At 30.9% G+C, this 72089-nt stretch overlaps 3 protein-coding genes across 4 annotated transcripts; 1 reads left to right on the top strand and 2 right to left on the bottom strand.

The window, feature by feature from the left end:
• Positions 1-33215: 33215 nt before the first annotated feature.
• LOC120092476 (V-type proton ATPase subunit C) lies at positions 33216-38622 on the top strand. Its single transcript, XM_039050571.1, has 11 exons — positions 33216-33443; positions 33530-33598; positions 33764-33891; positions 33998-34097; positions 34831-34898; positions 34971-35112; positions 35335-35451; positions 35551-35676; positions 35760-35843; positions 35924-36003; positions 38106-38622. Exons 1-11 carry the CDS (start codon positions 33330-33332, stop codon positions 38206-38208), a joined length of 1131 nt encoding a protein of 376 aa, XP_038906499.1. The 5' UTR covers positions 33216-33329; the 3' UTR covers positions 38209-38622.
• A 3913-nt stretch (positions 38623-42535) lies between these two features.
• LOC120068445 (calcium-transporting ATPase 4, plasma membrane-type-like) lies at positions 42536-49817 on the bottom strand. 2 transcript variants are annotated; one of them, XM_039020215.1, is made up of 8 exons: positions 49690-49817; positions 49334-49542; positions 47233-47287; positions 45186-47125; positions 44910-45068; positions 43957-44128; positions 43131-43429; positions 42536-43047 (listed from the first exon to the last, which is right to left on the bottom strand). In XM_039020215.1, the coding sequence occupies exons 2-8, from the start codon at positions 49517-49519 to the stop codon at positions 42739-42741; spliced, it is 3120 nt and encodes a 1039-aa protein (XP_038876143.1). In that variant the 5' UTR covers positions 49520-49542; positions 49690-49817; the 3' UTR covers positions 42536-42738. The 2 variants fall into 2 exon arrangements, with proteins under 2 accessions (XP_038876143.1, XP_038876144.1); XM_039020216.1 differs by lacking the exons at positions 49334-49542; positions 49690-49817 and adding an exon at positions 47931-48186.
• Positions 49818-64354: 14537 nt separating this feature from the next.
• On the bottom strand, positions 64355-71645 carry LOC120067261 (zinc finger CCCH domain-containing protein 53-like). The gene is made up of 10 exons (XM_039018791.1): positions 71345-71645; positions 70160-70956; positions 68699-68869; positions 67744-67929; positions 67046-67137; positions 66060-66311; positions 65855-65972; positions 65104-65250; positions 64944-65036; positions 64355-64867 (listed from the first exon to the last, which is right to left on the bottom strand). Exons 2-9 carry the CDS (start codon positions 70951-70953, stop codon positions 64964-64966), a joined length of 1833 nt encoding a protein of 610 aa, XP_038874719.1. The 5' UTR covers positions 70954-70956; positions 71345-71645; the 3' UTR covers positions 64355-64867; positions 64944-64963.
• Between the last annotated feature and the right edge of the window lie 444 nt (positions 71646-72089).

Below are 72089 nucleotides of genomic sequence, written 5' to 3'. Positions count from 1 at the left end.
TCAGGCCAAGAAAAGCTAGGAGAGGCATATAATCCGTTAAGAGGCCAACAAATTGTGAGTGACTATGTGATGACTTACTATTTTAATGATTTAGAAACTATGATTTCTTGAAGATATTTCCCATGCTAAGTGTTTAAATGGATTTACCAAAGCAACATATTTGTGAAACTATTTCTCATGTTAAGTTAAAGGCATGTTTTCCATGGAATTGACATGATTTAGATCTGTTATCTTGTCCAAATACTATCAGTATGTTTTATGTAACTCCATTTATGATGAACCAGTATGATGGATGAACTAGTATGATGATTTGAGGACTAAGCCTTAGTGTTTCAACTAAATGTTTATGACAGATATTGAAGAACAATGAGAAGGTATCCTTTCAACTAAATGTTTTATGACAGATACTAAAGGACAATGAGAAGGTATCCTTTCAACTAAAATGTTTATGACTAGTTATATGACGGATACTGAAGGACAATGAGAAGGTATCCTTTCAACTAAATGTTTATGACTAGTTATATGACGAATACTGAAGGACAATGAGAAGGTATCCTTTCAACTAAATGTTTATGACTAGTTATATGACGGATACGGAAGGACAATAAGAAGATATCCTTTCAACTAAATGTTTATGACTAATTATATGACGGATACTGAAGGACAATGAGAAGGTATCCTAGTCAAGTATCTAAGGTATGACAGTACTTAGTTATAACCACGTGCACGTAGGTAATACGACGTCGAGAGATTGAGCAAAAAGGTTCTCCTTGACCAAGGTTGACATTGAGGGTTAGATCTAATAGTTCACTCTCAACTAAGGATAAGGGTAGTCATATCTTCTTTTAGGCTAGAAGGATAGTTTGAAATTGCTAATGCTTATGAATTTTTATCAACGCATGATGTTACTAATGTATGAGTTTTCCAAGTATGTTTTCCATATTTAACACATGCTAATAGTCTTTACAAGCTAGTTCAACATGATTTAAGTCGACTTATTTTACAAAGTATGAATCATGCGTTAGGGTTAAAGCTAAGGTTGAATGAAACTTGATGTACTGTGTTTTAAATACCTAAGATTGTCAAAGTACATGCATTGGTATTCCTAAACATAATGAAAAGGGATACTGAAGGTAGGGAAGGTATCCTAAAGAGTTTTCTATGCTATATTTGAGAACTTGATAGCTTAAGTGAGCCGGATACTGAAGGTAAGGAAGGTATTTGAATAAATGTACCTAAGGTGTTGACAATACATAGAACACTCCATGTACTGTAGGTAGTTTCGAATGAGAGGCCGAAGTATGGGTCTCCTAGGCTATATACCAGCAAAAGGAGGTCGAAGTATGGGTTTCTTGGCCAGTAACAGACATTGGGAGCTAGAGCGATGTATGCTCGTTCTCAACTAAGGAATAATGATGTTTAATGGTGGTTTAAAGGTTTTAGGTACACGTTTGCTTGGTATACTTTAGTTTCAGTATTATGGTTTCAAGCTTCCGGTTTTGAGCATGAGATTTATATTTTTATTAAGTCACTCACTAGGTTTCTAGCTCACGTTTTCAAATGTTTTCTTTCAGGTAGCGGTCAGTTCCCAAAAGACTATTCTGCTGCTGCTCTGCCACTCAAAGAAACAGGTTGAAGGAAGCGTAATTAAAGACCTATGTTAGTTAGTACACATATGTCTGTCTAGTGACTAGTATACTAGATGGGGCTCACTAAGTTGTAATATCCATGTATAAACAATGTTGCGAAACCCTGTAATGTAAATGTGTTAAGTTCAGAGTTAATATGTTGGTATATTGATGATATGTATGTATTTAGGGTTTGAGTAAAGGTTAACAGGATAGCTAGGCAGTAAGTGCCAGCAAAAGGATTGGTAACTACTGCAGTCACCATTCTATCTAGGTTTAGAGGATAATCTGAGGTGAGATGTGACAATCAGCCTGTTCAACAACACTTGTTGAAGTCTCAGCAGTCTCATTAGAAATATCATTTAAAACAAGTTTACTTCATGGCTTATGATCCCTCATGTGGTCTTCTTCCAAGAAGGTAGCATTTGTCGATATAAACATTTTATTCTCACTTGGATCATAGAAGTATCCGCATCTCGTTTCCTTGGGGTAACCTACAAATAGGCACACTTTTGAACGAGGTTCCGACTTTTTGGGGTTTGTCATAAGCACGTGGGTTGGACATCCCCATATCCTGAAATGGCATAAACTACCTTTACAACCTTTCCATAACTGAAAAGGTGTTTTAGAAGCATTCTTTGAGGGAACATTGTTCAAAATATAAACTACAATCTCTACTACATATCCCCAAAACGAGTTTGGAAGATGAGCATAACTCATCATAGACCGAACCATGTTCAACAGGGTTCTATTCTCCTTTTTGATACACCATTCTACTGAGGTGTACCTGGGGCTGAGAGTTGGGACATGATTCCATGTTCTATCATATAGTTCTGGAATCCTAAGTCCATATACTCTCCACCACGATCAGATCATAATGTTTTTATCTTTTTATCTTACAAGTTTTCAACTTCAGTCTTGTACTCCTTGAACTTTTCAAAAGTTTCAGACTTATGTTGCATTAGGTATAGATACCCAAATCTAGAATAATCATCTATGAAAGAGATAAAATATTCATACACATCTCGTGCTCTTACATTCATCGGACCACAAAGGTTTGAATGTATAAGCTCCAAGGTTTCCTTGGTTCTATAACTTTTTCCAGTAAAAGGTCGTTTGGTCATTTTGCCTTCGAGGCATGATTCACATACTGGCAAAGAGTTTTCTTCTAAACCATTTAGAAGTCCACTTTTCATCAACTTCTCAATCCTATTGAGATTGATGTGACCTAACCTTAGATGCCAAAGATGGGCATTTTCTTTAGGAGAAACTCTTGGTCTTTTTACAGTTGTTGTTGTTTTGAACATTTCATTAATGAGCACAGCTTTTATGACTAACGGCCTTAGTACATACAAGTTATTTTCCATTGAACCAAAACTTATGTCCATTCCATTCTTAAAAATAAACACTTTATTCTAAGAGAAGGAAATGGAATAATTTTGTTCAATCAAAAAAGAAACAGAAATTAGGTTCCTCTTGATATGAGGAACTACATATATGTTATCCAATAATAGATATCATTTCTTGTCCAAAAATAACTTAAGTCTGCCTACAACAACAACTGAAACTAGCTCACTAGTACCGACTCTAAGAGTCATCTCTCCAGTTTCCAACTGTTTCCAGGAACTAAATCCTTGATGGGAAGAACACACGTGGTTAGTAGCCCCCTGAATCAATTTTCCAGGCAAAATCATCATTCTCTACTAAGCACGTTTCCAAGATAAATAAATCACATTTATCATCTTTGTAGTTCTTCCTTTTTTGGAGAGTAGTGGGATCAGTATCAGAACCCATATTATAAACTCCAAGTTTTATTTCAAAGAACAGTCCTTGTCGATGAACTTCATCAAAGGAAAATCTATTCTAGTTTCAAAAGATACGCCACTTCTGATTAATAAGTGGAAATATTACCTTGTCAATTTATGGCAAAAAGATATTAAGAGAAGTTTAGCCTATTCTACAATGTCTAGCAACAATTGCTTTCTCTATTAGTCTCTTGACATTTATTGTGGACTAGAGAATATCTTGGGAACTGACACTACTGGTTTCATTATCATCAATCTCATTTTGCTTGAATAGTGAGAACTTACGTTCAAACAATTCCTGCAACGATTCCATGATCTCATGTGCAATGACCATGTTCTCAAACCTTTTGGCCAACACATCAGGTATGCTTGCCAAAATGTGAAGTCAGGCCCTTGAATTAGCCTTCATCCACACCTCATACGCATTATAAACATTTTGTGCTGCATCAGGGGTTGGGACTTGAGGACAATCCTCAAAAACGACAATTTCGAGGTTGTTTGCCATGAAAAATGTTTTAATAGATTCTTTCCACGTCATGTAATTAAAACCGGTCAAAGTAGAAAAATCAATAACAGAAAATCAATATTTGACATTTTACTGAAAAAAGAAACATATTGATCTACATTAGAGTTTAGCATAACTCTTTAAAACAAATCCAATCAGTTTTAACAAAATCTAAATGAACTCCATTTAACATCTAGTTTTGCAATGACGCTTCAGTGATTTAGGACAAAAGCCACCAAAGGGTAGTCAATTTCTCCCTTCACTGAATTCAGACATTCTCAACTAATCATTACACCAGAATAACTCTTATTCTTATAACGATCAGTCATCATTGATTTGGTCAATAAATTGTTGACTTACTTAACAATTTCTCGCAAGTGTGACCCTTTATTTTAGATCCTAGATTTCCGACCCAATTAGCCAACCGAAGAGAAAACGATTAGGGCAAAAACTAAAGCAACCCTATCTATTTATGGAGTTTGCCTTGATATTGACCAACTACATAAACCATCCGAAGGGGGACACTTCTAGGGCGCCTCAAGGTCATGCAAGAAGGTCTCATGATGCAAACCAATAAAAGAGACCGCAGGACATGTTGACACACATCCTTCTCCCACTTACTATACATACTCTCTCCATTCACCTTGATATTGACCCATGCAAACACCATCCGAAGGGGGACGTTCCCAGGGCGCCACGAGGCCAAGCATTTATCTCACGGTGTGAATAATTAAGGGAGAAACGTGAGTGGAAAAATGACATATCATATATATCTTTACCTCCCATTGAGTATTTTAACAACCTAGGGTTTAATTTACTTAGAAAAAATATGGCTAATTGTTTTTACTAAGTGATTGTTTAAGTTTGCCCAAAAGTAACACTTACTTTGGAAAGTTAAACAATTTTTATTAACATTCACTACACACTTTAACAAATATTAATCAGCAATTGCATGCTTGTAGCAAATCTATCTAATTACCTTTCCAGGTAGGTTCTTAGGTAGGGGTGTTTTGTTTCCGTCAGCATAAATACCCCGGCCTAGCCAGAACCCGCCTTAGAGAAAATGTCCCTTATAGATAGATTTGTTACAAGTTTAATCTTTTATTGAAATCAATTTAATCCTATTAAACCGATTTAAAAGATTAGTCTAATTTCTAATCTCATTAAAAATTTGTGAGCCTAGGTCTACCTCAATCATATTTTAAAACTATTTTTAAAATGATTTTACCTAAATTTGTATGCAACTCTTGGTTATTGATTTTAATTCTAATTTCATTAATTATAATTCTTATAAAGAATGACACAACTAAAACCATTCACATTGCTAGCTAGACATATATAAGGTATTTATAACTTTTAGAAATAAACCTAAGTGTCATGCTTCATGCAATGTTCATTCATTACTAATATATATACCTTTTATATAACAAGTAATGAACTAAGCATACATTCCATGCTAACATACAACTTTATATTATAACATAGATGATAGATGATGCATGGATATGCTATAATGCATGCATACATATACTATAACTCTTAGATTATATAATGCATAAGCATGCCTCATGTAATTAAAATCATGCATACTAGTATATTATAATATTTATAATATAAAATGATGCATGAAAATAAATGCATAACCTATGGTGGGTTTTAAAACTATATGACATACATTTTTGCATATATTATAAACATACATCACATGTATATTTAATTAAAGTTGATAGACTGGGATAGTGTCTCAAAATCGAAAAAAAAAATGCTAAACTATTACAAAAGTTGGAGTCAACCGGTTCGAACAGGTGAACCGAGTCTTGAACCGCCCGCCTTTGAAGCCTCATCACTTGATCATGTAGCAAATCTTTTGATCGTTGAGTAACGCATGTTGAGTGTAAACAATCATATAGCAATGATCGCGTAGCTTTTGACTATGTGATGAGCATGAAAGTCCACATGATCGTGCAACGTGCTTCGAGTAGCGCATACCATGTGATCGTGTAGCTAATGACTATGCAATGAGCATGATTGTCTACACGATCGACTAGCGTGCGTCGAGTATCGTATACTATGCGATCGTGTAGCTAATGACTATACGATGAGCATGATAGTCTACACGATCGTTTAGCACGCATGCTTTGCATCGAGTATCAAATACTGTGTGATCGTTTACCTCTCGAGCACCTATGCGATCATGTAACCAACACAACACGGTTGAGTAAACTCTTTACAAGATCACGTAGCATTAGTTATGTGATCATTTAGCAAATGCTACACAATCGAGTAGAACAGTTCTACACGAACACATAGCCAAATCTAAACGATCGTCTAGCTTGAGCTATACGATGCGACCATCGTTTCGTCTTCTCCATCGAAGTGAACTGCAATTCTTTGCGTTTAAAGCTTCTTCACGAACGACTCAAAAATACAAATGAATACAGACTCATTTGCAAGAATAATGCCCAAAAACGTAGAGACCCTTACAAATTAACTTTTGTAATGTAAACAAAAAGCCAAAAACAGAGATAACTATCCCGTAAACATCCATCAACAAGCATCCACATACATTTAACAATTAAACGCAATGTAGAACTTAAAACCCACCAGAAACTATAAACGATTTCAATACATAAATGGAATTTGGAATCAAAACACGACCTGTCTCTGATACCAATTAAAGGGAAACTCAACATGAGAAGTTCCTTGTGCGGAAGCGGATCGTCCAAATTCCATTTCGATTGAAAACATAAATTTACGGTACAATAAATAGATTATGCAATCAAAGTAAATTACAGCATGCTTTTAAAATAAAATACATAGTTTAAGGGAAATTACCTTTGAAGAACACTTCTTCTCGTATCCCTCGAACGGTCATGAACTCTTCGATCAAACAGCAACAAGGACTTGAAGACCTTCTCCAAGTGAATTACAAACCAAATGGAAGAGAACACTACCACTCAGATTCCTCAATATGCTCAGGATGAGAACCCAGGAGTGATGGGCTCTGACTATTTTGGTTAAGAGAATATTTGTGAGTTTGGAGGAGGAAGACAATCGAAGAAGTACTATCGCATAGGAACTGCTCAGTCGTTTAGGCTATTGCATAGCAAAAGTCTTCCAATCGTGTAGACTATCGCATAGCCTCTCTTTTATTGCATAGACAAAGAGCTTATCGTATATGCTCTCTTTTGTCATGTAGACTGCCTCTCCTATGCGATCTTGTTGTTCTCTTTTGTGTGTTGGGCTTAGAAGTAAAATGAAAAACATTTTTTCATTTTATTTCAATTGCCATAAAATTTCCATAACCTCCCATTAAGGTAGTTTTTTGAGAAAAAAGAGATTATTATTCGAAATAATAAATAATATAAATAAATATGATAACCAACTTATCATATTATATTTAAAACCTATAGTTTTAATATTGCATCACATACAATAGAAACCATAGTTCTTTTTCTCTATTTTATGGCATTTAATATAAATCATATCTATATTAAATTAACAACTATTTGAATCTCATTCAAATATTTATTCCTCCAATTAATGTATCAAATACATTATATCAATTATATCATATGTAATTGAATTAATTTAATTATATCATATATAATTAAATTCCCTCTTATTAATTTGAACAATTCAAATTAACCCAAAATTGATTCTCAACATAATCCTTTTGAGCTACTAAGGGGACCTTATGGACCTGTAGCTTGAAGCTCCAATGGTACGTGAATAATTAATTAAACTCTTAAATTACATTATCCACCATCCGTTAACTGTCGAGCACTCCACTAAAGACCGACAGTTGTACTTTTCGCACTACAGATATATTTCTGTGTCCATTGGATATAACCAATCAACAGTGTGATGCCCCTTCACAAATTGCTCGTAAGTACAACTGGGCCAAATTACCGGTTTGCCCCTATAGTTAATCTAACTCCTTAGGTACCATCGATTCCTCTAATGAACAATAAGTCATAATCCCACTATGACTGAGTCCTCTCTGGCCAAGTGAGGGTTTGGTCACTATATTCAAGACCCGGAATCAGCCCTTAAAAGAGAAATTTATCTACTTACCCCTGCATGGCGGTAGGAATGAACTCCGTCTTGTGAAGCTGAGTTCCCATCTACCCAATCAGACAAATCCCCAAAATGGTAGGCTTGTTGAGTTGACAATTTGACCGTTCTCACCCATACAAATCAAATGACCACCTTTATGAGCAGGAGTTCACAATGTATTTAGGATTCATATCATGTCACTTATGGTCATCTTAGTGAAATGTAATTCTCTATTATCAATGGTGTTATATAAAGAGACTAATCATTTCGTGGTCCGATCTTATACAAAATCTTTGTATAGGATACCCCAGCTCGCATGTCTCCACATGAATGATCAGGATCAGATCATTTATAGCACTTTACAATATTTGTAACACCTACAAAGTGGATCGTATCTGTAGTGTCACCAGGATAAGGTACTCAACCTTATCCATCTACTACAGACCATTTAGGTTATTATTTAAACAAGATCCACCTGTATGTCTCTACATACTTGTTTAAATTTACATAAAATAACCTCGGATCTTAGTTTATTGGATTAAGTATATGCTTATAAAATAACACTTATTTTATTAATAACAATATGTTTATATAGAGTTTACAAACTATGAGATTACAAGAAGATTTAGGACACCAATCCCAACATGCTCTTCATTTCAGGGAATTAGTTCCTGGTGGCAACTAGATGCTGGTGAGATGACAATGCAAGTTGGAACTGTTGGGTTTTATGTCCTAAAACTCGTGGTGTGTAAACAATAGAGCTTATTCTGATCATTCAATAAAGGTGTTATTGAATAGATCTATTGCTTGATTAACTCTAGAGTAGTGTAATAAGTTAATTTGAAATGTTCAAATTAGAATCAAATGGAATTGGAGAAAATATATTTAAATATGATTTAAATATATGAAGATGAGTTTGTGTAAAATTAATTTAATATTAGATATTAAATTAATTAGAATTATTTAAATTGTTTAAATAATTATTTATTAATTTTATTAGAAAGTTCATTTATGAAATTAATTTGTAAAATTAATAATTTTTTTATTTTAGAAATAAAATATGATTTTAAAATCAATTTTGGATTTTTGGAAATTGAAAAATTACACAAAACTTGAAAAATGGGTTTTTCAAGTTCATTTTCAACTTGCTCACAAGGAACCCACCACCTCTTCTTTGGTTTACTCCAAGCATGAGCTGCATCCCATGCAGCACATCTCTTTGCATGTTAATCTGCAATATATTGAAGAGATTAGAGTGAAGAAAGGGATGATGAACCGACTGTATTTTTGCTGAAAAATTCGAATGAAGAAGGTATTCTTCAATGGGTTTTGTTCAGTGAGCTTTCTCCATATTCCCTTTGATTCCAGCTTATTTTGAGTCCCACAACTCAATCTAGAGCACCAAAAGGATAGTAGGAAAGATCTTGTGGTGGTCTACACAAGGATTCAGAGGATTTTGCAGCTGGAAATGGAGATTTCGTTGGTTCGACCAAGATATGTTCATGAAACCCATTATACTCTGTTTTAGCATGTTTCTTTTCAACCAACATTAATGAATTAGAATGCTTATGGATCCTATTCCCTTCCGCTACGTGCTGGTGTAGATCCAACAAGAACTGGGCACGTCGTCTCGGCTATGGCAGTAGGAGGAATCTGGTTGACTTTACAAAATAAATTTCTTATTTTAAAGAATTTATATGTAGTTCCTGGTTTAAAAAGGAACTTTCTTTTTGTAAAGTGTTTGATTGAACAATCTTATGCTTCTAACTTTCTTTTAAATAAAGTATTTATTTCTAAGAATGGTGTTGATATTTGTTTTGCAAAACTGGAAAACAATCTTTATGTGCTAAGACCATTAGCAACTAAAGCCCTCCATAACACAGAAATGTTTAAGACTATAGTAACTTAACATAAAAGGCTTAAAATTTCTCCTAAAGAAAATACTTAACTTTGGCATCTAAGACTAGGACACAAAATAGGATTGAGAAACTGGTGAAGAATGGACTTCTAAATGAGTTAGAAGAAAATTCTTTACCTGTATGTGAGTCTTGCGTTGAAGGAAAAATGACTAAAAGATCTTTTACTGGAAAAGGTCATAGAGCCGAAGAACCTCTAGAGCTAATACATTCAGACCTTTGTGGTCCGATGAATGTCAAAGCAAGGGGAGGTTATGAATATTTCAACACCTTTACTGATGATTATTCAAGATATGGGTACATTTATTCAATGCATTATAAGTCTGAATCTTTTGAAAAGTTCAAAAAATTTAAGGCTGAAGTTGAAAATGCATTAAACAAAACGATTAGAACATTTTGATTTAATATAAAGATGATGCATGAATATGCTTACTGCATGCATAAATATAATTCTTATATTTTCATGATACATGTGCATGCTTTCTTGTAATTTCATCATGCAATATTATAACACTTATAATACATGATGCATGAATAATTGCACAACCTAAGGTGGGTTTCAAATCTATATGTCATACATTATGCCATATAAACCACATGCATCTCATGTATATTAAGCAAATGATGATGAACCGGGAAAAATTACCTAAAAATCCTCAAAACTAAAGCTAACTATTACAAAAACAAAGAGACTCTGGTACAAATAGACGAACCAGGACTTGAACCATCCGGGTGAAGTCCGCATCTCCATTGATCGTGTACCAAAAACCTGTGTGATCGTCTACACGAAAGAGTAAACGCTTTACTCAATCGTTTGCCTACGTTTCCAGAGCTAAACAATCGTTTATCAATGATCGTGTACTTTTTACTATGCAATGAAGCATGAGGTATGTGATCGTGCAACGCACTTTGCACAACACAATCTCTAAACGATCATCTAAACAGCAACGATATGGTGAAGCACAATCGTCTAAATGATCGCTGAGCGAGCGCCTAAGTATCGTATACTACATAATCATGTAGTCAGTGGCTATGCGATGAGCATGCTAACTACATCGTTTAGTGTGCACGTCCTTTTCTAAACGATGAGCATCATATGCTCCCACTTGATCATGTACCTCCAGCATCTACGCGATCGGGCAACCAACGCTACGTGATAGGGTAAATGATTTACCCCATCGTTTAACATGTTTAGTAAATGCTACACGATCGCATAGAAAAAACTACACGTCAAATCCCAACGATCGTTTTCCTGAGGCTACACGACATGACCAACTCTTGGTCTTTTTCTTCATTGAGAACTGCATCTCTATTCTTCGAAACTTCATCACAAATGACTTGACTAACTCAAACACTTTGAATTGCATACTCGATTGCATGTTAATTATGCCCACAAACACAGAGGCCCTTACAAACTAACACTTTGTAATTGAAAGAAAACTTTAAACAGAGGCAATTAAACCCGTAAACATCCATTAATGCCATCCACAAATGTATTTAACAATTAAACGCAATGCAGAAAACCCACCATGACTGTAAAAGAAGTTCAAAACAAAAGTGAAATATTGAATATTAGAATAACCTGGCTCTGATATCAATTGAAGGAAATCGGATAATGAGGATTTCCAAGAGCAGCAGAATGATCATTCCAAATTCCATTCATATTTGAACATATACAATTACAGCACACGAACGGAAACATACAGGCTATGAAACGAAATTACAACATGCTTTACATAAGATCAAGGGATAGAATTAACATAACTTTGAAGACTCATCTTCAAACACCTTCGATCACGAATATCGTTCAAACAGCAAGACAACAAGCACGAATGCTCAAACACTTCAACTGCAACACAACACGATCACAGCGACTACCACACGAACACCATAAACTCAAAGTACGGCCTCCAAAAACCTCGAACTATGTTGAGTTGAGTACGACACCACCACAATGGCTACCTTGGTATTCTCGGTGTGAGAATCCAAAAGTGTGGGCTCTATGTAGACTTGGTTAGAGGAAGAGACCAGAGGAACAATCATATAAACGATTGAGCAAGTAGGAGATGACAAGTCTATCATATAGATGATGCCCAATTGTTTAGAAGAAGCTTCGCGATCGTTTAGCAAAAGCTCCACGATCGTTTAGCTATCAGCCAGCTGAGTGACTATCGAGTAATGTCACTCCACGATCATATATTCTCTTCTTTAGCTATCGTTTAGTGAATATAATCTAATCCATTTGACAGCCAACCGTGAGTAATTTCCGAGAATAGAAATCTCAATTCAAGTACTACTAAATTTGGGAAATCATTTTTTCTTTTATCTCATGGTTACCATGAAAACCACCAATAACCTCCCACTCAATTGGTTATTAGGGAAAAAGAGATAATTATCCAATAATTAATATTATTATAAATATATATTATAACCAACTTACCATAGTATATTTATAACCTATAGTTTTAATATTTCATCTCATGAAACATATAACCATAGTTCTTTTTCTATTTCATGGTACTTAATGTAAATCTCATTTACATTAATCCTCCACTTGATGTATCTTATACATCACACCGATCATATCATATATAATAAAATTACCTCTTGTCAATTTGAACATTTCAAATCAACACCAAGAACTGATTCTCAACTTGAATCTATTGAGTTACCAAGGGGACCTTATGACCTATAGCTCGAATCTCCAATGGTAAGTGAATAACTTATTAAACTCTTTAGTCATAAGATCCACCATCCGTTAATTGTCAGACACTGCACTAAAGACCGACAGCTGAACTCTTTTTACCACAAATATATTATATGTCTATATCAACAATCAACAGTGCGATAACCCTTTACAGATCGCTCGTAAGTACAGCTGGGTTGGGCGAATAACCGGTATGGCTCTGTAGTTACATCTAACTTCTTAAGTACCAACGATCCCTCTAATGAACATAAGTCTAGTCCTACTATGACTGAGTCCTCTCTCCAAAGAGAAGTTCTGGCCACTATGTTCAAGACCCTGATTCAGCCTTTAAGGGAGCAATCTATCTACTTACCCCTGGTTTAGGGAAGGAGTGAATTCCATCTTGTGTAACTGAGTTCCTAGCTCCCAAATCAGACAAGTCCTCAAAAAGGTAGGTATGTTGAGTTGGCAATCTGGCCACTCACCCAGACTAATCAAAGGACCACCCTCAAATTCAGGAGTTCCCAAAACAATAAGGATTGAGGTCATGTCAACTATGGTCGTTTAGGTGAGATGTAAGTCTCCAGTATCAACTTCATTATATAAAGAAACTAGTCATCTCGTGGTCTGGTCTTATACAAACTCTTTGTATAGGACACCTCGACTCGCATATTTCCACATGAATGGTCAGAATCTACCATCTATAGTAGTTCGCAACACTTATAAACCTCTACAAAGTGGGTTGTATCCATAGTGTCACCAGGATTAGGTATCCCACCTTAATCCTTATACTACAGACCTATTTAGGTTATCACTTAAGGCATGATCCACTTGTATATCTCATATACATGCTTAAGCTTACAAACAATAACCATAAAGCTTTGTTTATTGGATATGAGTAAATGCCAAAATAAAATAACTCTTATTTTACTCATAACAATGTGTATAAATTACAAACTACGAGACTCCGAGAGAATTAGGACACTAATCCTAACAAAATCCACCTCAAATGTTATATGGGTTTAACAGAAATCGTGGCTATGGAGTTGATGGCGAAGTTAATGATCCATTGTCTTACAAGAAGGCAATGGAGGATGTTGACAAAGATGAATGGATTAAAGCAATGGATCTCGAAATGGAGTCTATGTAGTTCAATTCCGTATGGGATCTTGTAGATCAACCTGATGGGGTTAAACCTATAGGTTGTAAATGGATCTACAAAAGAAAATGGGATGTTGATGGGAAGGTGCAAACCTTCAAAGCTAGATTAGTGGCAAAGGGTTATACCCAGGTTGAGGGAGTCGACTATAAGGAGACTTTCTCACCTATTACCATGCTTAAATCTATCAGAATACTCTTGTCCATTGCCTTATATTATGACTATGAGATTTGACAAATAGACGTCAAGACTGCTTTTCTGAATAGCAATCTTGAGGAGACCATTTACATGGTGCAACCCAAGGGATTCATAACCCAAGGTAAAGAGCAAAAGGTTTGCAAGCTAAATTGGTCCATTTATAGACAAATGGGAGATTTGTATTAAGCCCGTGTTATGCCCTAGTTTATTATTTATGTACTCTGTATCTTGACTATATTGTACACCCCACTAGCTTTAAGTCAAGTGGGAGATTGTTGGGTTGATGCCCTAAATCTCATAGGGTTCTATAGTTTGTAAATGTTTTGTACAAACTCATTGTTTTTTTAATAAAATATATGATATTTTATTCTATATCTGTTGCATTAATAACAAACCAAGAAATAACATCCAGGGTTATCTTGTAGCTTAAACATGTATGTAGAGACATACGGGTGGATCATGTTTAAGTGATAACCTAAATGATCTGTAGTAGATGAATAAAACTGAATACCTTATTCTGGTGACGCTACGAGTATTACCCATTTTGTAGGTGTTACAATTATTGTAAAGTGTTACAAATGGTCTGATCCTGATCATTTATATGTAGACATGTAAGTGGGGATATTCTATATAAAAGAGTTTGTATAAGACCAGACTACGAAATGTTTAATCTCATTATATAAAACTGTTCATAATGGAGACTTACATTTCACAAGAATGACCATAGGTAACATGACCTAAATTCTGATTGAGTTGTGAACTCTTCCCTATGAGGGCGATTCTTTGATTTATACATGTGAGAGTGGCCATTTTGAGGATTCATCTAATTGGGAAGCTGGGAACACAGCTACACAAGAAGAAATTCACACATTCACAAGATTGGGGTGAGTAGATAAATTACTCTCTAAAGGGTTGATTCCGGGACTTGAACAATGTGATTTATACTAAATGCCATTAGTGAGAGAAAAGAAACTATAGGTTATATATTGTATATGATACAATATTAAACTATATGTTATATGTTGTATATGATATAACATNGTATATGATATAACATATGATTACATGAATATATAATAAATTGGTTATTATATATTTATAATTTTAATTATGAATTAAAATTATTCATTAATTATTAATTATTTTATTATTAAATAAATTTATTATTATTTAATTTTCAAATTAATTAAGGGGAGGGAGTTACAACTCCTTCCCCCTTATTTCTCTCCACCATATACGGGGTTTAGTGGGATATTGGTCTTCATCTTCTTCTTGTAAAACAGAGAAGAGAGTGAAAGAATGCAACATTCAATATAAAATTCTTTTTCCTCTCAAAGAAAAATTTCTTCTTCCTTCTTCCCAAAATCATTTAGAGCCCACCATTCATTGGTCTTTCATCTAAAGGATACCGAGGTTTCCAAGTGGAAGTGTCTTTTGGGATTTCAAAGGTTTCACAAGTGAAGAAAAGTCTTCAAAAGTAGGTTTTTTGAAAATATAAAAAAAATTAAATAAATAAATACCTTTTTTTTCCTTTTAATTTCAACATGCTGTATAATTTTTACAAATGCATGTTTTTCCTATCTTTTCTGTAAAAAAAAATTTTCAAAAGAATTGTGATTTAGGACGATCTCGCTTTTGCTCAAGGTCTCCTCACAAGGATTCTTTCATTGTGGGCTTCTTTGTTGATTTGGAGAGAAGAAGGAAGAATTTCTTAGAGAGGAAATTTTACAGGGAAGACCTAACTGTGTTCAAAACACACAATCACGAGAAAACCGAAAAAAAAAAAAAAGATCTTTTTAACTTCCCCGATAGAATGAGAGATATGTGGAAGGAGTAACATAACCCAAATTTTTATTTCAAAATTAAACTAAAACATTTTTAATTTAATAATAACATAATGTAATTATATGATAACCAACTTATTATATAATATACATTATATTAAATGTCATATCTAATATAACATTTGTAATCTATTATTTATATTATATCATAATATAATATAACCTGTAGTTTAAAAATCTCTCAATAATTTATGATATTTAATATGAATCAAATTTATATTAAATTTAATTATATGAATCTAATCACATAATTAATATTTGAATCATATTCAAATATTTATTTTCTCTCAAAATAAACTTTATATTATAATGTATCACATACATTATATTAATTATATCACATATAATTAATTTAAATCAATTATATCATATATAATTAAATCCCTCAATTAATTTAAACAGTTCAAACTAATCCAAAATTAATTCTCAATAATCCAGGTTGAGCTACAGATGAGACCTTATGAACCTATAGATTGAAACTCCAATGGTACTTGGATAATTGATTAAATTACTCAACATCCATTAACTACCGGTCACTCCACTAAAGACTAACAATTGCACTCTTCACACTACAGATATATTTCAATGTCTATTGTATTGAGGTATATGCCCTAAAGCCTCATAGCTTTATGTTAGTTGAATCAATGTTTGATTAATTTTATATTACTTGTGCAACAATCCATTAACCTAAGATCTAAGGTTATCTGTTGTAACTTAAACATGTATGTGGAGACATACAGGTGGATCATGCTTAAGTGATAACCTAAATAGTCTATAGTATATGGATAAGGTTGAGTGTTTTATCCTGGTAACATTACTACTACGACTCGCTTTGTAGTTATTACAATTGTTGTAAAGTACTACAAATGATCTGATCCCGATCATTCTTGTGGAGACATGTGAGCAGTGGTCTTATACAAATGAGTTTGTATAAAGACCGAACCACGAAATATTAAGTCTCTCTTTAAAATGTCATTGCTAGAAGAAACTTACATTTCACCAGGATGACCATAGGTGACTTGACCTTAATCCTGAGTGAGTTGTGAACTCTTGCCTATGAGGGTAATCCTTCGATTTGTATGGGTGAGAGTGACCAGATTCGCGACTCAATAAACTTACCATTTTGGGATTCGTCTGATTGGGGAGCTGAGAACACAGCTACACGAGAAGAAATTCACTTCTTCCCTATAGTTAGGGTAAAAAGATAAATTGCTCTCTTAAGGATTGATTTTGGGGCTTGAACAATAAGGTGCCTTACCCTCTCTTGGCCCGAGAGGGGTTTGGTCATAGTTGGACTATGACTAATTGTTCTGATGGATCAATGGTACTTAAGAAATTAGATGTAACTACAGGGGTAAAACGGTAATTTGATCCAATTGTACTTACAAACAATTTGTGAAAGGTCAACGTACTATCAATTGGTTATATCAAATGGACACAGAAATATATCTATAGTGTGAAGAGTTCAATTGTTGGTCTTTATTGGATTGATCGGTAGTTAATGATTGTTGATTAATTTAATTAAAAGAGTATAACCAATTAATCGTATCATTGGAACTTTTATCTATAGGTCCATAAGGTCCCCTCGTAGTTCAATGAGGACTGATGGGAATCAAATTAATTTTGGTGTGATCGGAATTGTTCAAATAAATTAAAGAAAATTAATTGTATAAAATACAGTTAAAATAATTTATATTGATACATTATATAATATAATGTATATTGATACGTTTTTATGAGAGAAATAAATATTTGAATATAATTCAAATTATATGAATATGATTCATATAAAAACTATATATTAAAATTTAATGTGAATATAATTCATATTAAATTTAAGTATAATTTTATGAGAGAAATAAATATTTGAATATGATTCAAATATTAATTATATGAATATGATTCATATAAAAACTATATATTATAATTTAATGTAAATATGATTCATATTAAATTTATATAGTTTTATGGTAGAAATAAATATTTAAATATGATTCAAATATTAATTATATGAATATGATTTATATAGGAACTCTATGTTAAAATTTTAATATGATTCAAATATTAATTATATGAATATAATTATATTAATATGAATATGATTCATATTAATTTATATATTTTATTAAGAGTTGTTATAATTTGAATATTATTCAATTATTATTTATATGAATGTGATTTATATAAAAGTTATAGGTCAATATTAAAATGAATTTGATTCATATTAATACCTTGGGTTATTTGAGAGAATAATAAACCATAATTTATGTTATATGTGATATAATATTAACTATAGGTTATATATTATATGTGATAAAACATATAGTTTAAATATATATTAAAGTGGTTAATATATATATTAAATTCAAATTTAGAATTTGAATTTAATTATTTCAAATTTAATAAAGGAAAGGGAGTTGTAACTCCCTCAACCCCTTAATCTCTCATTCTCTCACATAACAAATGAGGAGAAAGAAAGTTTTCTCTCTCACACACTCTGTTCTTCTCCTTCTCTCTGTGTTGTTTAGAGAAGAATTTTTCTCCCAATTATCTTCCCCTTCCCTCCTTTTAAACTTATATGCAATCCCCTGCATGATTCTTATCCTTAAGAATAACGAGGAAGACCCTGTGGTGGTGTCTGGTTGCGGTGTTCATTGGATTGGAAGAAGACGATGCAGATTGGAGAGGAATGCAAAAAAAAATGGCCTTCAACGGGTAAGTGATTTCTTAATTCCTTTCTCTCTAATTTGCACTATAGAAAGCATGCTTAGGTTTATGTCTTTCCATTGTTTCCGTCACTCTGAATTTTCTATGTTCTGTAAAATGAAATTTAGATATTATTGCGTCCAATTGCTTCTGCTGCGGGAAATTTCAATCCCTTCAATTTGTATCAGAGCCAGATTGAATCTCTAAATTTCGTTTTTGGAACTTTAGTTCATAGTTTTGGTCGGTGCATGATGCATTGTATGGGTTGTTGCATATTAGATGGTTTTGAAATTGACCTTGCTTTTACTACTTTAAAAGTGTTTAAAGTTGTAATTACTCGATATTTTGGGCCTTTAATTTCATGTAATTGAGTCTATAATTATCCATGTCATTGGTGATGGAGTTTCGGCTTCGACGGTGAAATTTTGGAGTAAGAACGAAACAAATCGGATGAACGGGCGAAGCAGAGTAGGCTTTCTACCATACTGCATCGTAACGCTCCAATAGCAGCATTGCAACACTTCGAATGTTCAGCGTGCGTGTCAAGAAACCTCTAGATTGTGGGTTTCAGCCTCCCCATCAGTTTCTTTGCCTTTTTTTCGTTTTTTTTTCAAATTATTAATTTGTAATAATTAATTATCAATCGTATTTTCATTAATTAAATTAATATAAGTATTTTATTAATTTAATTAATGTTTATGATGCCAATTTTAGTCCAATATTGTTGTTTTATTTAATTATACATATGATGTATGATTTTAATTATTTATATGTCATATTGTATGTCATATAGTATAAATCTCACCATAATATGAACATAAAATCATGCATCATTTTAATATAAAAGTTATATTATATAGTTGCATTATTACTGTTAAGCATGCTCATGCATTTTAATATGAGAGTTATATTTAAATGCATGTTTATATAGTTTCATTAATTGATATAAGAGTTATATTTTATTAATGAAAAACATGTCCATGCATCATGTTTATAATAGTTATAATATATGATGGCATCATGTTTATAATAGTTATAATATATGATGGCATGTCTATATAGTATGCATGTATTAATTTTAATATAAGAGTTACATTTGTAGGGATTAAAGCCCTATGCAACGGAAAAAATCATATCTAACTCTAATTTAATATCAAACAAAATAGAATTGGAAAACAAACTTAGGCTAAACATACATTTTCAACAAAATAAAGAAAGAGGAAGTCATACCTTGTTGAAAAATCTCTGTTGGATATCAACGACGCTCCTAAAAAGGCCTTCACTGGAATCCTCTAATGGATTTTATGAGGCGGGATGGTGGGATCCCCTCTTCTCAATCTTGGAGTAAGGGAAAAAGAAATTGGGAGGACAAAACCTTTTTAGAGAGAGTTTTTTTTTTTTTTTTTTTGTTAACTCTGTAACAAAATTAACCTCTATGAGAGCATACGAAGGAGAGGGAGTCCTCCCTCTCCCCTTGAAAAATGTGGGGAGTTATAATTTTTTAATTTTTTTATATTATTATTATTAATTAAAATAAATAAATCTAATTTTAATTTATTAATTAGTAATAATAAATATATTAATTTAACTAAATAAATTAAATCAAATTTAATTTATTAAAATGAATTAAATTAAATAATTATTAATTAATCAAATTAATTAATAATAATTAAATATCTCCCATATTTAATTAAATGTGTATTAGAATCATATTCTTATACATCAATCTCACATAGCCTATAGTTTCAATTCAATTAATTTAATCAAATCATATTTGACTAAATATAATTAAATTAAAATAATTAATTCTCCAATTAATTAATGAAAAATTCTTATCAATAGAAATATCCCAAAAATATTTACACGCAAAAGTTCCAAAAAGTGCTTTGTACTTTTGAAACTTTTGGTTATAAAGTGTAAATATTTTTAAATATTTTTTATTTTTGAAAAGACCCCTTAATTAATCATTAAATTAAATATCACATATTTAATTTAACCTTATAATTAAATCACATTCAATTATTTTTCTCTCATATAATCTATAGTTTTAATGTGCATCTTATGTGCATCATTTTTAACCTATAGTCTTAATATGAAATTAATTCATATTACATTTAATATTTGAAATCCTTCAAATATTTAATTCTCCCATAAATTATTTTTAATCAAATTCAAAAACAAATTTATATCATAAAGTTTAATTAAATTATAAATTTTATATTATAATGTATCAACATATATTATGTTATTTTCCCTTAGTAAATTTGAACTATTCAAATTACTTTAATTTTCTCAACACCCTTGAATGAGCTACCAATGGGACCTAATGGACTTACAGATCAGAAGCTCGAACGATATGAGATTAATTTGCTAAACTTATTAATCAAATTAATCAATATTCTTTAAATGTGGGAACACTCAACTATATACTCACAGTTGCACTCTTCTCACTATAGATATATTTATATGTCCATAAATATAAACCAATAATAGTAAGTTAGTCCTTCACGAGTGTTTGTAACACCAATTGGGCCAAATTACCGTTTTACTCCTGGGATACTTCTACATCAAGTACCAATGTTTCTTTAATGAACAACCTTTTTTATGGTCCAACCAACAAACAGAGATTCTTATGCAAACTCATTGCATAGGATACCCTAATTCACATGTCTCCTATACGAACACGTTGAATTATTGTGTTTGTATCAAATACAAAGTAGGTCGTATCCATAGTGTTACAGGATAAGGTACCCAACCTTATTCCTATACTATAGACCTTTTAGGTTGTATCTTAAACAGTGATCCCCGTATGTCTCCACGTACAACACAAGACTCATACAACAACCCAGAATGTTAGTTTATTGGATTAGAGTTATTTAGGTATGATTAACATATTATAAACCTTTATTGAAAAACATTAATAATAATTTATTAATGAACAATCAAAAGTTACATTCACTATCTACGAGTTTTAGGGCATAAAACCCAACAATATTAAAGTAATGTATGTTTACCATATGATTTTCATTAATGTCTTAATATAAGAGTTATATTATGTTTGTTTAATGAAAATGAAACTGCATGAAGCATGACATTACCTTAGAAATATAACTATTATATTTTTGTGTGTGTCATTAGATGCATGGTTTAGGTTTTAATTGTTTCATTAAACATTATAATAGTTATGAGTTAAATGAAATTAGAATTAAAATCTATAATCAAGAGTCGCATGCGAGCATAGGTTGAAATTAATTTTAAATCACCTAGACTTATGTTAATATATTTCTAATATGATTAGAAATAGGATTAATCTTTTAATTCCCTTTTAATAGGATTAAATTGGAATAAATAAAAGATTAACTTTATAACATAATTGTCTATAAGGGACCTTTGTCTAAGGAAGTTTCTATCTAAGGCTGGGGTATTTAAGCTGACGAAAACGGAATACCCCTACTTGGAAACCGGCCTGGAAGGTGAATTAGACAATAATGTTATAAGCATGCGATGAATGATCTAGATTCATTAAAGTGTTTAATAAACAAGAATTAATATTGTTAAACTATCCAATATAATTATTATATTGGGTCAAGTTAACAAATCACTTAGATAAATTTATTGGCTTAATTTACCTAAGTTATGGATTCTCATTTGTAAAACACTCAGTGGAACGAAAATGATGTATATGATACTTCAATTTTCTTTTCATGTTTCTCCCTAAATAGTTCACACCATGAGATCTATGTTCGGCCTCGAGATACCTTTGCTTATGTTTCCCTATTGATGGTATTTGCATAGGCCAATATCAAGATGAATAGAGAGAGTATTTATAGTAAGTGGGAGAGGGTAGTGTGTCAATACATCCCACGATCTCCTTCACTGATTTGCAATAAACTTTCATGCTCGGTCTCAAGACACATTTGCTTGTGTCCCCCTATGGATGGTGTTTACATGAAATTTTACCCAAACTTCAGAAATGGATAGGATTGTTTTAGTCTTTGCCCCAATCGGTTTTTCTTTATGGTTGGCTCATTAGGGCAGAACTCTAGAATATAAAATGAAAGGTTACACTTGCAAGAAATTGTTAAGTAAGTTAACGGTTTCTTGACCAAAATATGATAACTAGATATTATAGGAATAAAGAGTTATTCTAGTGTAACATTTGGTTGAGAATGTCTCAGTCTAATGAAGGAATGACTGACTGCCCTACAGTGGCTTTTATTCTGACTCATTGGAGAATCATAGCAATAGAAATTTTGCATTCATATGAATGGGATTCATATTCAAATTCATGTGTTCATCTTTAAATTTCTTTACTGATCTAGAATGGATAATAGATTGCATATAATCGATTAACATATTTTATATAATTCGAAGTTATATCTATTTCTCTAAAAGTTTTAATTATATCGAATATAAGTCAAAGATTTTGATGAATATATTACATTGAAATTTTTATCAACACATAAGAGCTTTGTAATTTTGTCTTTTAATTTGGGAAATGTTCTCAAAAGAATTGTTGTCACTTCATGAAGTGTACATGAATAAATTTTGTAGTGATAGCTTATTGTAATTATCTATATAACATATGATGTGTCTAAATAAAAACATGACAGAACATATTGTATGTTGGAGCCATGGGAAGCTAAATGATCTACAAAGTTAAGTATCATCGAGGTTCCAAAAAAATTATAATGACTAGAGCTAATAAGGAAAAAGTTTCCTAATTAGTTTGGGATGTTAGATGTTGAGGGATTTTAGAAATGTCTCAAAAAGAAGAAAAATAAGAACAAGTAAATCTAATTTACTAAGTTAATGGTGGAGAATACAAATTCACACCTTGGTAGCTGAACAATGATTCATTATCAGATTTTTTCTTCATTACAACTAGATTGTAAATCTTGGTGAATACTTATATAAGTGGAATAGTTCTACTAATTGGCAACATGATATTCATCTAAGTTAAAGTAGTGGGAAGCATTAAATATTATTTAATTTTGCTGAATGTGATGTTTTTATCACCATAAGAGAAATTCCCACTTCTCCAAGCTTTATTACTAAATATCTATAGTGTGAATAGTTAGTGATAAGGCAATTTTTTCCTCAAAAGTTGTTTTTTGAAAACATGTTCAGCTTTAGTTAAATGTGGTTTTGTGCATTAAAATGTAATGATGTTTATTTATATTGAATATGGTACTTTTATCAACATGAGAGACATTCAATTTCTCTACGAAAAACTACTAAAGTATTCCATAATGTATGAGTAGTTTTGGTAATTAGACATGTTTTCAAAAGTTATTTTTGAAATATGTTCAACATTAAATATACACATTTTTATGTGTTAAAGGTTAACACATTTACTAATCAACTGTGAGAATGTAAAGATTAATGAATCTGAAAATAAAGATAAATTATATTCTCCTAAAGGATACATACTTTGGTTTTAATGACAGTTACGGATAATTCTCTAAGAGTTAGAGTTAAATTATTATCTGTCAAAAGCATTGCTTCTCATACAAGTGTATCATTAAACCTTATTAGATAAGGTTATCTAGCTAATGTTCGACTTTCTTTCTTTGACCCAAGTGGTCCTATGTTAGAAAGCATAAGTATGATTTTATAGCTAATCCATTAATATGGTTGATGAGTATTTATAAATAAATGTAACATATTCCAATTCAACTCATGTCTTATTTTATTTGTAATGTTCAAAAGAAATTATACTAAAGTTTAAATCACTTAGGCAAACGTATGTGACATTATGATCTGACCAATAATTGGTACCAAATATTTGATGTACTAATCCTAATTGACAAAGATGAGATAGAATCTCACTTGAAGCATTCAATATAATTTGTGTGAAATTTTGCTGCAGGAGAAATATGACCTTATTCAACTTAGTACATTTTAAGTTCTCTATTGAACTGAGTCCTAATATTTTTAAATTACAACTGATGTCTGACTTCATTAAGGTAATGTGATATAAATTGCATTGTTTTGAATGATATTTCTGTAAACATGTTTGTGAAACATTGTTGTATCATGGAAATGTTATAAAACTTGTTTATGACATTTTTGATTTTGGGTAAATTGAGACACTTGTGTAATAGTTACCCTAACTGAAAGTAATGTTCAAAAGATGCCTAAGTATTCTTTTAGACTTTCCAAAATAAAATGATGTGTTTGTGTGATAAATACTGATTTATTTGGAAAGTTGAAGGGTACAAACTGTATTGATGAATTTATTTCAAGTAACATAATGTAATAGTTAACAATTGTTGTTGACCATTTGTTTCATTTGAACATCAATTTCTGACTGTCAAGCAGATAAGTTTTCATGGTAATGGGAGAGTTATGAGATAACTCAACCTTTACGATAAGGCTTACCTGAAGTCTTTATTATCATATAAGATGACAAAATGACAACTTATGCTTTTTCAATAGTTGGAGAGCATTTATGAATCTTTCAGTAGTGAGAGAGCCATGCAGTGACTCAACCTATGCTATGACTTATTGGAAGTCAAAGTTGTCATACTAGATGACAAGTATTGAAAGAAGTTGATAAACGTTATTAAAGTCATAATTATGAGATGAAGTAATGTACTTAATCTCAATCAACTTTTTGTAGACTTTCATTGATGGGGCTACCTCATAAGATATGCAGGGGTCTACGAAAAGAAAGCTTGAAAGTGTAGTATTTGGAGATATAGATCTTCAAAATAAGACTCTTGGCATTAGGTGAAAACCCACGCTAGAGTAGTTGGGTGAAAATAGACTATGAGTCAATTTTCTACCTAGTTTTACAGCAGAGTCTTAGTGCATTCGTTATTTCATATGAGATGTATCAAAATGAATACCCTCTTTTGTGAAAAGAAGTTCAAAGCATCTATACAATTTCAAGAATTTTTTTTATATAGTATCATAACCAATAACTTTAAGTGATGACGACATTCTTGTACATAAAAGATGAAATGTGGATTTTATCTATTCTATATTGATATTTGCTCATTATGAATGAAGTAAAAATCAATATACAAGTTATGATTGTTCAACTAATTTCAAATAGTTGATTTAAAGTGATTTTGTATATTAAAAGTCCACATACAGATATTGAGGACATGTTGTTTAGTTTGTCTCGTGCATCTTACATTTACAAAGTAGTTGTTTAATGTTCGATGTGATTGCTAAAGATGGAATAGTAATGTACCAATCTACAAAGACATTGATATGTCTAAGGAAAATTTTTCCTAAGACACCTCAAATGTTGAAGGATATCAATTTTACATGAGATTTCATTAGTATTTAATATGTAATTTTGGTTTAATCGAGGAATTCGATGGTATGACCATTGAGCGTTGAAAATTAAAACTTATGAATAATGAAACTAGTGTATATAGTTTAAGATTTGATTTTACGAGTTACAATGTTTCATATTGGATTTAGAGAAATCCATGTTTTATCTTGGATGGTGTCTATTGGACTGAGAAGCAGTATTTTGCTTGTAAAGCAATAATTTTTCTATGTTTAAGGTGTCTTGAGATATTTGAAAATTGTTTTAGATATAACTTAATCTATTCATTTTATGCAATAACGTGATTTAAGGATTAAGTTGGAGACCATATGTAAGCACCTAGTGGAAGTAATAACATGGAATGTGAGTACATCTCGTTGGTGAATAGATGGTTCTTATTGACATAACTATTTGTATTATACAAAAAAGATTCTATAGGCTAAAGTGTGAGAGGATCTTCTAGACTGTCTAGGACTACGAGACATGTCTCTAATGTGATAAGGCAAGTGGGAGAGTATGTAGGGTATAGTGTATGCCCTAGGATATATGTCTCACCGACTCATATTTTCCCAGCTTTAGTGCAAGTAGGAGATTGTTGATGTGTATACCCAATAGCCTCATAGTCTTATGTTAGTTGAATCAATGGTTGATTAATTTTATATTACTTGTGCAATAATCCATTAACCTAAAATCCAAGGTTATCTGATGTAACATAAACATGTATGTGGAAACATATAGGTGGATCATGTTTAAGTGATAACCTAAATGATCTGTAGTATATAAGGTTGAGTGTCTTATCCTGGTAACACTACTGACACGACCCACTTTGTAGTTGTTACAATTGTTGTAAAGTACTACAAATGATCTAATCCCGATCATTCTTATGGAGACATGTGACCGGGGGTATCTTATACAAAAGAGTTTGTATAAAGACCGGACCATGAAATGTTAAGTCTCTTTTTATAACGTCGTTGCTAGAAGAGATTTACATTTCACCAGGATGACCATAAGTGACTTGACCTTAATTCTGAGTGAGTTGTGAACGCCTATGAGGGCGATTATTTGATTTATATGGTCGAGAGTGGCTAGATTCGCCAACTCAATAAGCTTATCATTTTGGAGATTCTTTTGATTGGGGAGCTGGGAACACAACTACATAAAAAGGAATTCACTCTTTCCCTATAGTTAGGGTAAGAAGATAAATTACTCCCTTAAGGGTCGATTTCGAGGCTTGAAAATGAGGCATCTCACCCTCTTCTGGCCCGAGAGAGGTTTGGTCATAGTTAGACTATAACTAATTGTTCATTAAAGGGATCAGTGGTACTTAAGAAGTTAGATGTAACTATAGGGATAAAATGGTAATTTGACCCAGTTATACTTACAAGCGATTTGTGAAGGGCCAACGCGTTGTTGATTGGTTATATCCAATGAACACATAAATATATCTATAGTGCGAAGAGTTCACTGTCAATCTTTAGTTGAGCGATCGGTAGTTAATGAATGTTGATTAATTTGATTAAAAGAGTTTAATCAATTAATCGCATATCATTAGAACTTTAATCTATAGGTCCATAAGGCCCCCTCCTTAGCTCAATGAGAACTGATGACTGATGAGAATCAAATTAATTTTTGTGTGATTTGAATTGTTCAAATTAATTAAAGTGAATTAATTGTATAAGATAAAGTTAAAATAATGTATATTGATACATTATATAATATAATATGCTATACATTTGTATGAGAGAAATAAATATTTGAATATGATTTAAATATTAATTATATGAATATGATCCATATAAAAACTATATCTTAAAATTTAATGTGAATATGATTCATATTAAATTTATATAGTTTTATGAGAGAAATAAATGTTTAAATATAATTCAAATATTAATTATATGAATATGATTCATATAGGAACTATATGTTATAATTTAATGTGAATATGATTCATATTAAATTTATATAGTTTTATGAGAGAAATAAATGTTTAAATATGATTCAAATATTAATTATATGAATATGATTCATATAGGAACTATATGTTAAAATTAATATGAATATGATTCATATTAAATTTATATATTTTATTGAGAGGTATTATAATTTGAATATGATTCAATTATTATTTATATGAATGTGATATAAAAACTATAGATCAAAATTAAAATGAATTTGATTCATATTAATACATTAGGTTATTTGAGAGAATAGTAAACTATAGTTTATGTTGATAAAATATTAACTATAGATTATATGTTATATGTGATATAACATATAATTTAAATATATATTAAAGTAGTTAATATATATATTAAATTCAAGTTTAGAATTTGAATTCAATTTTTTTAAATTTAATAATGGGAGGGAATTATAACTCCCTCAACCCCTTAATCTCTCATTTTCTCATGTAACAAATGCGAAGAGAAAAAGTTCTCTCCTTCTCACTCTCTCTCTAGTTCTTCTCCTTCTCTCTGTGTTGTTTATAGAGAAAATTTTTTCTCTCAATTCTCTTCTCCTTCCCTACTGCCAAACTTATGTGCAAGCCCACAACTCTACACGGTTCCCATCTTTAAGAATAACGAGGAAGACCTCGTGGTGGTGTCCGGTTGCGGTGTTCGTGGGATTGGGAGAAGACGACACAAATTGAAGAAGAACACGAAGAATTGGTCTTCAACAGATAAGTGATTTCTCAATCCCTTCTTCTCTAATTTACACTGTAGAAAGCATGCTTTTGTTTATGTCTTTCCATGGTTTCCGTCACTTTGAAATTTCTGCATTTGTAAAATGAAATTTAGAGATTAATACGTCCAATTACTTCTGCTGCAGGAAATTGTAATCAATAATGCGACGACCCTTCACAAATTGCTCGTAAATACAACTGAACCAAAATTATCATTTTGCCTCTGTAGTTACATCTAACTCCTTAGGTACCACTAATCCCTCTAATGAACAATAAGTCATGGTCCAACTATGACCAAACCCCTCTCGGGCCAAGAGATGGTGTGGTGTCATATTGTTTAAGCCTTGGAATCAATCTTGAAGGGAGCAATTTATCTACTTACTCCGACATCAGGGAATGGGTGAATTTCATCTTGTGTAGTTGTGTTCCCAACTCACCAATCAAACGAATCCCTAAAATGGTAAGCATATTGAGTCAGCGAACTGGCCACTTTCACTCATGCAATTCAAAGGACTGCTTTCATAGGCAGAGTCCATAACTCACTCAGGATTCAAGTCATGTCACCTATGGTCATCTTGGTAAAATGTAAATCTCTACTATTAATGGCGTTATATAATGAGACTATTCATTTCGTAGTCCAGTCTTATACAAGTTCTTTGTATAAGATACCCCCGCTCACATTTCTCTACATAAATGATTTGGATCAAATCATTTTTAGTATTTTACAATACTTTGTAACAACTACAAAGTGGGTCGTATCCGTAGTGTCACTAGAATAAGGTACTCAGCCTTATCTATCTATTACAGACCATTTAAGTTATCATTTAAATATGATCTACATGCATGTCTCTACATAGATATTTAAATTACATAAAATAACCTAGGATCTTTGTTTATGGATTGAGTGTATGCTCATAAAATAACAATTATTTTAATAATAACAATTTGTTTATACAGAATTTATAAACTACAAGAATATAAGAGAGATTTAGGACACCAATCCCAATATAGTGAAGAGGGACAATGAGAGTGAAAGTTATCTCTTTGAGAGATATATTTGTCCTACCTTAATATCAATCTTCTTGCTCTCAAACATCTAACCTGACACAATCATTACCACTTCAGGACATGCACTAGGAAGTTCCGTATAAGTATTTCCCACGTACAAGTTGGTATTTTCGAATTGACGGTTACTACATTTACCCTCCATTCAAACGTCCTTTTCGTCCTCTTCAATTAGATCATCAGACTCATCAGACTCATTAGCCTCATCATCTAATTCCTCTAGTAATTCTCGTTCGTAGTCTGAATTGTCTTCAACTATGTTCTCCTTTGCATTCACGTTCCCCTCTCCTACACCATGCTCAAAAACCCCTTTAACACATACATTTTCATCTTCTATGTCATTCTCCTCACTTACATTATGCCTAAACCCCCCGTCTGTACAACCAATGTCCTCCTCACCATACATTGAAAAAGATGGACCATTATCCTCGGGATTGTATGGATAAACAAAGAAACTGTCATAAGATAGGTTATATGAGGCAACATTATTATCTAAAAGGGTTAGTGATGTAGCATAGTCTGATGGATAATCTTGTTCGAAGGAAGATTGTGTAGGATAATAAGGGGATGAATATTCTTGCGCTAAATTGCATGGAAAGCTTGGTCGCCATACATAGGTTTGTATTTCGTTGATAAATAGATAGGGGCTTACATGCGTCCTCACCATTTAAAAAGAACCTAAGTTCTTTATCATTTCGTATCAAATACGTAGGAACCCTGAATCGAAAATTTTATAGACATCTTAGGGTGAGATTATGGTTTTTTGGGTTAATCCCACTTAGATTATACAACTCCAACAAGAAATCCTCAAAGCAAATGTCACCTCTTACATCCAAACCCCCTAGATTACCACTTTCATATTCTCGTTCATCCTCATTTCAAATACCATCGTAGCAAACAAACACATGAGACATTCTGCAAGTGAAAATAAAACTTACTAGCTAGAAGAAAATGTATACATAATTATTTTTTTTTAAAAAAAAGCCTTAGGAGAAAGTTAACTTTACGAGAGAGTTTACCTGGTCAACTTCACGAGAAAGCTGACCTGGTCAACTTCACGAGAAAGTTGACCGGGTCAACTTCACGAGACAGCTCGATTGGTTCAATTGCACGAGATAAAAGTTGAACAAAAGAGTTATCTCGTGAAATTGGACAAAGTCATCTTCACGAGAAAAAACAACTTCCCAAGACTTTTCATGTTTCAGTATTTTCATTTTTCAACTTTCTCTCTATTTTTTCTCCTAAAACGTAACAATACTCCTTTATAATGTATACAAGTAAAAAAAAAGAAAAAAAAAAAAAGTAAGAATTCAGTTGCTTATTGAAAACTTTATTTAAAAAGTACTTTTTTTTTTTGCTCCATTTTCATGAGTTTCTGAAAAAATTAAAAAAAAAAAAACTACTTTTCAACATATATATGTCTCTTTTGGAACTTTAAAAAAAGGAAAAAAATTGTCACTCTAAACTTTGAAAATGATTAAAATTATTCTATTAGGCTAGATAAAATTAAAAAATGAAAATGATTTGAATTAAGATAAAATTGGACGTTGTAATAGACTAGATAAAAGCCTTATCGCATTCTCTTGAAAAACTATTTAACGTTAAAAATAGCAATCTAGACTCCCATCCCTTTAATTTCAATCTCACTCTCAGTCGTCTCACCATCTCGCCGTCTCTCTCTCCCTGCTTGATGCTGTTGCCGCGCCGCCGTCTCGCTCAGTTCAGTGCCGCCGTGCCGCGCCCTCCTACCGGTATTCTCTCGATCTCCATCGATGTCGTTCTTCACTACAATAGAATCTGTGTAAGGAAAGAAACAGGATGTTGAGAAGATCATCAAATACTGCTCTGAATTTATTGGTTGAAAATCGATTCTGTTCTAATACTGTACATTGATTTGGGTTTGGTATTTTCCCCCTCTTCTTCTTTTGCACGATCCCCAATTGACTCGAGAAAACCCTATTCTGCAATTGTTGTTTCTTTAACCTATCATTCTCAGATTCTTGATTTATTCTCTCTTTTCCTTAGTCTTCTTCAGCTGTTGAACTTTTCTTACGCCATTCAACTTTCATTCATTGAGCTCAATAGTTTCATTCTTTCAGTACGATAATAATAATAGAACTTGCATCAAGTTATTTTTTATCCGAAACAAGTATAACTCATCTGACCAAATTTGATACTCACCGATTGCAAGGCTTCATTATCGTGTCAATAAATTTTAAGATAGTTTTTTTTTTCTTTTTTTTAAAAAAAGAACCTCAAACTTTATACTTTAAATAAAGATACTGGAACTTTCAAAAGTTTCATAAAGTTATATGTAGGTACACAGATATTTTAAAGTTGTGTGTAGGTACTCAAATATGTTTGTGTACTTTAATCCACGTTAAGGTACACTTGGGAGAAAGATTATTTTAAGATTATAATAATCACATCTTCATATAGTAAAAATTATTTACTACCATTTTTATTATTTACTTCCCAAACTAAAATAGTTTACTTCCCAAACTAAAATAGTTTACTTCCCAAATTAAAGTAATGTACCCAAAACACAAACTATTATAATCCAACTATAATAATCAATTTCTTGCCTTAAACTCCCCCTTAGTGTTAATATTATCCTAAACTATGAAGCACAAATACGTCATGTGAGGCAAAAAGAATCAGTATCCGACACGTATTGACTTCTTAGATACGTATTTGACATGCGATTTGATGTATCTATTTCTACGCGTACTTTTTTTAAAAGAAAAAAAAAAGACAAACAACTCATCTAATCTTTTTAGTCTAAAACTAGGCAACCTATTTAAAAAGCTCACTACTTGAGTCCAAAACTAAAAGGAAAAATAAATAAATAACGGACTAAACCCTAGACTAAATCATATCTCCATCTTCACATTTAAGTCCCCACAAAGTCCACCAAAATATAAATCATTTGGATATCTTTAACAATTCAATGAAATTCTTTGTTTATCTTCGTACTTATCCCTCTAATATTCTTCTTCTTTGCAATACGAGTCACTTTTCTATTGCATTTTATTAACTATTGTACTTCAACATCTTAGATGTTGCTTTTTTTTGTATCGTATTTTCAGAATTTATATTTAATTCTGTGCTATTGTTATTAACTTGTATGCTAAATTTATCTATATCCTAGATTTTTTTTTAAAGAAAAAGAAAATGTAACTTTAATGTATCAGTATCCTCGTTTTTTTAGAAATATATATTAAACAAATATGAGACGAATCGTCGTATCCGATTGTATCTGCATGGTATAGCCGTATCCGTACTTCATAGATCCTAAATATAAGAGCATGTTGAGCACACACTCAGGTAAATATAAGAGCACGTTGAGCACACACTCATCCGGATTGTGTATAGTTGAACTAAAATCGACTCATCCAGTATTACATCCACATATAAAATTTTTTTAAATGAAATCAAATTATGCACAAAATTATAACTAGCAATGCACATGATCAAACCTCAAACAACTTTTTCAAAAACTCCAAATTTGAAAAAAGAAAAGGAAAAAAAAAAGAATATAGAAATTGAAATAAAAAGAAGGAATATTTATATCGATCATGAATCTTGTGTCCTACACGTGTATGGTGTAAATGGATCTGAGCCGTTGAAAATCTTGCAGATCTTGAGATGACGTTTTAATGTTATTCCTCAATGAAATAAGAAGAAAGAGAGAGAAACTCTTGATCTTCTTCTTCTTCTTCTTCTTCTTCTTCATCTCTCTCGTTTTCAGTTGATACTTCTTCAACAGCTTGTAAACAAAGCTGTAATGGCGAGCCGATACTGGATGGTCTCTTTACCTGTTCAAGGCTCCGCTTCTTCTCTATGGAATCGTCTTCAAGAACAAATCTCCAAGCACTCTTTCGATACTCCTCTTTACAGAGTACTGATTTCACCGCCAAATCTTCAAATCTCTTTGATTTTCATGTTTTTATCATTTTTTATGTTTATGATTTTCCTTTTGTGTAGTTCAATATTCCTAACCTCCGTGTTGGAACGCTCGATTCGCTCCTTTCCCTCAGCGATGATCTTCTGAAGGTATTTCTTTCCTGTTTTTTTTGGATTAAATGTTGTTTATTGAATTTTCCAATGCGATTTGATTTGTTGTGTTAAATGCTGTAATTAGAATTCGGCAAAAAAAAAAAAAAAAAAAATCTTCTCAGTCTGTTTGTTTCAAGTTTCAAATTCTGTTTTATTGTGCAGTCGAACAGCTTTGTGGAAGGAGTTTCTCAGAAGATCAGGCGGCAGATCGAGGAATTGGAGAAGGTTTCAGGTGTGGAGAGCAATGTTTTGACGGTTGATGGAGTTCCCGTTGATTCTTATCTTACTAGGTAAAATGGGAGTTTTCTAAAGATTTGATTTCCATTTGGGAAACTAGGTTTGGATTTTGTGGTCACTTGTCTGGATGATTTGCTGAATTGTGTTTGGAAATGGAAGGTTTGTGTGGGATGAAGCCAAATACCCAACAATGTCGCCTCTGAAAGACATTGTAGATAGCATTCACAGCCAAGTGGCCAAGATTGAGGATGACCTCAAGGTAACGTTTCTTCGCTTGAGCTGATGCTTAAGTTGAGATGTGACTGTCATAAGTTGTGTTGAAACTCTTGTTGAGATTGTGGAAAATTTTCCCCATAAGATTTTCACAATCCCATTGCAACATGAAAGAAGATTAGAAGAGATCTATCACCCTCCATTTAGGATTTCTCCCTGCACATTTAATCATTTATTACGATTGTTATTATTTTTGTTTGATGGCATAAGTATTTGTTTTGCCGTTGTCCTTCATGTTTGCTGCAAATCCTGATCTTTGTATCTTGTTGCTACTTCCGTCTTCTGAATGTATTACTGCCACCAGTTCCATTTTCATCTCTTGACATAGCCTTATCAGCAAGGCAGTAACCACTGATATAGGATGAGACTGCTGAAGGCTACGAGCAAGTGCATAGACTTCCATATGCAATAACTTAGGAAAGAGAAGTGTTGAAGCTTTTGTAGTTATATCCTAAGAAGCATGAACTTGGACATGGCGTAATACTTCATATTCTAGAAATTTAAGAAATGAACATGATGAAGGCGTGTATTTGACTATTCATTCAGTACATTGATTTTCGTTTTCACATTTGAACTAGTTAATGTAACCGAAGACACGTATTGGACAAACCAAAAAGAACCAAAGCCTTTTAGTTATCCACTTAATTATTTCATTTAATTTTTGGATGCTTATGGGTTTCAAGTAGAAATCTTCACTGAAAAGCTATTTCTATTTCTAGATTCGTGTTGCTGAGTACAATAATGTGCGGAGTCAACTTAATGCCATTAACAGGAAGCAAAGTGGAAGGTATGAATGCTCATAATAAATATATTTGTATTTAGCCAATTTAATGTTTCTAATTGATCTTGCTTTCATTAGCTTGGCTGTCCGTGATATTTCCAATCTTGTAAAACCAGAGGACATAATTACCTCAGAACATCTAGCAACCCTTCTTGTGATTGTTCCCAAGTACTCTCAGAAAGAGTGGCTATCTAGCTATGAAACACTGACTAGCTATGTGGTAAGTTTGTGTTTTTAGCTTCTAACTCCCTTTCGTACAACATTTTAATTGGATTGTGATTTGCATGGTAACTTTTCTATTGCTGACTTAGATTATGTTAGAGTAGGTTAAACAAACTACCGTAGCTTCACAATGTTGATATGTCTGGGCCTATACTGCTGCTACTTCTTGTCTCTTGTTCTGTTCTTTTTATGTTCTCATAATTATGCTAAGCTTTTTTAGGTTCCCAGGTCTTCCAAGAAGTTATACGAGGATAATGAATATGCCCTTTACACTGTAACACTCTTTAGTCGCGTTGCAGACAATTTCAAAACAAGTGCACGTGAAAAAGGGTTCCAGGTGAATGTTTAATTCATTTTGAATCATATTTTATAACCCAATTATCAATATACAATAGTTTTTCAGGCCTAATTTCTTTTCATTTTTAATGTCTTGGAGATTCGTGAATTTGAATATAGTCCAGAAGCACAAGAGAGTAGGAAACAGGAGTTAGAGAAGTTGGTGCAGGACCAGGAAAGTTTGAGAAGTTCTTTATTGCAGTGGTCTTATGCTAGTTATGCTGAGGTTGCTTCTTCTTCCAGGTGTAATTGTAAAAATGCATGTTATTTAATTCTTTTCCTCTGAATGAGTTTCTTACAAATCTGCAGGTTTTCATTTCCTGGATGCACTTTTGTGCCGTACGTGTCTTTGCTGAGAGTATCCTGAGATATGGTTTACCGCCATCCTTCTTGGTATATATCTTGCATTTGCTTCCTGATTTCTGGCGAACATTTCATCTGTCCAAAATGCTGATTCTGTTAGTGATTGGCAGGCATCTGTTTTGGCACCATCTGTTAAAAGTGAGAAGAAAGTAAGATCAATCCTTGAAGGTTTGTGCGACAGTGCCAACAGGTAGGTTATTGAGTATTTATGTTCTATTGGCATTTAATGGATGTTTACAGAAGTTGCTCTCAGTAACATTTAACTGTCACATCATCCTGACCAACAGTAACTGGCTAAAGGTTCAATTGTTATGCTTCCATGTTTGTTTAGTTAAGATTCAACTGGGATATACTTCAGAGGATATTAAATTGTCATGTCACACTGCCACAAACACCTTATCTGGATGATGATTTAGGATGCCATTCTCTACTTGCTAATGCTGTCTCCATGTACTATTTAGAGGCTTAGATAATTTTTTTCCCTTGAAAATAGACGTTCCAATTGTTATATGCTGGAGAATTCTTAACCCCATAAAAGACAAAGCTATTGTCACTCTAGGTAGTATTAAATTCAAAATTAAGAGACTGTTTGATATCTAAAGCCTTGTTTGATAATTATTTGATTTTTGGACTTTAAAAGTTGTGCTTGTTTCTTTAGCCAAATTCTAAAAACAAAAACAAGTTCTTAAAAATACCTTTTTTAGTTTTCAAAACTTGGCAATAGTTTTTGAAACACATTAAAAATAGATGACAAAACAAAGAAATCATCGGTGGAGGTAGTATTTTTAAGCTTAATTTTCAAAAACCAATTGGTTATCTAATGGGGTGTTAATTTTCTTATCCAAAAGAGGATAAGTATGTTTACTAACATCTTATTTTGTCTCCTACACTTTTGGACTGTTTTTGAAACCATAGCCAAATTCACGAACAAAAAAAATTCGGTTTTCTAAAACTATATCCATAACATTTTTGTGCTTTTCAAATCAAATTTTGAGCTCTATGATTAGATGATACGGTGGTTTGCAAAGGTTAAGAGTATTACGCCCTTCAAAATCACCATTAATTTAAAAGGTAGAAATAATTTTAGTTGTAGAAAATGGTCATCTATGATACTATAACTATTTAATTGAAAATAAGAAAAAGAACAACTATGGATCAGTTACCTAAAAATTTATTTTTGTTCTGAAAGACAAAACTAGTTTAAAAACAATCTCCCGAACGGTATTCTTTCAGAATTGTAAAGTGGCTAGAATTTTAAGAATATCTTGAAAAGTTGATTATAAAAATAAACTGCAAGTAAGTTTATTTTTTAACTTAGAAAATTTAGAAGAAAATGGTAAAATAATATTGTCAAACAGATATTAAATTTAATATAATGCCTTTTCCATTGTAACAGTTATAGTGAACTAAATTGCCTATTTGGATTTAGAGTTACCTGTTCATTGAACAGTTATACTCTATGAATCATGAATTGGGTGATGTGTCTCAATACTTCTTGGGTACACACTCTAACGTTCTAGCCTAGATTGTTGATGATTTATTATCTTATTTTATTATTTTTTTATTTTGTGGTATTTAAGAAATTATTGGGTGTAAAAATTAATATAGGAGGTAAAAGATCAATTTTGAGTGAACAAGATCGAGCTCAACATAATTTAGTTTTCTATTTCTACAATTCATGGGAGTTTTTTTTAACAAAATTATATATTTGGTCGAGTATTGGGTCTGGAAACAAGTAGTCTAAGGTTTCTATTAAATGTACAAAAAGCTTACCATGAGGTACAGAAATAGATCACTTGAAAGTATGAGAATCAAAACAAAAAATTGTACAAGTTTAGGGACTAAAATAGGCTGAGTATAAAATCTAATAAACAAATCCTTGCCATATCAATGAATAAGACAGCTCTTATCTTTTCTTAGGTTTGAGAACTTGATCCCTACCCTTACCATTTTTTAACTCCAAAAAGGAAAAGTAAAGAAGGAAAAATAAAATAAAATAAAAATAAACTCGTCTCCGTTTCATGTGCTATGGACTTCCTTTGGCAGCATCCACAACACTAATTTGGAACTTAGTTTGAAAGCCATATTTCGGCCGGGACATTTCTTGGATGCCGCTAATAATCAATGAATGACAATTCCCTTTCCTTGTGTGATTCTATTTCAATGGGAACTTAATGAGTTAATTTTGCCTACACGTCTTTCGTGCCTTTACTGTTATATCTTGAATGCATTTTATGGACATGGTTGTTTATGATGCAAGTATTTAAATGATTTGGAAATTTGGTTGTGCAGTACATATTGGAAAACTGAAGATGAAGTGGGAGGAGGGATAGCTGGTCTTGGAGGAGATTCTGATGCACACCCATATGTCTCCTTCACAATCAATCTTGCTTAATTCATCAAAGTTCTGAAGGTTTGTTTTGTTCTCTATAGAGCAATAATAGTGGAGTTGACCAGACCCTACATTCAATTATTTCACTGTCATATTCCTATTTGTGGTTGTTTATGAAATAATTCCATCTCAAGTTGTCCATGTGAGGGTTTTGTGAAATATATGAAGCTTACATATTTATTGGAGGATTTGTCAATAATCTTACATTCTGAGAATTACTGTGAGAGGACTTCAGCATTTTTGGAAAGGTACGACATTCGGTACTGAACAAAATTACTACGATGTACAACCTATAGAACAGATCTTGTTCAAGTGAAGTCGTTGCTTCATGTTTGATTTTATTGCACTGCTATGTTGTTTTTCATGGTGATTCTGCCATGGTAGCCATTTATTGCAAGAGTTCAGAAATATAATAAATAACATGTCTATCTTCTGCTGACTGAAAGAATATGAAAGATATTTGTGTTTTGGTTTTACTTTTACCTGGACTTTGCTGTTAAATATGTTTGGCAATAATGGTTAGCTATTTGTTGGAGGTGAAATTGAAAAATTTAGGCTATGTTTGATAACCATTTATTTATTTTTTTTTTTTTTTTTGAAATTAAATATATTTTATCAACCTTTCTTACAATGATTTGCATTTTTTTTAAGTACAATGGTTGAATTTTTAGCCAAATTTTGAAAACAAAAATAACATTTCAAAAACTACTCTTTTTTTAGTTTTCAAAATTTGACTTAGTTTTTTAAACCATTGATGAAAAGTAGATAATAAAGGAAGAAATTTAAAGGTAGAAATAGTGTCATAAGCTTAATTTTTAAAAACAAAAACAAAAAACAAAAAACAAAATGACTACGAAACGAGACCTTAGTGTCTAGATTTTGTGTACTTCCAACTTTTTTGTATTTAATCCCTTAATGAGAACTTATGGAGGACATATAAGTGGAATATGAAATTTTAAACTTTATCTCATGTGGAGTGTATATAATTTGGAGCTGGAAGTAGTGTTTATAGAATTAATTTTAAAAAATAAAAACAAAAAATCAAATGGTTATTAAACGGAATCTTAATTAAAATTTAGTTTATTTCCTTTCTATTTATTTCGATGGGTCAAATTCTAAAAATAAAAATATATATATTTTTTTATTTTTGAAAATATTGATAGAAATTAAATAATAAAACAAGAAATTTAGAGGTTGGAGGTATTTATAAGTCTAATTTTAAAAAATTAAAAATTGAAAATCAAATGGTTATCGAATAGATTTTGAGTGTGTTTGGATTACATTTTTAAATATTAAATTTTAAAAATAGATCATTTTGGAAGAAATTAGAGTATTCGACAACTACTCAAAATAGTTTTTAATGATATTTTAATCAATTTTTATAAAAGTGTTTAAATAAAAATAAAATTTTTGAAAAAAAATTATATTTCTTTTAAGTCAATATAAACGGACGATTTCTTTATCATTTGTTTTCTATAAAAGCAATTATACAACTATGTAGTTCATATTATTCGTGAATTTGTTATATATTATATATGTCAGTATGTATCATAATTTGTTAGTCAAAGTGTATAACTTACTTCACGGTTTTATTTTTCTCTATTCAATCTTTTATATAAATATGATTTCAAGAATTAATTTAACTGATGTACAAATGATTGGTTGCTTATTTAAAAGGGGTTTTAGTCAACACAATAATGACAATTGTATATATTAGATTAAATTATAAAACACACCTTTAAACTTTGTTGTTTGTGAAAAAAAATTACTTTGTAATATTTTCTTTAACTTTTCATGATATGGTAGAACAAAATTTCGAAAGGCCGCACTATTTCAAATTCTAAAGGTTTTCTACTTTTCAGAGTAGTATTTATGAAAGATCAATGATGATATTATAACTTTTAAAAGAACAAAGATATTTTCAAATGAAAGGAAAAATTTAGAGGATTCTTTTTCAACTTAGTTTATATTTTAGTACGTTGTTGCATTAAATATTACTGGATATATAAAAAAATATACCTAAAAGATCATACCATTACCCAAAAGAGTTCTGACTTTATTGAAAAAAACTAATTAGAAAATCTCTGAATGATCAAGAATGAAAACCATTGTTCGTGTTGCATCACAATCGAGAGATGAGATTTAAATATTTGACTAATAATGAAAAGGTATACATGCTTTAGCGTTAAGCTATGTTCAAAATTAGCATTTTTAATTCTTCCATTAACATGATTCAACAATAATGTTGGATTCTCATATGTTTTCGTTCATATTTGAAATGCCGCTTTATCTGATTCCAAATTGAAGGGAATCCATTGTCATTGTAAACAATAATTCCAAATTAGTGTTACATATAACTTATTCGGAGCATACCATAAAGTATACAAAATGAGGAAAAACCATAGTGTTAGGACAATGAATCACTTCTTACCGTCTTACCATAGCATATCCAAGGCTCAACATTTTAGTTTGGCATGCAAGAATTTATCTAAAACTTTGTACTTAATACTCGAGGCTCTTATTTATATAACTAAATTTAGGGTATGGCTCAAATATCATCCATTATAGATAACGAGTCTTTTCATAATTTTATAATAGCATGGTATTGTTCATTATGAAACTATGTTGGAATAATTTTGCTTTTAAACACTGTCCAAAAACCATCATACTAGCCAAATTTGTGTACCCAATGTATTTTTTATTTCTATTTAATATGAGACATATTTGTATCTTATAGTCTTGAAGTATTAGCTAAACCTTTTTGAAACCAATATAGTGGTTCTTATATAATAATGGAATCAAATTTGGTTAAATATTGAAAATAGTAAAGGGAGATAAATTAGTCAAGAAAATCAATATGTTGGCCTTTTTTTCCCTCTAAAAATAATTTTTTAAAAAATCATTTTCTTGATTTTTTAAAGAAAATTAACAATGGAACAATTATTTGTCTACCTCCTTAATTTTAAATAATTGGTTTACTTTATGTTTGATAGATTCTCAAACTTTAAAAATTAATCAAAGATGTGCATTTAAGATTTCCTTTAATTTTCAATATGGTATCTTATAGATTTGTAAATTTTTAATTATGTGGTTAATAAATTTTTAACATGTTACTTTTTTAAAAAAATGATGTATCTATTAAACATAAAATTGAACGGTGTCTAATAAACTGGGCTTAAATTTTTAGTTTTGTGTTAAATATATGTATGTGAGTCTCAAACAAGTCTGTCAAATATCTACTAAATATAAAATTGAAGTTGATAGGCTTCTTAGATACGAAATTGAAAATTTAGGTCTCGTATGATAACTATTTTTATTTTATTATTTTATTTTTTTGAAAATATAGTTTATAAACACCACTTTTTCTATGTCTTGTTTTTTACATTTTAGGAGTGTTTTCCAAATGAAAGCAAATTTTATAATTTAATACAAAATTTATAATCTAACTAATAATTTCTTTTTACATAATTTAGGAAAGTCGATCAATTATTTAAAACCAAAGATGATATAATTTAGAAGATAAGGATTGCAAAAGAATTTCGACCGTTAAATTATTATTAACAATGACATTATATAATTATAATGAATTCAAATTAAATTGATAATTGTAGAATAAAATCCATTGTTAAAATTCATTTATCGTTTTGCATTAAAGATTTGAAGTCTTTGATATTCATTTTTTCCCTTTTCAATATGTGAAGCGGATGATTGAATGAGTAGCCGTATAATGAGAAAGATACGAAAATATTGAGCATAGATCAATGATGATAAAATAAAGTGTCATTTTTGAAGTTAAAATGAGCTAAACTAGTGCTTGTATTATCAAGCTATGTTCGATTCTCCCACTTTATATAGATTTAGTCCAAAAAATCTAATTAGGATTACATTATAGGTTTAATCGTAAATTTTAAGCATGCGACTATTTGAGCTTTAAAAAAAATGTGGTCGTGAACTAACAATTTTGTGTTCAATAGATATTTGAATTTTTAAAATATCTAAGCATGTCTCTCAACTTTCAACGGTATCCAATAGATCTTGAATGTTCACTTTTTCTAAAAATGAATTGTTCTAATAGATACAAATCGAATCTAAAATTACAATTTCTTTTTGGTGTGTAATTTAAAGATATACTTTCAAAAGTTCATAGACCAAATAGATCCACCATTTAACTTCTATGGCACTTAGATATTTAATCTTCTTATCACGTGGTAAGTTTAAATCTTCACCCTTAATTTATAATGTAAGACTGGAAAAATAAATCCAACAAAAAAGACGAAATTAAGAGTAGAATGAAGCCACGTTGGGGGGGGAGGGGACTGACTTTAAAATATGAACAGAACAAGTTAATGATATTAGTATTAAAAACAAGCACATTGAGACATTTCAGAGAGCAAAGCACACACATAAAGCAAATGAAAAAGTGCTAAAAAGGGGGAAAAAGCACAAAAGAAAGAAGGAAGAGAAAATTAAAGAGATGGAAAATATATGATTGGGAAGGGGAACTGCCCTGAAATTTGAATGAAGTTTATGTGATCAAGCCAAGTCAGGACCAGTGGGAAGTGGCTCATAACCATCGTGGAAGTGGCATGTAGTTTTGGAGTTTGAAACAGGAATGCATTTCAAGACCATTGCTATTGGCAAACTCACAGCTCCAATTATAATGCTAATTACCCATAATTTCAAGCTTAATCCCACTGTTTCTGCGAATGTCCCAAGAAATTCCACTATTATGATTTGGAATCCTACTGTCGATGCCATCACTCCCATGAATACCCAACTCCCAAATATCCCTTTGAATACGTTTATCTTCTCCATGTCACGGCTGTTTATTTCATTGAACACCTGTCAAGTTTCGTACTGAAGGTCAGTCTCAGTTCTTAAACTTTTAAAAGTATCTAATACGTCTATTAATAAAAGAGACATGCCTGGCAAAAGACGAAGGAGTTGAAAATGAATGTGTCGAGAGTGATGTTTGAATCAGGACCAGTGAGATTCAGGAGGCGTTTTCCTTCAAATCTGAGGATTAATAAGACTGTGATTTGATAGATGCTCTGACCGATGATGTTCCTCCACATAGTCCCAGTGATGATATTAACGTTTCTCCCAATTGGTTTTCTTTGCATCAACCCCTCGTTGGGAGGCTCTGTGGCTAAAGCTAGAGCTCCCAGTGTGTCCATTATCAAGTTCACCCATAGCATTTGAACAGCCGTTAGAGGAGCAGACCCTGAAACAATCCATTACTCTCAAAAGTTTAGGCTCTGTTTAAATTAAGCTTATAAACACCACCGACATTTGCTTAGTTATCTACTCTCTAAAGATCTGTCAGAATGTCTTAAATCTCTTATTTGATGCTTCAAAAAAGTATTCGTACTTATCCTATTTACGTTATTTACGATTTTGAATCTAGGATTTAGAGAAGTACGTTATATAAATTCTTAGAAGATGCCTCTGGATCGATAATGTAATATTTTCTCTCTAATAATAAACTACTCTCTTCCTCTATTTGTGAAGAACTTAACCAACATACTATTAGTGAATCACGTAAATCTTTGTTGATTCTCTATTCTTAATTACGTTTTCTGTTTATCTTTGATTGTCAATTTCTTAATAAAATATTTTTAAAATCCATGTCAAGTTTTAGAAACGGTTGGATATGATAAACAATTCAAATGTTTCTGGATTATTATCAAACGGGATCTTTGGATCTTCATTTCAAATTCAAGAAGCTAGAGGATCAAGTGATTTACATACCTGAAGCGCATGCAGATATAAAATTGAGCATGAGAGCGACAACGTTGACTGTAAGCTGAAACTGAACGAACTTCTGAATGTTGATGTAGACTGCACGTCCCCATCTCGCAACATTAACAATGGTTGTGAAATTATCATCCATTATGACTACGTCCGCATTTTCTTTTGCAACCTGCACGCATTTTGCAGACAAACAAAAGTGTCAATAATGCTTCAAGTTTCTAAAACGGAAATGGAATGATAAGTAAAGAAACTTCCAGTTCCCAGGGTCTAATGAATTAATTCTCAGTAATATGTATTGTCACAATTTAAATGGATCAAGAATCTCCACATTTTTTGTCATTTACTGAGGTCTAAGATGTAATTTAAATATTGAATGCCTTATTCAATAGGCCTTTTTCCCCTTTACTCCTTTCTTCGTAGACTGACTCAGTCTATTGGAATCGATTTCCGATCCAAGTGGGGAATATTGTTTTTCCTGAAAGATGTTGACATTATGAAAGTATATAATGAATTTCTCTAGTCAATTCCATGAATTTGATGGACATTTAATTCAAGTTAAACCACAACCAACAACCAATTCCCTCCGATACAACAAGTAGTGTATGAAAATTTGAACTTTCGACCTAAAAAAGAGTACATGTTAATTGTCAGGTTTAAACAAATGGGAACAAGTAGGGTATGGAGATTTGACCCCGAAAATTTTTTTATACTACGGGAGTATGGAAATGTGTCATCATACTTTTAAAACTATGGTAAGATCACTGACATTAATATGGGATTCACTATGAAGACAAATTATAGTGTAATCAAAGAGAGTATGGTATTCCCATAGTACTAAAAAAATTCTCTTTGAACCTTCAAAGAGAAGAAGTAAATGCAAACTACCTATAAACTATGCTCACTTTGACTTAGGTCTTATGCAGTACAAAGTGTATAATTTGTAAACAAACCTCTGTTCCAGCAATACCCATGGCCAATCCAATGTCTGCCTCATGCAAAGCAGGTGCATCATTAGTCCCATCACCTGTGACAGCCACCACTTCTTTGAACGTTTTCCTTAACTGTCCTACCAACGTATGCTTGTCAAGAGGAGATGACCGAGCCATCACCTACAGATACAAACAAACAAATAAAAACAAAGCACAAGGTCGGTAACATGTTTTCCTTCTTTTTTTCTTTTTCCTTCTAATTATGAATTTCAGGTTTTCTTTATAATATGTAAAAACCTGGAGTTTTGGTATTAACTTCTCCATTTCATCTTGGCTCTTGTTGCGGAACTCTGGCCCTTCTATTGCTAAACCACCTTCTGTCAAAATGCCACACTCTTTGGCTATGGCTTTAGCCGTATTGATGTTATCCCCAGTTACCATCCTTACAGTTATTCCAGCAGCCAAACAAGCTTGAACTGCCTCCTTTACGCCTGGACGTACAGGATCTTTAATGCCAACAACAGCTATTAAAGTAAAATCATCATCTGGAATTTTGTCTGGTGCTGACAAAGCTTCTATATCCTTGTAAGCGGTGCATAGAGTTCTAAGAGCATCGTTGGCAAAGCTATCAATGATATTCGAGATGTTTGTTCTTTTTTCGTCTGAAAGAGGCAATGCTTCTCCATTAGAACTGAGAACCTTGTCACACATAGATAAAATGATTTCTGATGCTCCCTTGCAAAATGCGCGAAAGCCACCACCTGGAAGAGCCACAAGAACAGACATTTTCTTTCTATTTGAATTGAATGGCTCCATTTTGACGATCTTATACTCATCATTCAATGAACCAAAAGCACCACCCAAAAGCAAGCCAAATTCTAGCAATGCAGTCTCAGTTGGAGTGCCTAAAATGGTGTTTCTCCCGTCTTTGCCTTTTACCACCTCTGAGCTGGTATTTTGAAATATAGATTGTATAAGGAGATTGTGTACCGTTTCATTTACAGAGGTTTTCAAAGCAGTTTCGTCATGGGAATTTTTTATTGTCCTCGTTTCGTCACAGATCCACATTTTGTCAACGACCATATGGTTTGTTGTCAATGTGCCTGTTTTATCAGTGCAAATGCAGGTTGCAGACCCCATAGTCTCACAAGCAGAGAGATGCCTCACAAGTGCCCTATCCTTCATTAACCTTTTCATGGCAAAGGCAAGACTTAGCGTCACGGCCAGAGGCAATCCTTCTGGAACTGCAACAACAATTATAATCACTGCAATGGCAAAGTAATTCAGAAGCGTTGATGCATCTTTAGTGGACCAGTCCCCAATCTGATTGTGTAATGCTTTATACACAAAATACCTTGAGATCAGAACTATGAATGTTAACACGGCGAATACCAAGCCGATCTTTCCAATGATTGTTGCAACCCCATTAAGCTTTACCTGAAGTGGTGTTTCGTCATCTCCTCCTTCACTCAAAGTGACCATCAATCTTCCCCATTCAGTTCTCATGCCAACCGAGGCAACAAGCATTTTACCAGATCCATCCTGCACTTTGGTCCCTGCTAGAAGAAAAGGCCTATTATCATCTACATTTACAGGTTCACTTTCACCTGATAAGCTCGATTCATCAAGTGATAAGCTGTAGCCTGACACCAAAATGCCATCAGCAGGGACTTGATCTCCAATAGACAAATGAACAATATCTCCAACCACCAAGTCGTAAATAGAAACCTTCTGTCTGCATCCATCTCGAGTAACTTGAATGATAATGTTTTTCTTCTGCTTTTCCAAGTCTTTAAATTGCAAGGACTGATTATAGTCACTGACTGCCGTTACTATCACGACCAAAAAAATACTCATTATTATTCCAAGTCCATCGTACATGCCTTTAGGCCAACCTTCAGTTGCATTTCCAACGCCAATGGAAACCACAGCAGAAACCAAAAGAATGACAAGAGTCAAATCATGCAGGGCTTCCCATACAAACATCCAAAAGCCTCTTGAAGGCTTCTCAACATAACGGTTGAGGCCGTATATGTTCTGCCTTGAAGGTATTTCACTTGTAATAATTCCATCTTTCAGTGAAACGTTTAATTCTCTTGCCAATCCCCCAACGCCCCCGTAATGTTCCAAACTCTTGGTGTTGTGGGTTTGAACCATGGATGCTAATGCATCAGGTTCAACTCCAAAACCAGCTTCCCTAACTTCTGTGGAGAGCTTGTAGTCACCTCGCTTCCCGGCTGGTACATAGCAATAAAAAATGTGTGTGTATTAATAAATAATTATGAAACTGTGAACAAATATACAATGAATACAAGATACTATAATAGGGAATCAGAAGACATACCATCAATGAAATGCAATGCTGCTTTTTGTACGTATAGAGCTACTCGTATCTTTTCCTGTACAACACACAGGGAAAAGCAGGAAAAGCAGGAAGTTTTAACTTGCTGTTTTTTGACAATTGGTCGAACTAAAAAAAGTCTTAATCAGATGCCTTTATGTTCCTTGTTCTCCAATATTTCCATTTATTCACACTGATTGACAATGGTTATGATCCTATGGATAAGCAGAGGACTAGAAATGGATCTCCAATTAAATCTCCACAGATTATGTAACCCAAACTACAACTTATGATAAAATAACATGCAATCTACATTTATTTGCAAAAAAAGAAATGTGGGTCATCTACCCATCAACTTTCAGATAATGAAATTATGAACTCTTATACTACGAAGCAAAAGCACAGAGACAGTGAGATCATATAAGGCTGGGCTAGACATGGCAATAATAAATAGAATAATATAGTTAACCTAATAACCTAGAGTTTTATTTAATTATTTATTTATTTTTGTGTGGTTACATGAGCATGAAATGATTTAGAGCACTTGTTTACTTCTTTTAAATACTCATATAAAAAGGGTTTTTTAAAAGGTATTTCACGTAAGAATACCACTTAATAACTCTAAACCTACTATGATACTCATAACCACTTGCCAAAGCCATCAATCGATTCAATTCTAAAACCTATGGAAAAATACGTACTTTTATGAGAGAATGAAATTATATCAAAAAGCCATCTCAAGTCGCTAATCTAGGTTCCATTTTTAGTTACTGAAATGTTGCCCTTGTGAGCCCAGGCACACTGGAGAGAAGAATTGACATGAATATCTTTCAGAGACTACAATGGAAGAAGGATAAGTAATCTGATTATCGTGTTTGAAGCTTCTAAATAAACATTAAACCTGCTTCTAGCTTTTAGTATGCAGAGGCTATATTGACCGTGTAATAGAAATGTAGTCACGGCCGCATTAAATGAAAATGATAATGCAATAGAAGGAAGACTTTATTACTTTCACTACAGTACAAGTCATGTAGTACACACTGATAAACAAATAGCCTAGAGAAGAAAATGTGTCCACGTAGGGGGTGGGGGGAAACTTAAGCATGACATAGACAGAGACATGCACGACATCAGAAGAGAGAAAAATGATGTTGACAGAACACTTCGTCTTGATCCTATTGGATGAGATGACGAGAAACTAATGCAAGGAAATTGCGAAGAAACTTACATTTTATTAAATATGCTATTGGAGCTTCAAGATGACGTTATGTTCTGTCTTGACCGAGTTACATTTTATTCAAAAGTTTGAGCTCATAAAAAATTTATTAATAAAATTTTCAACACAACCAACATGTAGGTTTAGCTATTCGTATAAAACCAACAGTAACGGATTGCTGTACTAATTAGGAAAAGAAAACAACCTATAGAAGTTTGATTATAAACTCTTCTTCAATACTAAATTAGATTACCACTAAATCTAAAACGTTAAATATGCTGCCAATCTTCGTGTCTGTAGAAAGTTGTTCCAATAAGCTTCGTCCTTTTGTTTTTTTTTTTCTTTTCTCCCCCCGCTACTTTTAACAATGTTTTATTCCACAAGTCTTCTTAATTTGGCTATACTGTGACAGTGTTTCTATTTGCTCCATTTTATTAAATAAATGGAAGACTCGAAAGAATTTCTCCCGTTTGACTTTTATCATTCATTCACAATTGGCTGCCAATCCCGTGTGAAGAAAGAAATCCGTCCATTTAACTCCGCAGAAACAACTTGTGCATTTCCTTCAACGACTTTTCATTCAAAGCCCATAAAGAATTCTTCGTCTGTCTACGGTTACAATCTTTAATCAATCTCAAAATCCAACCAAAAAAGCGGATTAAAAAAGGAAAAAAAAAAAAAAAAAAAGAAACTAATATCAATTTTTTATGTATCACAATGTAATCAATCATGTAAACTAATTAACGAAACCTTCTTGAAAACACAGAGCAAACAAAAGCACACAAACATGCAAGATCTCACGAAAACAAAAAGAAAGTTGATAAAAACGAAGGCGTAAATAGGAATAAGTTAGATCGTAAACGAGAAAACGTAAATGCAAATGAAAACCTGGAGTTTCCTGCGTTTTTTCTCAGCCTGAGCTCGCTTTTCGAGATCAGCAACCATACGAAACCTCCGGCGGCGATTCTTGACAATAGAGACGGCGGATCGCCATCGCATTTGAGCCTCCTCTGACGGACTTTTGGACTCGAGGTCGAAGTTCTTTCTCAAGTAATTCTCGATCGTTTCACTCATAGTTTTCGATTAATTTTTGTCCTCTGCAACTTGAACAATCAATCCGTGAGCGAAGAGGATGAAGAAGAAGAAGAAGAAGAGAAGTTTGAAAATGATGAGGAAGAAGAATTCAAACAGCTCCGTGGAAGGCGGGAAAGAAAGAGAAAAATGGAATGCACGAAGAATATCACCTGATCGTGAAGGCGAGGACATTGAGGACACGGAGCAAAATGAACCATTTGCATTATATTTCATACGCTCCTATTTATACAGTTATGATTTAATTGGCCGTGGTGGCGCGACCAATTTATAGTTTATTTTTTACTCCCTTAATTATTTTTATTCAATTAATGCACTTGATACATGACTTGTTTCATTTTAATTCATAACGCATTTCAAATAAATTCAATCATTTCTCACTTAAAATTCGAAATGATTTCAAATTTTATTTATATTTTTTTTTAAAAGATCTAACTAAGATGCTCAATTTTGTAGGATTTTATAAGATTTGAATTTAAACTATTCCTTCGTTATCTACTTTTCACCGATGGTTTAAGAAACTAAGTCAAATTTTGAGAACTAGAAAAATGAGGTTTCAAAAAGTTATTTTTATTTTTGAAATTTGGCTAACAATTCAATCATTAAGATGTAAATCAAATGGGAATGAAATAGGCTTACTTTTCAAAAAAAAAAAAATGAAAAACGAAATAATTACCAAACAGGAGTCGGGACCTTAATTAACCTTTCAAATACTAATTTTCAATTAATATATAATAGTTAAAGCCTATATTAGTAAATTTTTTACTCTCCTTTCTTTTTCAATTACCATTCAAATATAAAACTTTATATACGTTCATTTCAAATATTTCTGGTTTCAAACAAAGTAATTAATTTAAAATAATTCGTTTCTTAAACTTTCTTAAATCCAAACGGAGGATAAGTCTAAATCATGATATATCTTTCCTTAAAAAAAAAAAAAAAAAAAAGGTCTACATCACAATGTATCACCAAATAATCATAATCCGCAGAGATAGCTCAATTGGTCTAATATTATTCTTCCGGCTATCCATTAATTTATAATTAATTTAATATAATTTGAATTTATATAACATATTTTTTTATTAATATAAAATTCTTTTTAAATTAATATAGACTGTATTATTTTTTATGTTATTTTCATAAAAAAATAATCTATATTAATTTAAAATTTTTTTATAAAATAAATATTAATTTAAATTTAAATTTGAATTTGACTATACTTCTTTAAAATCTATGATATAATTAAGAGTGATATATATGATTGACAACATGTATCTTAATTATAAAATACATATAAAGAAAGATGATATATATGTGAGAGAAAAAAAAGAGTAAAAGAGTAAAAGAGTAAAAAGAGAATAGCCTCAACACAGTGATCTAAAAAATTCATGTTTAACGAAGACATTCTAGAATGTCCAATACCTCTAAACATTTCGTGTCTTGCATTACTTCAAAACAAATGCAGACACATTTCGTGTCTTGCATTACTTCAAAACAAATGCAGACAGATATTCATTCTTTGAAAATCTTGAATTCTCACAAAAAAAAAAAAAAAAAAAAATCGATAAAAGTATTTCCATGAATGGGTTTGGAATATGATGTTTTCCTCTATAATTCAAAATCTTATTTGGACTTGTTTTATCTCATGTATAAGCACTCCTTTATAATATAGGAGTAGAGAAATCAAACTATAAATATTTGGAATGGTAATTGGTGCACTATTCACTTCTTCTCTTCTCTTTATAGTAATTTGAATGTCTTAAAATCAAACACACAAGTCTTTAATTAAATAATTTCAATGAAAAAAAAGGTTTTAACATGAAACATTATGTTAAAAGATTGTTTAAACTAATCGATATTTCAAACTTTACTCATACCACCTACAAATTTACAAGCATTTTGACACATGACAATCACCCCCACTCGAAACAAGCACGTATATATGGGGAGAGAAATTATTTCTCACATATTTTATTTCGAAGTGATTTTGAAATTGTTAAAATCACTTTTGTCATATTTAAAATAATTTCTTAACATATTTTTAATAATTTAGAATCAATTTTAATTTATGAAAATTATCACATTTAAAAATGTAAGATGAAACATTAAAGCTTCGTTTGGTAGCTATTTTGTTTTTTTCTTTTGGTTTTTTAAAATTAAACCTATTTTCTTTTATTTTCTTACCATGGTTTGTCTCAATATTAAGTAGAAGAGTTGCATTCTTAGCCAAATTGAAAAAACAAAAACAAGTTTATAAAAACTATTTTTTTTTTTTCAAATTTTGACTTGATTTTTAAAAACATGGGCAAAAAGTAGATATCAGAGCAAGAGATTAGAGGTAGAAGATGTGTTTATAGTTTGATTTTCAAAAACAAAAATAAAATTAAATGATTACCAAATGAGACCTACATTATTAATGAATAATAGTCACAATGAATAAGTTTCTTTAACATATATAGGTAATGTATTAACTTTCTCAAATTTTAGAAAAATGAATAAAAAATAATTATCAAACAAGTCTGTTTCTTAAAAAATGAAAAACAGATACAGGAAATTGGAATATTATCAAATGGACCCTTAAATACTATAAACTAGTCATTAAATTAAATTTAAGATTTATTAAAAGTACATAAATGAAAATTAGATATTAGAAAGTATGTAAATAAAACTAAACAAAATTTAAACAATCGAAACCAAAATAGTATTTTCAGCTAAATTTAAAAAGGACAAAAAATAGTTTTTTTTTTAATATACAAAACTGAAATCTAGTAAGGACCTTACAAAAATTTGTTATTAAACTTCTTAATAAAAACAAACAACCGCATCTGCAAATATAACAATTATTTTCTAAACTTGAAATTATAACAAAAAAAAAAAAAGATTCTCATCTTTTTTTTAATTATTTTTACAGTTTTACTGAATGCACAGGTGTGTCTGATTTACTTTATAATTTAGTATATCAATCAATTGATATACTTTATTTGTGATATAGCATAACTTTAATTGTGTTATGGTTAAGATGTTTGTTTGATTATGATCAATATTATTTTTATATTTTTTCATGTTGATATAGAATTATTTTCATTATGTTAGTACAATTTTGATGTTGATAATATATGTTAAATGCATTAATTTTGTCAAGTGTTGTACCAAATATAAATTATATTAGTTAATCTGTTTTATTTTCAAATTTTTTATATAATTTTATGGTATATAGATTATATTTAATTAGGTATATCAATTGTAAAATAAATATGTCATATTTTGTAGATTAGTTTATTGATATACCTAATTTAGAAAGGAAAAAAAACATAAATAATATGGCGTATATCACATGACTAAATACCAAAAATGGTTAATAACATAACATAATGTACTAGAAAAATAATATTCTATTGTATACAAATAAGAATTGAAATTGAGTCAAATAAATAGTAGTGAATGAACAAACACTCCTTGACCGATAAATACAATTTACGAATGATAAATTTGGTATATATATTGTATAACTTATATATTTTATCTTTGGTATATTAGTCAATTAATATACAAAATATAATATATATCATGTGATTGATATATATATATACGTGAGTGCGTGGGTATGTGTGCGCGTATGTACAGTGCATGCGTGCACGTGTGCGAGTGTGTGTGTGTGTGCGTGCATGCGTGTATGTGCACGTGTGCACGCCGACAGCTGTCCGCTTGATTCCATTGAGCTCTCTCCTCGTCGACCTCTCTCTCTCACTTTGTTCGCCTTTCGTCACCACCAGTGAGGATCTGGTCGTCGACCACTGCAGCAACCCTCAAATTGACGTCTAATAGCCACTCCGTCGCTGGATTTTGTCACGGTTTGTCATAAAACTGATTTTTTTTTTTTTTTTTTTTTTGTAAGTTTCTTTTGAGTTCTTCAAGATTTTGGTTACCAATTTCGGGAGGTGTCTAAACATTTCTACAATCTGGGTTTTGGTTGTTAAATTTGAGGTTTTGAGGAATTTTGGATTCATCAACATGTTGACCAGTGGATTTGGAAATAGTTTTGGCAAGATTTTGGTGACTTTTAGCACTTTGAGCCGTTTTGGTTAAGAAAATTAAGTTATTAAATTTTGGTTTTGATTTATGTTTAGGTTGGGCTACTTGGTTGAATTTTGGAAGTGATTTTTAGACCAAGCTACATTTGGATAATTTGGAGATATTGATAGTAAATTTTATGTTTGGCTTAAGCTTTAATTATGTAAGCTAATTTCAATTTATGTTTATGGGGCTTGATTCAAGAATTTCATTCAAAATGAAGAGAAATTTGGTTTGCTAATTATTTGGGCTTAAATTAGAGGATTGGAGGTGAATTTGAATCGAACCATACTTTGGGTAGGATTTTTTGGAATTATTTTGGATAATTTGGTGATTGGAACTAAGCCCTTAATATTAATTTTAAATTTTATGTTTAAGCTTGATTCAAGATTCAAGATTACGAAGGATGAATACTTGGTTAGACTTAATATTGAGGTAAGTGTCTTACAACTAGTTTGTTTTTGAACCAAACATCATAACTAAAATGTTGATGATAAGATTGTGCGCTAATATTAAGTGTTATGGAATGATTTTGCTATGCTCTTTTGATGTAATGACTGTGGGCATTTTGGTAATTCTTGAGTTATGCTGTTGTAAACATGATTCAGGATTTTATGTTTACAATCTACACACTTAAATGGTAACTATTAGCCTTCTTAACAGGTCGTATACATTTTATGTTTGTGACCCTTTTGGGTTCACACCTATGACTGATATGTGTTCGTTTGGGTTTGCACTTATGACTGATATCTATTCCTTTGGATTCACACCTACGACTGATTTGTGTTCCTTTGGGCTCATACTTATGACCGATATGTGTTTCTTCAGGCTCACTCTTATGACTGATTTGTGTTCCTTCAAGTTCACACTTATGACTGATTTTTGTTCCTTCAGGATCACCACGACTGCTATGCTATAGGATGTACACTGGTGCCTGGATAGAAAGGTTAACATGTTCACCTAGTGGGCCTAGTAGTGGGTCACTTGCTGAGTATTTTTAATGCTCACCCTTTCTTATATTATATTTTTTCATGTAAGGGCAGAAACAAACCAACGAATGACAAGAAGAATCCATAATCGTATCATTGGAACCAGACAGAAGTTTTTGCTCATATTTTAATGTTTTCATGTTTGCAACGAGTCTTGGTATTCAAAATTCTAAAACTTTTTATGTTAAACTTTCAAGGTCTTAAATCTTTTCCAATTTTAAACTTATGTTTTTACGGAGACCCCGAACAAATGTTTTAATTTGGTTTGGTAAAATTTTATTAATTTTATTTGACACAAGAAATCATTTTATTTGTATTTAAGCAAAGAGTTAAAATTTTTATCGAAAGTCTATGCATGCATGTAGCAATGTCCTGTTAGTAAATGTTGAAAAGTGGATCGTTACAAATAAAAATGGAAATCTATTTTTATTTTTTTTATTTTTTGGCTATATTTGCAAGTTTTGAAAAAATATTACTAAATTTATCGATTTAAGTTTTTTTTTTTTTTTTTTTTTTTTACTATTCTTGCAAGTTCCAAAAAAAAAATATTTATCAAACCCTAAAGAAAAAGTTGGTTATTAAACTCCTCCTGATTTTTAGTTGTTTTTTTTCCTAAAAAGATAAATCATAAGTAGTTAAGCTTAAGCGCGTGTGTATATATATATATATAAAATCGTTACATGTCGTTATGAATTTTGTTTTTAGGAAAAAATATATATAAATAGCAAACAAACCATTAGAAAAAACTGTGCTCATTTGATAACCATTTGATTTATAGAGATTTTCAACATTAAAATTAAGTTTTGAAAACTTTTTTCTTAAAAAAAGGTTCGATTTTTTTTATTGTATGAACTTGACTATAAATTCAAATTTTTTTTTTAAGTGAAAACTGTTATCAAGAAACTGTGAACCACAAATTTTTTTGTCAACTAGCCATTACTTTCAAATTGAATGTGTTTGGACATTTTTCTTCTTTTGATCTTATACTAATAGAATCAACTACAACCACAAAATAGAATTATAGTGAAAATTTTGTTTCTCCTTTTTCAATTTCAAAATAGATAGATTTAATATTTAAACTAGAATCAAGGAATACTTTGCTTTGTGAGAATCCAAGATTCCCATGAGAGTGGACATTTCCTGAAACATGGATTTCTATAAAGACATCTTCTTTTTACATTTTTAACTATTTTTTCATATATTATATAGATAGATATGGGGCTAAATTGGAGAATTTTTTTCTTCCCTTTTTGCCCAAAAGACATCTTAATACAACGAAGAGTTACTATGCGTTTTAAAACCACCTTCTTTGGAAGACACCTTATCATAAAAAGGTCTATATCCTAACTATATAATGAAAGTTAAAAATAGAAGATTACTTGGGAAAGTAAGAGAATTTATATAGTCTTCCAAATCTCTCTCAAAAGAAATCTTTATCGGCATGAGCGTTTTTTACAAGGCACATCATGTCTCCCAACAATTTTTAGTTAGTTTCCTTTCGTTACTATCTAACAAAAGAATAGAAGTCTTTTCCTTTATGCAATGCACATGGTCACAATCTTTTAGAGTGTAAATTTTGAGGGTAAAATTTGAACGGTGAAAGGAATATTTTTCATTTATTTTAAAAAGAAAATATTTAATATGATTTTATGAAATCAAGAAAGAAATAGTAAATAAGGTTGTATAGTTTTTCTTATAGGTTAATTTACAACGTATATAAGAAGCAACCAAACTGAGCACATATAGCTTACATCAATTTTGTACTATCGTGTTGAGGCTAAAGGACGAATTCTCCTACCCACAAATTGTAGAAAAAAAATAAAAAAAATCAATATAAAATGTTTTTGACCTAGTTGAAACTCTCTCTATAACATAAATTGTACAATGAAATATAAAATTTGAATAATTATACAATTCATTAAGTCTAAATTGTAAATATTGGACATTAAATTTTAAAGTAAGAAAAAGAGAGATGAAAATGAAAAATAATAAAAATAGATACATTAATTAAATGAAAATACATTAAACGAAAAGTTATATATTAACTTGTATAAATAAAAATGACATATTAAGATATCTTACCTTAGATTAATTGTTGTGTGATTTCTTCAAATGTGGATTGATTTATAGAGAAAAAAATAAGTATTTTATATAAGAATTATAGGCATTGATACATATATATATATATATATTATTAAAAAGTATATTTTTAATAAATTAAATAAGCATTAAATTAACAAAAAAAAATATTAAACAAATTAAACATTCATCAATACAATTGATAATAAATATAAATGAAATTACGAAAAGAGAGAAAAAAAAGAATAGTTCATTGGAACTTTTAGATTAAGAAAGGAATTAAAATTAAAAAAGATTAAACTATATTTTACAAATGATTTTTCTAGAACTTCTCTCCATTTCTCCCTAACCTCTCCAAAAAAAAATCTCATCTTTTACAAACAATTTCTCTAAAACTTTTCTCCATAACTCCCTAACCTCCCGAAAAAAATCTTTTATATGAAGTAAAATAAAATAAACATAAAAAACGATGGGCTTTGAAGTCATGATAGAATTGATTTTGGTTTGAAGTTTCTAATTATGGCAAAATTTGTCCAAAATTTTGTACACCAACCACAGGTCAGTTCGGTACTCTCTTTCTCTAAATATTTTCAAATATGTTACTTTTCTCTTCATCATCTTATTTATGTACCCATATTGATTGAAGTGTGGATAGAAGAAACAATAGTTGAGAAGGAACATGGAATTCAAAAAACTACATTTAATCTATTTCTCTTGGAGGCACTCAAACTTAAATCTCATCCAAATTTTTTTCCCTTTTCTAATGAAATAATATATTAAAAAAAAACTTAATACACACTACTAACTTAATCATAGATTATTATACCTCTCCATCAATGAAATAAGTTTCTGAATTTGTAGGGCCTCATCTTGATCGGTTCAATGTTTTCATTCAAAAGATAAAAAAAAAATTGTCCACACTATTTTTAGAAAGGTTTGCATGATAGAAGAACTTTTTGTGGCATCACTTTAATATGAAAATTGACAATAATTGGCTATAAGACTATCGATTTCTCTTTATTTTTTATAGATAGATTATCACACCCATGAATTGGAAAAGTTGTGTTGTTTTGATCTGGAGTTGCATGGGAAGTTATTTTTTTCATGTACCTATTTTTTTTTTTTTTTTTAACAAAGAGTAAATGGTACAATCATGAAAAGATATAAATGTGAGGGCAAAATAGTCTTTACAAGAAAAGTTAAGGGCAAAGAAGGAAGTGAAAAGTTCTCTCCTCTTAGCCCATTTTAATATAGTATAGATTTTTTTCTTTTACCAATAAATTCAAATGATTAAACTTAAAATGAATGGTTTCTAAAATTGGTCATGAATGAATAGAAAATTGCTTAGAAAAGTAAAAGAAATTTAAATCATCTTCACAATATCTCTCAACTGCTAGAGCAGTATGCCGACGTGAATGTTTTTTCCGAGGTACATCATGTCGTCCAACTTAGGGTTGGCAACGGGTTGGGTCGGGGCTGGGGATTCTCCATCCCTGCCGGGTATTTCCCCATCCCCAATTGACGGGGATGTCTTGGGGGAAACAGGTCCTCGCAAGGATCCATCCCCGATTGTTGTTTTTTTATAAAAAATAAAAAATAATAATAATCAGGGTCGAGGACAGGGACGGGATAGATATACCCTTCCCATCTCCGGACCTAGTTATAATCTCAGTTTGACCCCATTCTCGATCAAACTGTTCCATTCAGATCAATCCGACCCCACGAAAATTTTTGCCAATCCTAATCCAATGATTGTTTTTTTATTCAACTATTAGTTCTTTTTTTCTTTTGTTAATGTCGAACAACAGAAGAGTTCTTTTTTCTTTATATCTTTTCTTTTGTTAATAAATTTTGATGACTAAACTTAAAACAAATCATTTCTAACATTGATCATGAATGAAAATAAGACAAACTTTTTTCCTAAATATTTTAATATACAATTTTATGGTCTTCTTTAATAAGTTTCTGCAGGTTTCTTCCTTATGCATGTGTTCGTATTGATCTCATGAAAGATGTAAATGTTTATTTGATGTAATTGTCTATTTAATCGTATTGATTTCATGAAAGATGTAAATATTTATTTGATGCGTGTGTTCAATTTAGGGGTTTATAGTTTTTTTTCTCTATATATTACTTTATTAATAGGAATACATGCTTATTTTGTCTATTTAATTAATTTATGATTTTCTAAATATTTTATTGACTCATTTTTTTTTCTTTTAGTTTTGAAGATGGGAAGCGTAGGATAAAGAAAAATGGGAAGTGAAGTATGTACATTTTCTTGTTAGAGATTTCATAGATAATGATCTCTATCCAATTTGATTTTTTACGTAATTGTAATGGATTTAATAGATTTATATATGAAAAAAAAAAAAAAAAAAAAGAGAGAGAGATATAGAGGGAGGGCAAGAAATCTAGGAGAAAGGAGGAGATATGGAGAGAGGAGAAAATTAGTAAGAAGTAAAATTGATTGAATCTTCCTAATTTTATAAAGCACAACTAATTTTATTTTTCTCCTAGAATCTTTTTTTAATTTAATTATTATATTAATTTTTTAATATTTTTCTTGATACCATAAATTTATGGTTATATTTAATACAAGGTAAGTTAATAAACACTTTTTTATTTTTCTAAAATTGGTGAAATAAGATAACAATTTATTTATATTCATTTTTAGGGGTTTTACCTTCGTAAAAAAGTGTATGCTACTTGAGATTTAGAAATTACATTAAAAATAATAATTATTAGCTTTTTTAATCAAATATAAAAAAAAAAAATTGAGAAATTTTTTTTAATGAATTATTTTAATAGTGATATAAATGTTAAAATTATAATAGTGGGATTCGTGGAGAAATTTTCTTTTTGAGCTTTTACTTTTAAAAATTTTAAATGAACTATATGTTTTCCATTTTAAATATAGCACAACATCAAAACGGTTGGTAAAAATATCTTTCGTTTTTTTTTTCATAATTTTAACATATAAAATCCAACCAATATTTGAAAAAAAAAAAAAGAATGTGTAGATAATAAAACACATCTACTAAAAATTTGTTGGAGAAAAAAATATAGAATAATTTTAGAAGTTTGTGGAGTTCGAAAGTTAACACAATTGGAGTAACTCAAGAAGTAAACAATGAAAAAGATTAGAGTATTTTAATAAATATTATTATATCTGAATACTTTAAATATTATTTTATATCCTAAATTTACATATAAATGAATATTTGTAACCAATCATGCATGTTAGGAAATAAATACATTTTATAACACTCCATCAAAATTAAAGAAAAATGGTAGAGTATCTCTTTATTCATAATGACTTTCTGAATTTTCAATATTATGAAATTTGATAACTTAAATGTATTTACCAACAGTTTTTTTATATAGGTAAAATCATGAAGAGTAGAATCAACCCGAATGGTTGTATTCCATTGACATCAAAAGATACATAGGAATGTAAATATTTAATTACTTAAATGTAAATTTATTTTGACATGTCTTTATTTTCTTTTAATCTGGTTGGGTGATTAATAAGAAAAATATATTTTTCTTTTATTGGTTGGATTTTTTTCTGTGTTATATGTGAAAAAAAAGTGTAACAATGATGATAGACATGATGAAGGGAAATAATTTTTGTTCAAGATTATAATTTGTATCAATCTTTTTACTTCTTTAGTTTTTTTCATTGTTAGTTTCTTTGTTTCTTGCTTTCTTTGGTTGGATTTTTTTTTAATTAATAATGTATTATTTTAAAACTAATTCTATTTTTATTTAATTAGCAAGAGTAGATCATAAAAATAATATAATTATTTATATACCAAGATAGGGGTAAAAAAAACTTAAATATTTAAATAATAAACATCAAAACTATTTAAATGACACATAATTATGCAAATAATTCAAAATAGAATAGTTTCAATTTTAATTTGCACACTCTTTTATATAATGTATTTTATATTGAGTTTATCTAATTTATATTTTGTAAAAATAGTTCAACAACTTCAACTTATAAATTCGTTATAAGTCAACTTTTAAGTTTGTTTATAAGTTCACATGTAGTTATTTTAGATATTACAAACCAAACTAGTATATATAAATATAAATAAATATATAAATACACTCTTCTTTATTTTCATTTTATAATTAAAATAAATAATATCAACTATGTATTTCACTCTCTTTGATAATATTGTAATTGTTTTTATTTTTTAAAAAAAGATATTCAAATTCAAATTTAAATTGATTATTTTATAAAAAATCATAAATTACTATATATTGTTTTGTTGAGAAAAAAAAATATAACAAAATTATATTAATTTAAAAATAAATATAAATTAATTAAAAAAATTATGTTATACAAGTTCAAATTATATTTTATTAATTATAAATTAATGAATAATCTTAATGACATTCTTTGAACATTATGTAATTTTACGACATTTACAAGTAGAAATCGTGTAAAACAAACATAGTTATCCAATTATTCCTAGATATGTTAAAAATATTCCTATAAAACAAACAAACATCTAATGATATCGGACATCTGTAATTTCTAACATCTATAATTCTGGCATTTAAATATGCTTGTTATCTACATTCCCAAAAAAAACAAACAACTTCTAAAATTTTAATGCCATACTTTTTTTAGTATATGAAATTTTGTTGTGTCCTGTGTATGAAATATCAAAGATAATATTACAAATATTTTTTTTTTTTTTTGGTAATTTAGCCTTAATAAAAATTTTAGGATAAGAATTTGCCTGAATCCAATGAGGAAAAAAAAATGTCATCCCTACTAAAGGTAATGTTGTGCTCCCCATGATTATGCTTTACATGTCCCCTATGAGTTGACAAGTCGTTAACAACTTATTATCTACTACTTTGGTATTTTTGTAACATTATTATTGAAATGAATTTTCATGTAACACACTATTCATTAATTTTGATGTTGACAAGGCTCTACAATCTACTTGCATTAGTTGCTGCAACCATAGCTTCATGTGGCATTATTTAGTGAAACACCATTTATTGCCACTATTCAAAAGGTACAATCTGACATTATCTATTTGTTTCTATTATGCATTGATTGATTCAATAATGTATTTAAGTAGCCAATTTTTTTTCTTTTCCTTTTTGTTTTTTTAGTGAAATAGTGCAATAAAATATTGTCATGTGACATTTTTTTTTTTTTCAAAAATATTTTTTTTATGATTCGTTTTTGTGTGGTAAAAAAGTGGGAAACATATGGGTCAGGTTCAGCCTAATCATTGCTCTATTCAGATTTGCTAGATTCTAAGGATAATTCAGTTGTTCAAAATATTAATTTGAACCTTCGATTTTGAGAAAATGAGCATATGTTAATTACTGTTGAGTTGTGTCTACTCTGGCTTCAAAATATTAATAATATCTTGGAAAATTTATCAAAGCTTGTTAGGTCTTTGAAGGAAATTGGTTTAAATTCATTAATTTTAATCCGATAAAATTTTGTACAATAATAAGTTTGACCAACACACAAATTAACCATCGAATAACATTCTCAAAATGCATCAATTCTAACAAAAAAAAAATAGTTCTAATGTTGTTCCTTCGAAAAAATTCACACACAGACACGCACGCATATATAATTCATTAAATGTATAAGAGAAAACTTTGTTTAATAATTCTCAGAATGAGAGCTTATTAGATAGTTTAAATTACAAAACTTTATAAAATTTAAGGTTTGTAGTTCTTGTCTAAGTAAGGTTAAAATTGATTAAATTGAAAATTTATGTTCCAAATTGATACAACCTAACAATTTTAAAATGGTTAAAATAATTTTTATCATTTTCAATATCACTCGTAAAATACTTTCAATCATTTCAAATCTATTTTAATAGTATGAAGAGTGCGTTTAACAGTATAAAATTAAATATTAAATTGTTGAGTAATTAAAGATGTGTTTCAAAGTAATTTCAAAAATGACAAAAGTTATTTTAATCATTTCAAAACCACTCCTAAACATGTACTTTATTAGCATTTTACGACTAATTTTGGAAACATATTCATGTAGTGTTTTTTTTCCATGAAAAGTATTATTATTATTTAAAGAATTTATATAAAAATTAACTTTGAGAGACTAAATTTAAGATTTATTGAATATGCAATGAATAAAATCGACCATTTGAATCGACATAAACTAAAATAAATAAGTCCTAAATTACAACGACTAAAATAGTATTTTATTTATTTATTATTATGATTATTTTGCAATTTCAAATGCCTCACTAGGGGAAAAAAATCAGATCTTTAGATTTACTTCTAAAATTCATTGCCAAAACGTGCATTTTTTTAAACTTCATAGACCGAACAAATCTATTATTAAAAATTGAGAGACCAAAACTAATTTTTCCCAATTTCTTTTTAAGATTATATGTTTGAACTTTCATCTCTGGTTTGAATTGTTAGATTTCTTATAATATTTTTTTAAAAAAACATATGAAGGGTGAAAAATTGAACCTCATAAATCGAGGCTCATGTTGGCCAAGGTATTTTAATAAAATTGATCATTTATTTGATTAAAATTATAAATCAAATTATGATCTAATCATTTTGTTTTTTATTTTTATTTTTTAAAATTAAGCCTATGGACATTACTTTCATCTCTAAATTTCTTCTTTTTATCTACTTTTCACCAATGGCTTAAAAAATCAAGTCAAATTTTGAAAACTAAAAAAAAAAAAGTAGCTTTCAAAAGTTGTTTTGGCTTTTTGAATTCGGCTAAAAATTCAACCATTGTACTTAAAAAAGATGCAAATTATTATAAAAAAAGGTGAAAAAAATGTGAGTGAAATAGACTTAATTTTCAAAAACCAAAACGAAAAAACAAATAGTTATCAAACGAGGCAAAAAAATTGAAAAAAAATAGTAGGGAAAAAGGAGTAATGGTCCAATTTTTATATTATAAAAGGATGATGCTTTATTTTTACAATTAAAGTTGAATAAAACTTTCAATTATAAAAGTAATAATTATTTAAATATTATTAAATCTACAATATAACATAAAAAAAATATTTGAAGTTAAGCCATAATCAACCATTTTCAAGTTGGACAATAGTTACGTATCTCCTCACCCCGGTATATCATAGAAAAAATTATAAAATATTTAAAAAGTTAAGAAGGAAGAAGAGTTCGTCACATTGCAAATATAATTGAACTATTTGCAATTTAATGAACCGCAAATATAGATGCAACTCGAGATCCACTCCAATATTTTTAATACGGTTAAAAAAATGGAAAAATGATTTTTCTTTTGGGCACCAGATTTCTGAAAAGACATTAAAAATTAAGCAACAATTAAGAAATCACTCACACTACCATTGGAATCCCATAAAATAAAAATACTAATAATCACTAATAGATTTCTATCACTATCTATCAATGATAGAATTCTGTCAATTTTTATCATTAATAGACACGGATAAACTTCTATCGACCTCTATCAGTCTCTATAAAAGAAAATTAAAATTTTGCTATTTTATGTAAATAGTTTCTCTCATTTTTTTTATTATCGTTAAAAATCTCCCTAAAACTAAATCTTATAAGAATAAACAAACAAAAGATAATAATTTCAAATATTAAAGTCACTAATCGATGCTAGTTTGTAATATTCAAGAGCACATAAAATTCCAATTCAGCAATATATATAAAGGGCCATTATCATTGATCATTAACACTTTTGATATACAAAGAAGACTGAATTTTGAACATGTTGGCTTTCTTGAATTCCTCTTGTAAGATTTACATTGGCAAGAGAATTACAGCGAAAACTGCATGTCAATCAATGTCTCTCTTTGCCATTTTACACTCCTTTTACTGTTTCTCCTCTCTTTTACTTCTGTCTTCACTTCAACTAACACTAAATTAAATTGAAAAGCTAACACTAGCTGCTCCTACTACTACAACAACAACAATCTTCATAGAAGAATGACCTCTCCCATTTTCACATTTGTCGGGAGACTTCACGGGACGAAAAAAATGCCAAAAACTCTAAGAGACAGCAAGAGCTTTCTTTTTATCAAGAACTTCTTTCAGAGGGTCGATCTCGAGACTTTGACATTCCTATGATTTTTTATTATTTTAAATAAATACTATTGTTATGGTAATTCTCAGGTCCTTGGTGATGTAGGCTTTCTTATGACACTTCTTGAAATTTCTGTACAAGACAACAACATGGTTTGGATCAAAAACAAAACTTTTGGACTGTTGAATCAAGCCCAGGAAGAACTTACATGATGAGCTGAAGGGGTCGCTAAATCCCAACTCGGCACGTCGGTCCACCCGTGCTTGCATACAATCCAATGGCTCCATGGCCTGAAGAGTACCTGAAATTGATGCACAAATCTCATCAGAATATTGTTAAAATGATCAAGGCAAGAAAAAAGGTCTTACTGGCAGTTGAAAGACTTGAAGGGTGCTGCAATGAAGGATGAAGCTGCAGAATGATTGTCAGTTGAGGCATCCGATTCATCGGCCTCAATAACACTTGGCGTGTACGAAGCAGAGGCAAAGGGGCTGTCAGGAAGATTATGCTCCAAACTACAACACAACAAAAACAATCGAAATTGCAATTTTAAGAGACCTTACTTTTGATCAGATCAGAAATGTCAATGAAGAACCTTGTGGCTTTTCTTCATAAACACATGTTTGCTTCTGTTATAAAAAATAAAAAATAATAATAACCACCACCAAATAGAACTTCAGTTAAAAACATTGTCTCCAAACTTTCATAAAACTAACAATGTAGTCCATGAGCTTTGATAGTAACGATTTAGTCTCTATACTTTCAAATTTGTAGCAATTTAGTCCCTTCGCCCCTCTACTTTAACATTTGTAACAATTTAGTCTCTAAGTGTTAATTTTTATCACGTAACGACTTAATATTTATAGTTTATAAACAATCAGTTTATTAATCTACACGTGTAAGAAATATCCTTAAATTATACTAATATTTTTCCCAATGAAGACTAGATCGTTACAAATTGTAAAGTATAAGGACTAAATCGTTATTTATTAACATTCAGGGGACTAAGTTGTTATAAATTTGAATGAATAGGAACTAAGTCATTACCAACTAAAGCTTGACTACTTTTATGAAAGTTTAGAGACGAAAAACATTTTTTAACCTAGCACCTTTTAGTACCTAGTTTCTTGCAAGTCAGTTTCCTTGCCATTGCTACTATCACTATCAGCTGTCGAATCAAAATTGTTCACCACCTGAGGCTCGATGCGAATCTCGGGCAAGCGGTTCGACCCATCCTCTACAAAAGACAGGTGGATTATTTAGCTAGAATGAAGAACAACTTGTGATATTGAAACTGCCCTATGCAATAGAGAGAAAAATGTACCTTGGAGAAGTTGTGAGTCGGTAGGAATTGAATGGAAAAGGGTTTGATTGAAGGTATTAGGAGAGGGAATGGGGGAGGGAATAGGGCTACAAGTTGAAAGAGGAATGTGATGATGGTGAGGCTTTTTGAGATCAGCAAGTTGCAAACTCATTACTCTTAAAGCTTGAAGTTCAAGAGCTTGCTGCAAATCAGCTTGCTCCTCCAGTTTCCTCCTCCACAGCATGTCTTGACTGTTGTAATACATTCTTGCACCTGCATTATAAAACAAGTTACAACAGCAACTTCCCGAGATACTTCCATAGCTAGACGAGGCTCGTTTAATGACGCTTTGACTTCCTATTATCCGTTTCTTGTTTCCTGTTTTTATAGAAACAAGTGTGTTGGACTTGGATTACGTTTCCCATTCTAGATTTTCTCTTTGCTAGATTGTTTTCGAATTCTCATAGTTATACTCATATCACTTTTTAGATTTGGTTGAATAAACCAACACATGAAGGTCGAAATGATAATCAAATTCATTAAGGGGGCGTTTGGCCCCCAAGTTGGGTTGGGTTGGGTGGGTAAAAAAAACCCACCCACCGTTTGGTTCACCAATTATTAAAGAGGTTTATCATCTCGTTATTCACATTAACTCACATTTCTCACCTTGTTATTCGCATTAACTCTCCCAATTACTCTCCTCCTATAATAATTATCAACTCAACTCTGCACGCCAAACGCCCCCTAAATGCTTTTTGTTTCTAAAACACAACAATGCACGTAAAATGAGAAACAAAATAAAAGGTCGAGAACATTATTAAACGAACCCTTAAACGTTAAACTTCAAAATTATATACATTTGAGTCCATACCATGACTGTAAAGCATCCAAGTTTATAACTTCATCCTTTTAATAATTGGACCAACTCATGTGCACGGTGTAACATTTCCTAATCTTACAAGTTGTAACCAAACAAAATATCATTGAGAGAGAATTTGGTTTCTTACCATGATGGAGATCATGAAGATCTCTAGAATCAAGACCAGTAGGAGTACCACAAGGTGAAGAGAAATCCCCCCTTTCAATTTGTTGTTGTTTCCTAATTATAGTTTAAATATAAAGTTTCAATTGGCCAGGGAAAAAGGACTAGAAAATAAAAATTGAAAAAAATAATAATAATAAATCAAGGCAAGCTAAATAATTTTAGGAATCAAAATACAATAAGCACAAGAGAGAGTATGACTAAAATAAGATTTAGGCTTTGTTTGGGATCAAAAACCACTTTTTCCACCACCAAAAAATCTTCCTTTTAAAGAAAGTGTTTTGTGAGAAAGTACTTATTTAATGAGTATTTTCTACCCATGAACTTGTTTCCAAAGTACTTTAAAACACTTTTAAGATCATATAAACCAAAATTCAAAGTGATTTGTGCCCAAGTGCTTTTTACTAAAGTGCTTTGATGATCAAAATTCTTTAATACTTGTATTTGACTGAAGCACACCTCAATTGATCTCACGATACAATCAAAATACTTTGTTAAAATGGCTTATTTTTTAAAGTAGTTTCAAAAGAACTCTACAAGTATTTACTCACAAAGAATATTTTAAGGTTTGGAATCATTTCGAAATATGACAGGCGTAAGTGGAAAGCGGTTTTGACGATAACAAAAGTGCTATAATTAATATAGATAGGGAAAGAACAAAACCTGAACTTGTCGGGGACTTTGCCCTTCTCCTTGTAAGGCTTAACTAGAACACGAGAATCACATACAAAATGGGGGTTCCCCTTAGCCAGAATAAGCTTAACCGTGTCGGCATACACGAAAGTTACGAATCCAAACATCCTCTTCTGCTGATATGGGATTCTCACGTCTTGAACTGGTCCATAAATGCTGCATATATGTATTTAACTTCTCCTTTTAGAATCATGAAACTTCCAAAAATAGAAAAAAGAAAAGAAAATATAAGAAATCCTATCATTTGAAATATGATATACAATTTGCAATAATGTTTTGAAATGAATGTAACTACGGTTTGTTTAATAATCATTTGGTTTTCGATGATTAAGTTTATAAACACTATTTTCACTTATTATTCTTTTTTGTTTTATTGTCCACACATCTTTAAAATCCGAGTCAAACTTCCCCGTTTGATAATCATTTTGTTTTTTAAAAAAGCAAACTATTCTTGTTTTTGGAATTCAACTAAGAATTCCTATATTTACATTAAAAAAAATATATGAAAATCATGATCAAGAAAGTGTGTGAAACAAATAAAATTTTCAAAAAACAAAAACCAAATGGTTACCAAAAATGACATTTTCAAAAACCAAGTCAAGTTTTTGAAAACTATAAAGGAAAAAAATTATAGTTTTTAAGAATTTGGTTTTTGCTTTTGAAATTTGACTAAAAAAAATCAAGTGTTTTTCGAGAAAGATGAAAATGAAATTGAGAAGAAATAAACCTAAATTTCAAAAACTAAAAACTAAAAATGAAAGCGTTATCAAATTAAGAAATATATTATATATGTATAGTTTCTGTTTTGAAAATTGGAAACCTAAAACTAACAATGAAAATTGAAATATCCCTAAAATAGGAATTGTGTTTTTTTTTCAACAAAGAAACCTAAATCCAAATATTACAAAATGGTAGAAGTTAGAACCTGAAATATTTGGACACATCTTCCTCTTTGAAACAGCTTTCTGCTGGGAATGTCAAGTAAATTTGTCTGGCTGCCGGATTTCCCATTCCTCCACCGGAAAAATCAGTTCTTTCTAGCCGGAATCTCCCCACGATGCTCGATTCCTCCACCATGGATAAACCGGCCACCGCTCTGTATATCGTGTTGTTTGGTTTCAAACTTTTTAAAGTGATGTTCATATATTTAAAATTGATTTTGAATTATCACCTCACCAAAAACACATTTCAACTAATTATTTAAAGGATCAATAGGAAAAAAATTACATCTCATTAGTTAAATATTTCATTAAAGTGAAAGTACTAATAATTTAATTTGACGAAACATTGATATTATAAATTTAGTCCATAAACTTTGATATTTATGTCTATTCTACTCGGAAACTATCAAAGTTTCTAATAAATTATAAAAAAAAAAAAATTTATCTAGTAGATCCTTAAATTTTAAAAATGTCAAATACGTATTTGAACTTTTAATTTTGTGTCTAATAAATCTCCGACATATTAGAAAAAAATTAAAAATAAATATCGACTAAATATAAATTTGAATTTCATGTCTAATGGAACTTCAAACATTCAATTTGCACCTAGTAAATATGTGAACTTTTTTTTAAAAAAAATCCAATAGATAAGATCTATTAAACACAAAATTGAAAGTTCGTTTATTTTGATCTATATACTTTGAAATTTGTTCAAATGTCCAATTTTAGTTACTTTCAATAAATTAAATTTAGTCTCTCATAGTTAATTTTTACCCAAATTGATTAAAGGACTATTTTTAAACATACAAAAAATGAACCAAAGTATTTACAAAATATAACAAAATTTTAGAACTATCAATGATAGCACTGATAAATTAGCGTCTATCATTGATAGTTCTAAAATTTTACTATATCTTGTAAATATTTTCAATAGTTTTATCATTTGAAATAATTTCCCTTGATTAAATAATAATAATAATTTTTATGTAGGAGAATACAATAGGTGAAATTTATAGTAAAAATGTTAAGGAGTTACAAAAAGTGTTTTTAAAAAATCAACAATAAACTAGCAACGAGGACTAATTAAGATTTATTGAAAGTACATAAATTAAAATTAGACAATCAAAACTATGTAGACTAAAATTGAATAATAATATATGGATAAAAATGATATTTTAATCTAAATATTAAAGTTTTTTTTAAAAGAACTTTTTTAAAGTTCCTCCCTAACACCAATTTGGTTTTGGGTTTTAGGTAAAATTATAAGTTTAATCTCGAGGTTTGAGTTTATTTGTTCGATGAACTCTCGAAATTCCAAATTTTAAGTTACTCTCTAACACAAATTTAAAATTTTGAAAGTTAATAGACCAAATAAATAAAATTAAATAAAATTTAAAAATTTATTTATTTATTTTGTAATTAAACAAAAAGAATTGCTGAGATACCTTCGCATTTCGTTCTGCTGCTGATGAAGAAGCAATTCAGAAGCCGCCGTCGGCGAATAAGGAAAAAAACCATTACCAGATCCCACTCCCAGTCTCTGCTGCAGACCGGAATTCGACCGGAGAAGAACAACATCATTACACTGTTCAACCATCTCCGTCCTTCCAACACTGCCGACGGCAGCACCGGCGCCGCCGTCGGCAGGCACCATCGATTTCAAACCCAAATCACCGCCACCGGAGTGAAAAAACCTACACCCACTTCCATTCTTACAAAACCCTCTAGCATAGTAGAGACACGGCCGCCATCCAAGCCCCAACCCCGCCTCCTCCGACCAATTTCCGCCGCTCGGGCTCGCCGGAGGAGCAGGGTAAAAGAAATCTGGGTTTTCATTTACAGAGCAATCATTGAGGAAAGAGAGTTGTTGTTGATGATGATGATGGTGATGTTCTTGAAACTGAAACTCATCTACAAAATCACCTCCTCCATTGTAAAAAGTTTTGGGATTATTATTAGTGGGTGTGGTGAGAAATTCATCATCTGGGTTTGGAAAGGAATGATTTGGAAGTGGAAGTTCAAGAGATGGGAGATTAAGTTTAGGTTTGAAGTTGAATTCATTTCTAGCTTTGAGAATCATGGAATGGAGTAAACTTTCAGGGCCAAAAGCTAATCTAATCATTTCTTTTTCTCCTTGGTCTTGAAGAAGGAGAAGTCCCATGATTTTAGAAGCATTTTCAGGGTCTAGATTTTGAAGTCTTGAGAATACAATTCTTGTTGCTTCATATTCATCCATCATCACCTGAAAAAAAATTCAAACCCAGAAACACCAAACAGAACAAAAAAAAAAGTAAGATTTCTTTTGCAAACCCAACAAAGGGAAAGTGGGAAAGTATAGTATTCTTGTGTAGCTTTTGATACTAGAAAAAGAAAAAGGGGGCATTAATCAAAGAGAATCAAAATGTTAAACCCCTAAAAAGAAATCATGCCATTAAAGAAGGTTGAATTTCAAAACAACCAAACAACAGAGGAAAAATGGGGTTTATGTAGCCATTTTGTGTCTATAAACCCCAAAATGGGTCAACAAAAAAACACACAAAATCCTCCAATTCCCAACATAAAACAACATCAAATGAAGATCCAAACAAAAAAAAAAAAAACATTAACAGAAGAAGAAGAAGAAGAAGCACCTGTGAGTTGGGAAAGAAGAGAAGAAGAGAAATTAGAGGGATTTCATTTGGTTGAGTACAACAATAATGGGGTCAAAGTGAAAGAAATTAGAAGGAAGAAGAAGAAGAGTAATGGCGCTGTGGTTTTTTTTTTTTATTGGGAGCAGAGCTTATAGTGGGCATGGCCAGCAGAAGCGCTTTCTCCCACTACAGTACCTGTCTTTTTTTCTCTCTCTCTCATAAGCTCCCCATACCCTTTGTGAACCAAACCAAACAAAGGATTGGTGAAAGTGGAGGCTATGGAGAGAGAAAAGAAGAAGTGGTTTTGGCTGTATGGTATGTATAATTCTAATAAGACACACAAAGCTGAGTGTGATTGTTGTTGTTGTTTTTTGGTTGGGGTTAAAAATACTTAATTGCATCTGATGAAACGGTACATATTTTCCTACTTTTCATTAAATTATCCGATCATAATCATACACTTATATATTTCTCTTTTCAAAAAGGGTTAGAAATAGCACTCCATTTTTTTTAGCCTTTTACAAATAGTATCTTTTTTAGCCCATGGTGCTATGTTTTGGACAAATATTATTTTACGACTATAATAATCACTTCTTGCTATAGTAAATACTATTTTGTATTCCGTCTGCTATAATTTTTTACTATTTTACATTCATCATTTTTTAATTATTTACTACAGTATTTACTATTTCTTTCTCAAATTAAAAAAGTTTACACTTCAAACACATTTTATTATAACTGAAAC

Source organism: Benincasa hispida, chromosome 12, assembly GCF_009727055.1.
Source record: "Benincasa hispida cultivar B227 chromosome 12, ASM972705v1, whole genome shotgun sequence".
NCBI lineage: Eukaryota > Viridiplantae > Streptophyta > Magnoliopsida > Cucurbitales > Cucurbitaceae > Benincasa > Benincasa hispida.
Note: the sequence above shows the minus strand (reverse complement) of the source record. Positions and strands in the feature narration are given on the sequence as shown.

Bases quoted from the DNA above. Each gene is read 5' to 3' on its own strand.
- LOC120092476 (XM_039050571.1), top strand. From the start codon at position 33,330: ATGGCGAGCCGATACTGGATGGTCTCTTTACCTGTTCAAGGCTCCGCT. The intron at 33,599-33,763 runs GTATTTCTTTCC...TTTATTGTGCAG, and splicing joins TCAGCGATGATCTTCTGAAG to TCGAACAGCTTTGTGGAAGG. The intron at 34,098-34,830 runs GTAACGTTTCTT...TTCTATTTCTAG, and splicing joins AGATTGAGGATGACCTCAAG to ATTCGTGTTGCTGAGTACAA.
- LOC120068445 (XM_039020215.1), bottom strand. From the start codon at position 49,519: ATGAGTGAAACGATCGAGAATTACTTGAGAAAGAACTTCGACCTCGAG. The intron at 47,288-49,333 runs GTTTTCATTTGC...TGTGTTGTACAG, and splicing joins AAAAACGCAGGAAACTCCAG to GAAAAGATACGAGTAGCTCT. The intron at 43,048-43,130 runs GCATGTCTCTTT...GAAACTTGACAG, and splicing joins ACTCCTTCGTCTTTTGCCAG to GTGTTCAATGAAATAAACAG.
- LOC120067261 (XM_039018791.1), bottom strand. From the start codon at position 70,953: ATGATGGATGAATATGAAGCAACAAGAATTGTATTCTCAAGACTTCAA. The intron at 68,870-70,159 runs GTATCTCAGCAA...CACGATATACAG, and splicing joins CAGCAGAACGAAATGCGAAG to AGCGGTGGCCGGTTTATCCA. The intron at 67,138-67,743 runs GTTTTGTTCTTT...AACTATAATTAG, and splicing joins AAAGTCCCCGACAAGTTCAG to GAAACAACAACAAATTGAAA.